Source organism: Erinaceus europaeus, unplaced genomic scaffold (genome assembly GCF_950295315.1).
Source record: "Erinaceus europaeus unplaced genomic scaffold, mEriEur2.1 scaffold_521, whole genome shotgun sequence".
Taxonomy (NCBI): Eukaryota; Metazoa; Chordata; class Mammalia; order Eulipotyphla; family Erinaceidae; genus Erinaceus; species Erinaceus europaeus.
The window spans coordinates 11,072-83,160 of record NW_026647317.1 but is presented as its reverse complement, the minus strand read 5'-3'; the positions used below and the strand labels follow the sequence as shown (position 1 = coordinate 83,160).

At 44.3% G+C, this 72,089-nt stretch overlaps 3 protein-coding genes and 1 pseudogene across 3 annotated transcripts; 2 read left to right on the top strand and 2 right to left on the bottom strand.

Moving 5' to 3' along the window:
* Positions 1–10,278: 10,278 nt before the first annotated feature.
* LOC132536298 (proline-rich protein 23A-like) lies at positions 10,279–11,103 on the top strand. Its single transcript, XM_060183925.1, has one exon. The coding sequence runs from the start codon at positions 10,279–10,281 to the stop codon at positions 11,101–11,103; it is 825 nt and encodes a 274-aa protein (XP_060039908.1).
* An 8,658-nt stretch (positions 11,104–19,761) lies between these two features.
* LOC107522299 (large ribosomal subunit protein mL42-like) lies at positions 19,762–20,588 on the bottom strand (annotated as a pseudogene).
* A 2,689-nt stretch (positions 20,589–23,277) lies between these two features.
* Positions 23,278–24,106, top strand: LOC132536297 (proline-rich protein 23A-like). The gene is made up of 2 exons (XM_060183924.1): positions 23,278–23,655; positions 23,741–24,106. The coding sequence occupies exons 1-2, from the start codon at positions 23,278–23,280 to the stop codon at positions 24,104–24,106; spliced, it is 744 nt and encodes a 247-aa protein (XP_060039907.1).
* A 27,866-nt stretch (positions 24,107–51,972) lies between these two features.
* LOC132536296 (proline-rich protein 23A-like) lies at positions 51,973–52,785 on the bottom strand. The gene has a single exon (XM_060183922.1). It carries the CDS (start codon positions 52,783–52,785, stop codon positions 51,973–51,975), a length of 813 nt encoding a protein of 270 aa, XP_060039905.1.
* Between the last annotated feature and the right edge of the window lie 19,304 nt (positions 52,786–72,089).

Genomic DNA, 72,089 nt, shown 5'->3' with positions numbered 1-72,089 from the left:
TCTGTAAGGGGGCTGAATGCTTAAAATCACAACTATCATGCTACCTCTAGAGCATTCTTTCTAAGGCCTTTACATTCATTCCATCAACCATCTTTAACTGAACACCTATCATGTGCCAGACCTAAAGCTGGACAGAGGTTTTGTTTGTTTGTTTGTTTGTTTTTAGCTTTGTTTCCTATTACAAATGCCCACAGGATTGTGAATTCACAGGTGCTATCCATGACTTACATACCAGCAGGGGTTCTGTCTACAGCTGGTCTCCAGAGCAATAGTCAGGAGAAGGGTTTAGGGGAGGGGTTGGGGAGGAAGGGAGGAAGTCAGGAGTCTGAGGATGTGGGAGAGGATTGTGGGGTGATCTCACTTGTGTGGAGAAGGCACAGCAGAAAAGAAGGCAGCCTGGGAGGTAGCTGAGCAGGCAGAGCACAGGGGTCACATGTGTGAGGCCCTGGGTTTGATCCCTGGCCCCTTCTGTACCACAGTAGAGTGGCTTCCCTTCCCCTCTCTCTCTCTCTCACAAAAGTGATTAAACACATCTCAAAACAACACACACACAAAAGAGCCAGGTGGTGGAGCACCTGGTAGAGCACACACATTACCATGCACTAGTACCCAAGTTCAAGTCCTTAGTCCCCACCTGCAGGAGAAAAGCTTTAAAAACAGCGGAGCAGTGCTGTGGGTATCTCTCCCTCTCTATCTCACTGTTTCCTCTCAATTTCCATATCTATCCAAAGTAAATAAATAATATTTTTTATAACTATCTTTATTTATTTATTTGAATACAGACATCCAGAAACAAAGAGGGAAGGGGGTGATAGAGAGGGAGAGAGACAGAGAGACACCTGCTTTACCACTTGTGAAGCTTTCCCACTGCAGGTGGGGGGAAGGGGCTCGAACCCCAGTCCTTGTGCACTGTAACATGTGTGCTCAACCAGGTGCACCACCACCCAGCCCAAATTATATTTTTAAAAGCCCAGGAATAGGAAAGTCCACCAAAAACAAAGTCTTGGATTCTATCTGCAGAGTTGAGGTTTCCAGAGGGGGAATTAGGGGCTTTGGCAGGGGTAGGAGCCACAGGAGGGAGAGACAGTGCAAAAACTGAATAAGGGCAAGAGACTGGCACACTTTTTAAAATTTTTCTTTATTGGGGAATTAATGTTTTACATTCAATGGTAAATACAATAGTTTGTACATGCATAACATTCCCCAGTTTTCCATGTAACAATACAACCCCCACTAGGTCCACTATCATCCTTCTTGGACCTGTATTCCCCCCCCCCAACCCAGAGTCTTTTACTTTGGTACAATATGAGACTCTTTAGTCACTATCAGGCCACCCCATCAGCTGGGGCCCTATTTGGGGAGTCCTGAGATTGATTCCCAAACAGACATGATGGACCTAGACCTCAAATAAATCCCTCTCTCCATAGTTATCAGTCACCTCTATCAGGAACAACAAAAAAGACCACTCTGTGGGCTCCCCATAAAACCTTGCCTTCAACTTGGATCAACAATGGTAGAGAATATTCCATCCTCTGAAGAAAGGCTGGACAACATACTCTGTGCTACACCTGAGGAAGATGGGCTGATTGGGACAGCTTGGAACATTCCTACTTATTACCACAGAATGTGAGCTCAGATCTACAGGGATTCAGAGGTCACATAGGCTCCTAGGATGAATATGGGCCCCTGATCACATCAAATCAATGGGATTTATATTTATATATATTTATACACCTTTCCCATATTTGGGAGCTACTCTTTTCCCTGATCCAGCTTTCTGGCGCTTTTGCCATCCATGACACCATCTCCCCAGACAATAACATGGATCCACCTATATATCAGATGTCAGGCTCAGAAGAAAAAAAAACTAGTATAGCCACAGACCCTTTGGAATATAATCAAAATAGGACTACTATCTATAACACAGAGACCACCCCAACTATTCACCTGAACGATTCCAGCCTTTAGGTTCATGATTGCATGAAGTTGTACCCCTCTTATCCTATGGTTTTTATCAGTGTTTCCTTTTCATAAATAAAAATTTTATAAGAGAATATATTCAAGCATGCTCCCAGTAGCACACTCAGTAGAAAGCACATGTTACTTACTATGTGCGGGACCAAGACTCAAGGCCCCAGTCCCCAGCTGCAGAAGAGAAGCTTCACAGCTGTGAAACAGGGCTGCAGGTATCTCTCTTCCACTCTCCTTATTTCTCTCCTCCCCTCTGTTTCTTTCTTTCTTTCTTTCTTTTACTTTCCTTTTTGTTGCCCTTGTTTATCATTGTTGTTGTTGTTGCAGTTGTTGTTATTGGATAAGGCAAGAAGAAATTGAGAAAGGACAGGAAGACAGAGAGGGGGAAAGATAGACACCTGCAGACCTGCTTCTCTGCTCATGAAGCGATGCTCCTGCAGGTGTCGCCAGGGGCTCCAACTGGAATCCTTATGCCGGTCCTTGTGTGCTTAATCCACTGCACTACTGCCTGACCCTTCTTTCTTTCTTTTTTTTTAATTATCACTATCTTTATTTATTGGCTAAAGACAGCCAGAAATCAAGAGGGTAGAAGGAGATAGGAAGAGAAAAAGAGACACCTGCAGACCTGCTTCACCACTCAACCTTTCCCCATGCAGGTGGGGGCTGAGGGCTTGAACCAAGGTCATTGCACATTGTAACATGTACACTCAACCAGGTGCACCATCATCTGGCCCCACCTCTCAGTTTATTTCTCTCCTACCAAATAAAAAATATGAAAAGGGGGAAGAGGGTGATGGACCGTAGGAGAAATATATTCCTTATGCAGGCACTGAGTCCCAGTGATAACTCTGGTAGAAAATTTTAAAAAGTTAATAAACTCCCATCTCTGTACCCCTTAAAGAACTTTGGTCCATACTCCCAGAGGGAGAGAAATGTTAGGGGAAGGTGACTAGAGGGCTCTGAAATCCAGTTCCAACAGGACCAAGAAAGAGAAGAGGAAAAAAGGAAGGACATTCAGAAATAGTAATGCTTGTAGGAATGAGTTAGACAGGAAGTGAAGGCTGGACCATAGAAAAAATGGACAACTGCCCCACTAGGGAAAGATAGGAACAGGCTGGGGGTATGGATCAAACTTTCAGAACTCATATCCAGCAGAGAAGCAGTTACAGAAGCCAGAACTCCCACCTTCTGCACCTCATAAAGAATGTTGGTCCATACTCCCAGAGGTATAAAGAATAGGGAAGCTTCCAAAGGAGGGGATGGGATGTGGAACTCTAGTGGTGGAAATTGTGTGATCATTATTAAATCACTAATAAAAAATAATAAATATTGGCATATATACGTATTTACAGAAATAATATTCAACACTTATCTGTGACCTTGGGATAACCACTGCAGTTTCGAATAGAGGAAATAGGGACACAGAACTCCAGTGGTGGGAACATTGTGGAATTATACTGTTAATAATTTTGTAAGCCATGACTTCAGTAATTTTTGCATAAGCTTGATAGCTAACAAGCAAACATGTATGAGAATGGCATACATCAAAAAGGACGGCAGCAACAAATGCTGGAGAGGCTGTGGGGACAGAGGAACCCTTCTGCACTGCTGGTGGGAATGTAAAACTAAAAGCAGGATCTGACTAAATCTAGAGTAGGGCACCAAAGTAAAAACCCTGTGATGAGAGGGAGGGTGAACATTCAGCTTCCCGGGGAGGCAGGGGGTGGGAGGGGACAAAGTCTTTTGGTGGTGGGAATGGTGTCTATGTACACTCCTATTAAATGGTAGTCATAAAAATCACTATTTAATTAATACGAGAGGGGAAAAATTGATTGTATGCCTCAAACTTTTTGAAACACAGACTGAGTCTTTTTAATACATAGGCTGAGTCTTTGATATGTTGACTCTCTCAAAAGCCTAGACCAGGGAGAACAGAAGCAATCAGTGGCAAAGCTATATACAAGATGTTGGGTATTATACAGCAAATCCTAACAAAGGGACTTTTCAAAGTTAACCCAATTACCAAATAATGTGATGATAACAATAACTATCCATTGTCTTCTTGAATCCTAAGACAGCAGGAACCTCACATTTCTACTATAAAGCCTATATTTCCACCAGTCCTGGAACCCTAGGGTGAGACCCACTTTCCCGCATGCTTCTCTCAACTCATATCAAATAATATTGCATCTGATGATCATAACCTAATCAATCAATCACAAGTGTCACCTCAGCATGCTTCACTTCAGACTATATCCAGAGACTTCAGGTGTAAAATGACAACCCTTCAGCTTCATCACTCGGGTGAGACCTTTCCTTTCATAGTATTCTCTAATTCCATTCCAGGTGGTTCACTTCCTAACACAGTCTCAAAACCTAGATATAGACCAGGTCCCCTGAGATAGAGCATTTGTTCACACGTATCTATAAGCTAGGGCAAAATATATACCTGAAAGCAAAAGTACACAATAGTCTGCAGTGAGTAGCCCCCCCATCACTTCATCTGCACTATTCCAGCCTTTATGTCCATAATTGTTCAACAATTTATTTGGATTTGTATGTTAACTCTCTTTTCAGCCACCAGGTTCCAGATGCCAGCAGGATGCCAACCAGACTTCCCTGGACAGACGACCAATGTGTCCTGGAGCTCCGCTTCCCCAGAGCCCCACCCTACTAGGGAAAGAGAGAGGCAGACTGAGAGTATGGATTGACCAGTCAACGCCCATGTTCAGCAGGGAAGCAATTACAAAAGCCAGACTTTCCACCTTCTGCAACCCACAATGACCTTGGGTCCATACTCCCAAATGGATAAAGAATAGGAAAGCTATCAGGGGAGGGGATGGGATATAGAGATCTGGTGGTGGGAGTTGTGTGGAGTTGTACCCCTCCTACCCTAAGGTTTTGTTAACATCTCTTTTTAAAATAAATAAGTAAATTTAAATTTAAAAAAATTATTTATGTTTATTTTTTATTTTTATTATTAATTAATTAATTTATTTATTGGGTTATCTCTGGAGTTCATTTCCTGCACTATGAATCCACTGCCCTGGAGCCCATATTTTTCCCCTATTGTTGTCCTTGTTGTTTATTGTTGTTATCATTATTATTATTGTTGTTATTGCTGTTGTTGTTGCTGGATAGGACAGAGAGAAATCCAGAGAGGAAGGGCAGACAGAGAAGAGGAGAGAAAGACAGACCTTCTTCACTGCCTGTGAAGTGACTCACATGCAGGTGGGGAAGCAGGGCTGGAACCGGGATCCTAACATCAGTCCTTGCGCTCTGTGCCATGTGTATATAACCTGCTGTGCTACTATCTGGCCCTGAAAACAAACTTTTTAAGACTTTGTGAGAACTATGGTGGTTATCTTTGGGAAGGTGGTGGGTGTAAAATTTGTGGTGGGTGCAGTGTGGACCTGTAATTCTACAATATTGTAACTCACTATTAAGCACAATACAAAATAAAATTTTTTTTAAAAAAAAAAGAGTGGTGGTGTATTATACCAAAGAAAAAGACTCTGGTGGAGGTGGTGTGGGGGGGGTTCAGGTCCTGAAGCATGATAGCAAATGAGGACGTAGATGGGGTTGAATTGTTATGTGGAAAACTAAGAAATGTTACACATGTACAAACTCCTGTGTTCTGTATTTTACTGTTGACTATAAACCATTAATCCCCCCATAAAGAAAAAAAAGAGGTGAATCTTTCTTTCTTTCTTTTTTTTTTTTTTTTTTGCCTCCAGGGTTATCTCTGTGGTTTGGTGCCTGCACTGCTCCAGAGGCCATTTTTTTCTTCTTTTTGTTACCCTTGTTGTTGTTATTGTTGTTGCTGCTGTTGTTATTGAATAGAACAGAGAGAAATCGAGAGAAGAAGGGAAGACAGAGGAAGAGACAAAGATAGATACCTGCAGACCTGCTTCAACTTTTGTGAAGCGACCATACTGCAGGTGGGGAGCCTGGGGCTGCAACCTGGATTGTATTACCGGTCCTTGTGCATCTCACCATGTATGCTTAACCTGCTTCGATACCACATGGACTCCAGAGGTGAATATCTTAATAGATTATTGGCATGAGAAGGGGGTGTGATATAAGAGTGACTTTAAAAATCAAAATAGCTAGCTGGCCAATCAGATTAAGAGGGGTGTCTTCAAACAGTGCCTCCAGGGTCAGAGTCCCCTACTTTTAAAGAACTGGAAGATTAAACAGTGTTCTTTATAAAACAGAAACTTCACCTAGGTAGAGTAGAGAACATAACAGTTACACAAAATGACTTTCATACTTGAGGCTCCTAAATTTCAAATTCAATCCCTGGCACCACCATAAACCTTAAAATAAAACATTAAAATAAAACAAATAAGGATGCCTAGTGAACCCAGGACTTTTGGAGCCTCAGGCTTAAGAGTCTATTTGCATAACCATTATGTTCTCTACTCCCTACCTTGTCTGAGGGTTAATTAACTAAAACTATGATGGGCTAAGTGGGGAAAGGCATAGAGAAAGGTTTCCAGCATTCATCCCTGGGAAGCAAGGCAGACTGTCAATGAGATGAGGGGATTATCAGTCATACTCAGAGTGTGGGGGGGGTGGGAAGAGTTACTCACAGGGGCTTCACTCTTACTGACTCCTCCTAACTTCTTCCAAACCTCACCTGCTGGCTGGCCCAGGACACTGGGCAGGCTCTCCCAATGCCACTTCCCAAGGCTGCCTCTCCCCAGCCCAGTATGGCCTGTCCTTGCCCCTCAGCCTGGCTGGGTCCTTTACCCAACTTGCTGTCCAGCATCCTTGCTGCACACAGGGTGTAAGCACCATTATATGGGGTTCCTCAGCAACTGCTCAGGACAGTGGAGCCTGCTGCTTGCTTCCTGTGCTGACAGTCTCAGTCTCTCTTTCTCTCCCCACCCCCCGCGCCCCCAGTGATTCCAAGGCTCAGGGAGGCCACTCAGTGGTAGAATGCCAGCCAGTTTCTCATGCCTTAAATACTGGGTTAGGTCTCTGGCCTCAACTTACTAACTAGGAAAATAAAGACCAAATGACATCTTAAATGGCAACTAAGCCTTGGTGAATTAATTTCTCCTCCTTCCCTCCTTCCCTCCCTTCCTTTCCTTTCCTTCCTTTTCCACCTTTCTCTCTCATTAAAAGGAAGAAAAAAAATGGTGTGGGGACCAACCCAGAGAGAAAGGGACAGGTGTGGCACTCTGGCATTCCTTCTGACTGCAGGGTAGACCATCTGCTTTGCCCTGTGTGTGGCCCAGGTTGGAGACTCTGGCACCACATGAGGTCCCCCATGGTGGTGGTGGCTATGGTGGTGCTGGGGGAGGGGGGACGGGGTCCTGGTGCTTTGGGCTCTGGTGGCTATCTCCCTGCATCCACCACTAGGGGCAGAGCTGGGACAGTGTCCAGAGCTCTTGAATCTGCCACTTGCCTATTTGAGAGAAAGGGTGTGTGTGGTTGCCAGAAGTGGAGGGATTTGCTGAGTCCCACAGCAGAAGAAAGATGTGCTCTCCTTTACACTGTTTGCTTACAGCTTCAGTTTCCAATAACCCTATTAAGTAAGTTCAGTGAGGACTTAAAATGTTCCAACATTTTACACAGGGAAGGGGGGCACCTAGCATGTTAGGCCTGTGGGGGGTCTGAATGTCCTCTGACTACCCAAACCTTACCTCAATCACTCTCACAACTTCTTATGAAAACTCATTAGGGGTTTTCATATTATGTCATCTGTAAATAGTGACAATTTTCATGCTTCCTTACTGCTGGGCTAGCTTCGTGGGCGCGAGAGAGAGATGACCAGGGACTCATGGCTGAGTGGTATGCAGTTCAGTCTTTATTCATGTGGAATGCAGCACAATCTAAGCTATCTCTAATCACAATCCTGTCCTTATATCTCCTGAGGCGGAAGAGTCAGGTCTGAAGAGGATGTACTTAGGGTAGGGGGTGGGGAGAAGGAAAAAGTGTGCAAAACAGTGAGGATTAAGCCAATGCCCTGGAGGTAGGGTGGTGCTTAGTTAACAGTGGTTATGTAAATAGAACATAGTGTTAAGCAGGGATTAAACCAATGAAACAGAAGGGGTCTTAGAAGCATACCAACACCTTACAGTGGGCACTTTTCCCTTCATCTTTCTTATCTAATTGTTCTGACCAGTGTTGCCAATAACAGGATGAATGCAAGTTCATTCTTGCCTTGTTCTAGGCTGCAATGGGTAAATGGGGGAGGAGGGCTCATGCTTAGAACAGGTGGCTGCAGGTCTTGGGGTGAGGCCTCATCGGCTTTAGTGTGCTCAGGGTGCTGTGGACTGGGATGATGCAGATTATGTGGAAGCTATGAACACATTTCATATCATAGATAATAATCATCAAGCCATTAGGTAATTTCTTCTACAATAATGACTTTATTCATGTCTTCTGGGTACTTCAACTAGAGGATTCTTCTAGAAGGTTGAATGTTAAGTATTCAGGGAGAAACACCAAGAATGAAAACAATGCTTCTAACCATCTCTACAAAGTTAAGGTAAGTCAGGCAGAGAGGTGTGAAGAGCCCTGGTTGGGTGTCTCTGTGTGACTTTCAGCTTCAGAGGTGAGGTCTAGAATCTTCTGCTCATGCTGCTCCATCAGGTCACACACAGTCAGTGAGCAAACGGGGAAACTGGAATCGCACCTGAGGGGCTTATCCCAGGTGGATAGAGTCAGGTCAGAGGTTACAGATTCTCTAGGGCCTCTGGGTGGGTGGGAAGGAGGCAGGGTGCATGTGTAGAGGGGAATGAGGGGGTTCATTCCTAGAACAAGCACCTGCAGGCCTTGGGGTGAGGCCCCATGGGGCGTTTGGGGAGCTCAGGGGGCCCTGAGGGGCTGGGGGAAGGAGGCAGAGGTCTGAGCACAGAGTTGAGGAGCAGCTCCTGAACCTGTGACTGGAGACTAAAGTAGGACTCAGAGAAGCTTCTCTGTGGACTGGGGGTGGGGGCCCAAATGGAGGGCTCTGCCAGGCATCCCTGAAGGTGGAGGCCAGATGCCCCTGCAGCTGAGAGCTGGAGTCCTGGCTGGTAGCCCGGGGCTGGGCTCATGTAAGGCCAGCTAGAGGCTCAGAGGCCTCTAGCTCCAGGTAATAAATCTGATAGATGTCTTCTTGCAGGTTAATAATGTGGTAGACCTCTCCGGGCAGGACAAACAGCTGATAGTTTTCTTCCTGGGCGTCCTCAAGTGCACGGGCCTCTTCCTGGTCCTCCTGCAGCTCGGCGGCGATCTCATCGAGAGGGGCGTGCAGGTCACAAGCCTCTTCCGGGAGGCCCTTCAGCTCGCAGGCCTCTTCCAGGGGTTCCTGAAGCTCACAGTTGTCTTCACGGGGTTCCTGCACCTCGCAGACCTCTTCATGGGAGACCGTCCCCAGGAAGTGTGTATAACTATACAACCCCTACTAGGTCCTCTGTCATCCTTTTTGGACTGTATTCTCCCCCACTCACCCCCACACACACCCCAGTGTCTTATACTTTGGTGCAATACACCAATTCCAGTTCAGGTTCTACTTGTGTTTTCTCTTCTGATACTGTTTTTCAGCATCTGCCAGAAAGTGAGATTATCCCATATTCATCCTTTATTTCTAACTTATTTGACTTAACATGAATTTTTCAAGCTCCATCCAAGATCAGTTGAAAACTGTGAAGTCACCATTTTAATAGCAGAGTAGTATTCCATTGTGTATATATAGCAAAACTTGCTCAGCCTTGAGTTTTTATTTTTGATGGATGCGGTATATATTCCACTCTTAGCCGCACAGGGAGATCTGTGGTGGGATTGGGATGGGTGGAAAGAGAATTAGGGTGGGTCTGCCTATGACTTTAGCTCAACCTCCTAAGAGGGGTATAAAGAAGGATGACAGAGGACCTAGTGGGGGTTGTATTGTTTATGGAAAACTGGGAAATGTTATGCATGTACAAACAAATGTATTTACTGTCGAATGTAAAACATTAATTTCCCAATAAAGAAATTTAAAAAAACACAAACCCAAATCCGTGCTTCCCCAAGGAGGCAGCATAGGGAGATCTGTGATAGGATTGGGATGGGTGGTGAGAGGATTAGGGTGGGTCTGTGTGTGACTCTAACTCAGCCTCCTGAGAGGATATAAAGGCTGCAGACCACGTCTTCCTCACTCAGAGCCAGACGACTGCATCCAGGGATTGAATCCCAGAGCCACGAGGACCCAACCTGCTATTGCTGGAGTCTGCACCCCAGCCAGGCAAGTCAACTCAGAGCAGAAGATCCGTCCCTGTCTACAGCTCTAGCCGCCCACCTGCCCTTGAGCCAACCGGCCAGCTCGCCACCATGGAGAGGATGGCCAGGAGACCCCGCAGCTCCGGGGACTTCCCTGCGTCCTGGGAGGAAGCTCAGCTTGGAGGACTCCATCCTGAAAAGCGCCCCAGAACTGGTGAGTGTGGGGAACCCGTGAACGGACTCCAGAGCTGCAACAACCTTGGGGCTCTGGACAATGTCATCATCATTGACCCCAGCGACTTGGAGACACACTTCCTGGGGACGGTCTCCCATGAAGAGGTCTGCGAGGTGCAGGAGCCCAGCGAAGACAACTGTGAGCTGCAGGAACCCCTGGAAGAGGCCTGCGAGCTGCAGGGCCTCCCGGAAGAGGCTTGTGACCTGCACGCCCCTCTCGATGAGATCGCTGCTGAGCTGCAGGGGGACCAGGAAGAGGCCCGTGCACTTGAGGACGCCCAGGAAGAAAACTATCAGCTGTTTGTCCTGCCCGGAGAGGTCTACCACGTTATTATCCTGCAAGAAGACATCTATCAGATTTATTACCTGGAGCTAGAGGCCTCTGAGCACCCTACGGGCCACCAGCCTTACATGAGCCCAGACCCGGGCTACCAGCCAGGACTCCAGCTCTCAGCTGCAGGGGCATCTGGCCTCCACCTTCAGGGATGCCTGGCAGAGCCCTCCATTTGGGCCCCCACCCCCAGTCCACAGAGAAGCTCCTCTGAGTCCTACTTTAGCCTCCAGTCACAGGTTCAGGAGCTGCTCCTCAACTCTGTGCTCAGACCTCTGCCTCCTTCCCCCAGCCCCTCAGGGCCCCCTGAGCTCCCCAAACGCCCCATGGGGCCTCACCCCAAGGCCCACAGGCGCCTGTTCCAGGAATGAACCCCCTCATTCCCCTCTGCACATGCACCCTGCCTCCTTTACACCCACCCAGAGGCCCTGGAGTATCTGGAACCTCTGACCTGACTCTATCCACCTGGGACAAGCCCCTCAGGTGCGATTCCAGCATTCCTGTTTGCTCACTGTGTGTGACCTGATGGAGCAGCATGAGCAGAAGATTCTAGACCTCACCTCTGAAGCTGAAAGTCACACAGAGACACCCGACCAGGACTCGTCAGACCACTGTGCTTTGCTGTGGAGGCTTCTTTCCCTCCAACCTTGCTCCATCTAGCAACATAGCTCTGCTCCCCTCTCTCCCCAAACCAAGAATTCAATGCATGTTTGTTGTGAGTTTCCTTGCTTGATTTGCCTTTAATTTGCAGAGATACTTAGAATATTGTTTCATGCATGGCCTTAGTTTCAACCTTGTATAAGAAATTTCAAAATGGAGAATGGTTTGTTCATAACATATTTATCTGGAATTTCCCTTCCTTCTACTTCAACTTCATTTTAAATAAATTTTTGATTATATCACATAATTCAGTGTGCCTTGGAACATTTACTTTAAAAAATTTATATATATATATGTATGTATACATATATATATGGATCTGAAAATCACATGCAAATAGCCAATCAAAATGTTGTATTCCACGAGTACATATTGCTAGAGGCCTTTTAAGTTTTGAATTCCCACTTTCAATTTTTTAATTTAATTAATTTATTCATGGGCTAGAGATAGAAAGAAATCAAGAAGGGGACAAGTTAGATATGGAAAGATACTTGCAGCAGTGTTCATTGCTTATGAAGCTTTCCCCTTGCATTTTGTAGCCTGTGTGCTCTACCGCCTAGTCCCTGGCTTTTCATTTTCACAAACAAATAAAACCTAAGTTTTATAATTTGATTATTTTGACTCCTATTTAAATATATACACATAAACCTATATATTGATTATTTTGTATGGACGCTGAGAGAAATTGAGAGGAAAGGGTGGTAATCTGTTTCGGTGTGGTAGGTTAAAGTACATGCTAGGGTCCCCTAAAGATGAGGGAGTTAGAGCACTAATATGTATGAGGAAGAGTCTAGAAAACATGGATCAGTCCCTGGCATCACCTTATGCCAGAGCTGAGCAGTAATCTGTTCTTCTCTTTCCCTGTGGTAATGGGACAATGGAGCTGAATGCAAGGTGCCTTCTGCTTATTGGATGGAGAGATACTAGCTCAGAGATCTCATTCTGATTGAAGATTACTGTCAGAAAGAAGTGTTTAGTCCTCCTGAGGGAGGATGTTGCTTCCCTGGTCATCCGATTGGATTATATCCTTTTGTCCCTTGTCGAAGTATTCTGTGGTTAAGGTCATTTCATGCTGCTTTTTCCATATAGAGTTAGAGCTCTGTTGTGCCAGGAGGACAGAAGGACAATCCCTACCCCTCTGACTATCATGTAGCCTCACAGTAGCTCTGCTTGGGAAACACAACCCTGATGTTGGGTATTGTCAAGGAACCAGAGTATACAATAATGACAAGACATTAAAATAACTTACATTAAACATTAAAGTAACTTACAGCCCAGACACAAGAAAGAGCAAGCATAAAGAGCTAATATGTAGGATGTTAAATTGGGACCAAATTGCCAATTCAGCAATGAGAAATGGTGCTGTCGCATGGATAGTGTGCCTGTCTGTGGTGCTCTGGGCACAGTGTCCAGCACTGCTCTTACCCCATCAGGGGAAGTGTGGGTGCTGTGCTGTCTTTTCCCCCTCCCCATATTCAATGCATTTCTATCAACAGAAACCTACAACTACGTGGAGAACATTCCCTGGAAGAGTGAAGATTATATATGAAGCTTTCAGTGGGTAGGGAGTTCAAGAGGTGATCAAGAAGGAGGAGGGCAAATAGGAGACAACTCTTTCTGGTGTGTAGTGAATAGAAGCACACTCTACGGAAACAGAAGACAAGGGAGTTTGGGGGCCACAAGGAAACATCAGCTAGTCATGGAAAAAGGCATAGATACCACCAACTGTCAGTCCACATTCAGCTGCAAGAATCAATGTGACAGTCAAGAACGACTGCAATATCCCAGGTCATGTAATTGTAACTCGTTTGACAATCAGATGAAGGAAACATGAAGTTTTATTTCTTGACTCTCGGTACAGTTTCATTAATCTGCACGTATCACTTTGATGACAATAGTACAGTATGTTCACACCTTTTCCACTTGGTTGTTACTGAAGTGATCTGAACACTGCTCAACTCTGCCTGGTGATGATGGTATCCAGCTGGGACTGCCAAGCCTTACACGTGAAAATCATTTGCATAACTATCTTGCTCCCTGCCACGCCCTACATGGCTGCTTTACTTTACACAGTTTCTGCTGTGTGCATCATTAAAGAGCAACATGTCTCCCAAGAAATCAGAGGTATACACAATGTTAACTCCATCAAGTTGGCCATTAAAAGATCAGCTCTAGAATCCTTCTAGCCATGTCCTTATCTCTTCACACCTGTAACAATTAATTGGCTTCAGAAAAGTTGATTGGAGGTTTAGTGAGTTCATTGAATGATTGGTTTTATCTATAGAACATTTAAGAGCAAAATCCTATGACAGCTGACCTCCATTTGACCCACTTTATCAACCAGAATAACTTAGTGTCTATCCAGGTGTTGAAAAAACACAGGAATCATGGTTTGAGAAGCATTCTGATCCCTTCTCCTCGGGCAGATTTTGACTCTGCAAAGGGAACTGTGTACTGGGAACTTGGGATCACCATTTTCCAACTGACAGTCTTGCTCTCTCTCCTTTGTTTACCACCTTTTCTTCAAACCATCTGATTCAGGAAATAGTGGTTCACATATCAGTTGTTGACACATGGGTGCAATTTCTTGTGCCCCTCTTGAGAGTTGACTGTATCCCACTCTCAGCACCAACCCAAGTCCCCCTTCATCACTGTATGCTGTGTACCCTAACACCCCTCAACACCTTCCTTCTGCCACAAAGACTGAGCCCTTGGCTTTGCAGAACTACACCCTACCCACCCCCATGCTGTGTGTGTGTGTGTGTGTGTGTGTGTGTGTGTGTGTGTGTGTGTGTATTTGTTTGTTTGTTTTACAAGATCACTGCACAGCTCTGGCTTATGGTGCAGAGGACTGAACCTGCGACTTCAGAGCCTCAGACATGAGAGTCTCTTTGCATCACCATTATGCTATCTACCCCTGTCAATATATATTCTTTTTTTATTGTTCTGTGTTTTTCAATGCAACATATAAGTGATGACCATCTGATCATCATTCTCCATTTGGCTTACTCAGATAACATGACTCTCTCACCTGGCTTGATTCTTAGCTTTAGTAAGTGTTCACACTTATGGATGATATGGGAATCACATGGGGTGAACTTATTCCAGGGTGGCTGATCCTCAGTTTCAGAGACCCTACCTCAGAAACCTGATTACTTATGGGTTAGATCATAAAAGTCTTGAAATAGAAGACTGGCTTTGCATATCCACATTATTGAAACTAGGCAGTCAGATTGGGGATTGGAATTGCTTCTCCACTAAACATGGGTATTTGCAGGTTGATCCATATCCCCAGCCAAAACAGTTAAATATAATGGCTTTACAGGTTTGACTTGTGCATTATATTTGTCAAAATGTTAACTCTGACTCATTTTTTGACTCGCCTTTTGCAGGATGACCTCAGGGTTATGTGGATTAAATAAAGGGATTTGAATAATGTGTTAATGACTATTTGTCTAGAACAAATCACTGGATACAATTTTCTATTAGTTTGTGAAAATTCAGTTGATATTATCTAGGATGCAAGATTGCTCAAAGCTCAGTTCCTAGTGTACCTATCATTTGTATCTCAAATTGGCTTTTTAAAAAATGGGTCTTTATTTAGCTGGATAATAGCGCCTGCCTCCACCATCAGACACACCTGGTACTCTAATGTCTAGTTACACACATGCCTTCATTGGCACTGTAACTTGTGGCTGAGAAGAGTTAGAGTAAAAAGAATTGGTTGGGAGTCAGGCAGTAGTGTAGGGGGTTAAGCTTCCGTGGTGTGAACCACAAGGACTGGAGTAAGGATCCCAGTTCGTGCCCCTGGCTCCCCACCTACAGGGGCATTGTTTCACAGGCAGTGAAGCAGGTCTGCAGGTGTCTGTCTTTCTCTCCCCCTCTCTGTCTTCCTCTCCTCTCTCCATTTCTCTCTGTCCTATCTAACAATGATGACATCCATAACAACAACAATAATAACTACAACAATGATAAAAAAAACAACAAGGGCAACAAAAGGGAAAATAAATAAATATATTTTAATAAAAAGAATTGGTGGTTAAGAATCTCAGGTTAGGAATATCTTTTTCTCTTAAGTACCAGCTATTTAACATACAATTGGTTCTCAAATAAAACTCATCTGCGTGAGATGATGAATTCTGCTCTATGTGGGTGAGCACGTGCATTTTCTTTTCTGGAGAAGCTACCTAAAGCCTAGGCTTTCTAATGCTGTAAAATGTAATTGCTAAACTTAAATGCCACTTTTTCAGAGGTGAATTAATGGACAGCCTGGTCAAAAAACTTTTTGGTGTATAAAACTATAAATGGAACTATTTCATATTAGGTAAAGTGTGATAAAGCCTGTCTAGATAGGTAGTGTATAATTTCTGCACAGATATCTGCTTAGTAATACATCAGTGTATACTGGGCAAGAATCTTGCATCAAAAAACATAGATTAAAGGAAATTGTGGTCCGGGAGGTGGTGCAGTGGCTAAGGCACTAGACTCTCAAGCATGAGGTTTTGAGTTCGATCCCCAGAAGCACATGAATCAAAGTGATGTCTCATTCTTTCTCTCTCTCCTATCTTTCTCATAAATAAACAAAATAATTTAAATAAAAGAAAGAAAGAAAGAAAGAGAAAGAAAGAAAGAAAGAAAGAAAGAAAGAAAGAAAGAAAGAAAGATTGGGAGTCGGGTGGTAGCGCAGCGGGTTAAGTGCACGTAGCGCAAAGCACAAGGACCAACATAAGGATTTTGGTTCGAGCCCCTGGCTCCCCACTTGCAGGGGGGGGTCACTTCACAAGTGGTGTAGCAGGTCTGCAGGGGTCTATCTGTCTCTCCCCCTCTCTGTCTTCCCCTCCTCTCTCCATTTCTCTCTGTCCTATCCAACAACAACAATCATAACTACAACAATAAAAAGGGCAACAAAAGGGAATAAATAAATAAAACCTAAAAATATGCCTCTCCCAATCCATATCAAATAATATTGCATCTGCCGATCACAACCTAACCAACACAACGATTGCCACCTCAACATGCTTCACTTCAGACTGTGTCCAGAGAATTCACATGTGGAATGACAACCCTTCAGCTTCATTACTCGGGTGAGACCTTTCCTTTCATAGTATACTCTAATTCCATCTCAGGTAGTTCACTTTCTAACAAAGTCCCAAAACCTAGATATACACCAGTTTCTGTGAGAGAGAGCATATGTTCACACATATCCGTAAACTGCAAAATATATACCTGAAAGCAGAAGTACACTAGAGTTTGCAGTGAGTACCCCCCTAACACTTCCTCTCCACTATTCCAAGCTTTGGGTCCATGACTGCTCAACAATTTTTTTGGCTTTATGTTAACTCTCTTTTCAGTCACCAGGTTCCAGATGTCATCAGGAGGCCAGCCAGGCTTCCCTGGATTGAAGACCCCACCAATGTGTCCTGGAGCTCTGCTTCCCCAGAGACCCACCCTGCTAGGGAAAGAGAGAGGCAGACTGGGAGCTGGACCGACTAGTCAACGCCCATGTTCAGCGGGGAAGCAATTACAGAAGCCAGACCTTCTACCTTCTACAACCCACAATGACCCTGGGTCCATGCTCCCAGAGGCATAGAGAATGGGAAAGCTATCAGGGGAGGGGGTGGGTTATGGAGATTGGGTGGTGGGAATTGTGTGGAATTGTACCCCTACTACCCTATGGTTTTGTTAATTAATCCTTTATTAAATAAAAAAGAAAAAAATGGAAAAAAAAGAAATAAAAGACAAGTGTGGCCGATAAATGAGAAAGTATAAAATAGGTCTTTAGCAGGAACACAATGATCTTACTAGGTTATTTGAGGAAATTGATTGATAATGTTTCATAAATGAATGTCTCTTAAAGCATGGGACAAAATCTGCTAAGATAATATTTATTGATAATGAAAGTAAATAGGGGTGAAAGAACTGTAAAAAAAAAACATGTTAATGATAGGCAGGGACAAGATGGCTGCAAAAAGACAAGACCTAGGTTGACTCAAGATATCTCTTCAGATCTTGGCATCTCTGAATGAAAGAAGGATCTATAAGCCAGTAGGAGAGAGATTGCAGAGGAGGGCACAAAGAGAAACAATGGTGGAAAATTATAACCCATTTATGAATTGGCAGAAGGGTGTTGGAAAGGACAAAGGAGCAAAGTGGTGAGTCTCCCACTGCACCCACAACCCCATACCCCCAGCCCAGAGGTGGCTTATTTGGGAAGCAGGAGCAACCATGAGACAGAGACTCCCTGTGAAGAGAAACTCATCTGGACAGATTCCAAGACTAAAATTCCCAGAGAGTGCATCTTTTGACAGAGTACAGGGTGGATGCCTGTGACCTTACTTGCACAGTCAGGAATAGAAGGTAGAAATGCCTCTGGATTGTAAGACATATATAGATAGATCTCTTCATATTTAGCACAGGAGACTGTGTAACCTTTGCATACCTGTCAGTCTGAGCTCGCAGTCCATGGTTGCAGCTAGGAAGATTCTAGGCTGCACTAATTTCAGGACAGTTTTCCTAGAATGGCAGATTATGTTGACCTAGCCTCCCTTCTGAGAGTGAGGAAGTTTAAACCTACCACTGTTGTTCTACACTGAGGGCAAGGTCCTGCAGAGGCCCACAAGGGGGTTTATGATGCTGTTCCTGATAGAGATGACCAGTGATGGTGTAGAGAGATCTATTAGAGGTCTAGGCCCATCATATCTACGTGGGAATCCAAGAATTCCCTGACTAGAGCCTCAGGTGATGGGGTGTCCTGGTAGTAACCAAAAGATCCGTCATTAAAGTGTGCCAGTCTCTAGCCCTTATCCAGCTTTTGTAGTCCTTACTTTATCTGAGAGGGCTAGGTTTAGAGTGATTGAGGGAAGTGAAATAGGAAGCTGGAGAGGAGGGTATCTTGGCTTAAGTAGAAATGAACTGATTAAGTATTTTATGGTATCGTTTTTTAGGTTTCTCTACTTGCTGCTGCACTTTTTGAGTATTCACTGCAGAATACTGCACACTTTTACTTTAAGGTGTATATTTCCCCCCTAACTTATGGATACATGTGTACTTGTGCCTTATCTTTTGGGCCCTGGTCTATATCTAGGTTCTGTAACTTTCTTAGGAAGTGCACCATTTGAAATGGAACTAGGGAGTCCCTTGAGCTAGGAAAGGAGTATTAGAGCTGGAGGTTGGATCTGGCATCTCTGGACACAGTCCAAAGTGAAACATATCAAGTTGCCACTAGTTGCACTGATTTGGTTGCGATGAGCAGATGCAGTATCAAATGGTATGGATCAAGAGAAGCATGAAAGAAAAAAAAAGACCCAGAGTTTCCAGGATTTGGAGGAATATGGATTTTACAGAGAATGAGACAGATTGATGGGGTCTACAATTAATGGTATTTATATACTTACCCCATCTTTAAGAGCTACTCTCTGCCCTGATCCATCTTTCCAGGTCTATTCTCAATTCTGACACCATCTTCCCAGACTATACTTTTAGCCCACCTGCATGTCAGCTGTCAGGATCAGGCAACAATTAGTAAAGTCATAGGCCCCTTGGAGTATACCTAAAATAGATTTCCTAGCTTCTTCCTACGTGAAGACCCTTAGTTCCATCTGCTCTATTCTTACTTTTAGGTTCCTGATTATTAAATAATTTGTTCTGCTTTATACCTTACTGCTTTTCAGCCACCATGTTGCAGATGCTACTATGATGCCAACCTGACTTCCCTGGGCAATGTATCTTGGTACCTCACCTCCCCAGAATCCAACCCAACCACGGAAAGATAGAAACATGCCAACATCATGTTCAGTGGTGAAGCAATTATAGAAGCCAAACCTTCTACCTTCTGCACCCCATAAAGTTCTTTGGTCAATACTCACAGAGGGATAAAGAATAGGGAAGGGATGGAGAAGCTATGGAGCTCAGGTGGTGGGTATTGTATGGAATTGTACCCCTCTCTCTTATTCTACAATCTTGTCAATAATGATTGCCTCTAATCAAAACAAACAAACAAACAAACGAACAAAAAATACCTTGGTCTTTGGGGTGGAGTGAGGTGGAGTGGGGAGCAGATAGCATCATAATTATGCAAGAAGACTCTCATGCTTGAGGCTCCAAAATGCCCCACACCACCATAAACCAGAGCTGAGTAATATTTTGTTTGGTTGTGCCTTCTCTATTTTCTTGTTTCTCTCTCCTATTACAATAAAACAAATTTTATATATATATATATATATATATATATATATATATATATATCCATGGTGAATGTTCTTGGGGTTCAGTCTACTCCAATGTACCAACATTTTTTCTAACCTTTTTTTGTTTGTTTGTTTGTTTGACATAGAGAAATGGAGAGAGGAGGGGAAGACAGAGAGGGGGAGAGAAAGACAGATACCTGCAGACCTGCTTCACTGCCTATGAAGTAAACCTCCTCTGCAGATGAGAAGCTGGGGGCTTAAACCGGGATCCTGATGCTTGTCCGTGTGCTTTCCACCATGTGTGCTTACCCCGCTGTGCCACTGCCTGGCTGGCTCCCCCAACATTTTTTTTCTTATGGAACACTGCTCAGTTTTTCTTTATTGTGGAAATGAGGATTAAACCTGAAATCTTAGAATCCTCACAAATTATTTTTCTTTTTTCTTTTTTTTTTCACTATATAGGAAAACGCTTTATTATATTTTACTACATAACATTTCATGGATACACCAGATTACATCTTCCCAAATGGCCAGTGAGACACATATTAAGATTTCTTTTTGATTCCTGAGAATCTCAACATCATCTGCCTTTTGGAGGGTTCAACTTTTGACATCTATGATACTGTCCATGAGGATACCAGCAGTGCTTGGTAGTAAAGACCATTCTGCTAAGTTGTTCTACCAAGGGTCCCTGCTCTAAGTTTTCACTGTTTTCTTCTAACCTAGCTTTCAGCATTCGATCATGTGTCTCTCTATTGTTATGTACAGGATCTGGTTGAGGGATAGGCTTTGTGTGTTTATATGGAATGTCCACAGAAAGGTGGTAGCAAACTATTGTTCTGTCATCAGATGTCAAAGCAAGATCTACTTTGCAATAATCATCTGCCAAATGGAAGGGAGGAACATGGAGATTTATGCCGAACACAATTTAAAGGTGCATTTTGAAGTGGGAATAAATATTTCAAGATAATTCTGTTTGATATTGCCCACTTTACTGCTGCTAATGCCATTGTGAGTCAAGAACTTACCTTCACCCCTTTCACAGGTGGTTACAGCAAGGCAACCATCTTGCCTCCCTATTTTTCTATCCTATTTTTTAATTTAATTAATTAATTTATTTAAAAAGGGAGACATTAACAAAACCATAGGATAGGAGGGGCACAACTCCACACAATTCCCACCACCAGATCTCTATATCCCATCCCCTCCCCTGATAGCTTTCTCATTCTTTATCCCTCTGGGAGTATGGACCCAAGGTCATTGTGGGTTGCAGAAGGTGGAAGGTCTGGCTTCTGTAATTGCTTCTCTGCTGAACATGGGCATTGACTGGTTGGTCCATACTCCCAGTCTGCCTCTCTCTTTCCCTAGTAGAGTGGGTCACTAGGGAAGCGGAGCTCCAGGACACATTGGTGAGGTCGTCTGTCAAAGGAAGTCTGGTCGGCATCATGCTGGCATCTGGAACCTGGTGGTTGAAAAGAGAGTTAATATACAAAGCCAAATAAATTGTTGAACAATAATGGACATAAAGGCTGGAATAATGCAGATGAAGTGTTGGCGGGTACTCACTGCAGACGATTGTACTTTTGCTTTCAGGTATGTATTTTGCCGTAGTTTATGGATACGTGTGAACATATGCTCTATCTCAGGGGACTGGTCTATATCTAGGTTTTGGGATTTTCTTAGGAAATGAACCACCTGGAATGGAATTAGAGAATACTATGAACAGAAATGTCTCACCCGAGTGATGAAGCTGAAGGGTTGTCATTCTATACCTGAAGTCTCTGGATACAGTCTGAAGTGATGCATGCTGAGGTGACACTCGTGATTAATGTATTAGGTTGTGATCTGCGGATACAATATTATTTTATATGAATTGAGAGAAGCATGCAGGAAAGTGGGCCTCACCCTAAGGTTCCAGGACTGGGGGTAATATAGACTTTATAGTAGAAATGTGAAGTTCCTGCTGTCTTAGGGTTCAAGAAGACAATGGATAGTTATTGTTATCATCACATTATTTGGTAATTGGGTTAACTCTGAAAATTCCCTTTGTTAGGGTTTGCTGTATAATACCCAGCAACTTGAATATAGCTGTGCCACTGGTTGCTTCTGTTCTCCCTGGTCTAGGCTTTTGAGAGAGTCAACATATCAAAGACTCAGCCTATGTATTAAAAAGATTTAGCCTGTGCTTTAAAATGTTTGAGACATACATTCAATTTTTCCCCTCTCATATTAATTAAATGGTGGTTTATATGACTACAAATTAATAGGAGTGTACATAAACACCATTCCCACCACCAAAAGACTGTGACCCATCCCACCCAATGCCTCCCCCCCGCCTGGGAAGCCAAATGTCCACCCTCCCCCTCACCCCAGGGTTTTTACTTTGGTGCCCTACTCCTTTGTTTTTATTTTTTTTTAATTATTTTTCTTCTTGAGCTTGGATTGGCTGTAATTTTCCTTTCAAATTGATGTTACATAACTATGTTTTATAGAGATTCCTGAATTTTCTCCTTTATTAAATTTTTTTTTTAATTTTATTTTTATTTATTTTGACTTTTGTTGGCCCCTTTTTATTGTTGCTGTAGTTATTCTTGTTGTTGTTATTGATGTCATCGTTGGATAGGACAGAGAGAAATGGAGAGAGGAAGGGAAGACAGAGAGGGGGAGAGAAAAATAGACACCTGCAGACCTGCTTCACCGCCTGTGAAGCGACTCCCCTGCAGGTGGGGGGCAGGGACTCAAACCGGGATCCTGAGGCGGGTACTTGCGCTTCGCACCATATGTGCTTAACATGCTACGCTACCACCTGACTCTCTTATTTTATTTTAATGAGAGATAGGGGAAGACACAGAGAGAAAAATCAGAACACTGCTCAGCTCTAGGTTATGGTGGTGCTGGGGATTGAATCTGAAAGCTCAGAGCCTCAGGCAAAAAAGTCTTTTGCATAACTATTATGCACTGCCCTCACCCCATCAGAAAGATGTGTGCTGTGCTGTCCTCCCTGTCCCCACACCATGTGCAAGTCTTTATCTACAGATGCACATCCCAACAGAGGAAAACCACCCCTTGTGGAGTAAAGAAGATAGAATGAGTTTTCAGTGGGTGGAGAAAGAGAACATGCAGGAAGAGGAGGAGGAGGGCCAAAAGGAGGCAGATCTCACTGGGGTGTAAAGACAGGAAGCATGGGAGGGCACTCCTCTGAAATAGGACAACACAGTTTGGGGACCACGAGGAGTCACCAGCTAGTCACTGGGAAAGGCACAGTCACCACCAATTCCTGGAACACACTCAGCAGCAGGGCATCAATATAACAACCAAATGTCCTTGTTTTTGTGCAGCTATGAGTGGAAAAGATACCGCATCCATCACAAAAGTTAAAACTCAAATCCTTGTTTCCCCAAGGAGGCAGCATTGGGAGATCTGTGATGGGATTGAGATGGGTGGGGAGAGGAATAGGGTGGGTCTGCATGTGACTATAAGTCAACCTCCTGAGAGGGGCAAAAAGGCTGCAGACCACATCTTCCTCACTCAGAGCCAGACAACTGCATCCAAGGATTGAGTCCCAGAACCGCTAGGAACCAACCTGCTGTTGCTGGAGTCTGCACCCAGCCAGGAAGGTCAACTCAGAGCAGAAGATCTGTCCCTGTCTACAGCTCCAGCCTCCCACCTGCCCTTGAGCCAGCCGGCCGGCTCGCCACCATGGAGAGGATGGCCAGGAGACCCCGCAGCTCCGGGGACTTCCCTGCGTCCTGGGAGGAAGCTCAGCTTGGAGGACTCCATCCTGAAAAGCGCCCCAGAACTGGTGAGTGTGGGGAACCCGTGAACGGACTGAGCTGCAGCAACCTTGGGGCTCTGGACAATGTCATCATCATTGACCCCAGCGACTTGGAGACACACTTCCTGGGGACGGTCTCCCATGAAGAGGTCTGCGAGGTGCAGGAGCCCCGCGAAGACAACTGTGAGCTTCAGGAACCCCTGGAAGAGGCCTGCGAGCTGCAGGGCCTCCCGGAAGAGGCTTGTGACCTGCACGCCCCTCTCGATGAGATCGCTGCCGAGCTGCAGGAGGACCAGGAAGAGGCCCGTGCACTTGAGGATGCCCAGGAAGAAAACTATCAACTGTTTGTCCTGCCCGGAGAGGTCTACCACGTTATTATCCTTGCAGGAGCAAGAAGACGTCTATCAGATTTATTACCTGGAGCTAGAGGCCTCTGAGCACCCTACGGGCCACCAGCCTTACATGAGCCCAGCCCGGGGCTACCAGCCAGGACTCCAGCTCTCAGCTGCAGGGGCATCTGGCCTCCACCTTCAGGGATGCCTGGCAGAGCCCTCCATTTGGGCCCCCACCCCCAGTCCACAGAGAAGCTCCTCTGAGTCCTACTTTAGCCTCCAGTCACAGGTTCAGGAGCTGCTCCTCAACTCTGTGCTCAGACCTCTGCCTCCTTCCCCCAGCCCCTCAGGGCCCCCTGAGCTCCCCAAACGCCCCATGGGGCCTCACCCCAAGGCCCGCAGGTGCCTGTTCCAGGAATGAACCCCCTCATTCCCCTCTGCACATGCACCCTGCCTCCTTTACACCCACCCAGAGGCCCTGGAGTATCTGGAACCTCTGACCTGACTCTATCCACCTGGGACAAGCCCCTCAGGTGCGATTCCAGCATTCCTGTTTGCTCACTGTGTGTGACCTGATGAAGCAGCATGAGCAGAAGATTCTCAACCTCACCACTGAAGCTGAAAGTCACACAGAGACACCCAACCAGGGCTCTTCACACCTCTCTGCCTGACTTACCTTTAATTTGTAGAGATGTTTAGAAGCATTGTTTCATTCTTAGTATTTTCCCCTGAAAACCTAACATTCAACCTTCTAGAAGAAACTTCTAGTTGAAGTACCCAGAAGACATGAATAAAGTCATTATTATAGAAGAAAGTACCCAATGGCATGATGGTTATTATCTATGATATGAAATGTGTTCATAGCTTCCACATAATCTGCATCATCCCAGTCCAGGGTACCCTGAGCATGCTAAAGCCCCATGAAGCCTTACCCCAAGACCTGCAGCCACTTGTTCAAAGCATGAGCCCCCCTCCCATTTACCCATTGCAGCCAAGAACAAGGCAAGAATGAACTTGCATTCATCCTGTTATTGGCAGCACTGGTCAGAACAATTAGATAAGAAAGATGAAGGGAAAAGTGCCCACACTGTAAGGAAGCATGAAAATTGTCACTATTTACAGAAGACATAATATGAAAACCCCTAATGAGTTTTCATAAGAAGTTGTGAGAGTGATTGAGGTAGGGTTTGGGTAGTCAGAGGACATCCAGACCCCCCACAGGCCTAACATGCTAGGTGCCCCCCTTCCCTGTGTAAAATGCTGGAACATCCTAAGTCCTCACTGAACTTACTTAATAGGGTTATTGGAAACTGAAGCTGTAAGCAAACAGTGTAAAGGAGAGCACATCTTTCTTCTGCTGTGGGACTCAGCAAATCCCTCCACTTCTGGCAACCATACACACCCTTCCTCTCAAATAGGCAAGTGGCAGATTCAAGAGCTCTGGACACTGTCCCAGCTCTGCCCCTAGTGGTGGATGCAGGGAGATAACCACCGGAGCCCAAAGCACCAGGACCCCGTCCCCCCACCCCCAGCACCACCATAGCCACCACCACCATGGGGGACCTCATGTGGTGCCAGAGTCTCCAACCTGGGCCACACACAGGGCAAAGCAGATGGTCTACCCTGCAGTCAGAAGGAATGCCAGAGTGCCACACCTGTCCCTTTCTCTCTGGGTTGCTCCCCACACCATTTTTTTCTTCCTTTTAATGAGAGAGAAAGGTGGAAAAGGAAGGAAAGGAAAGGAAGGGAGGGAAGGAGGAGAAATTAATTTACCAAGGCTTGATTGCCATTTAAGATGTCATTTGGTCTTTATTTTCCTAGTTAGTAAGTTGAGGCCAGAGACCTAACCCAGTATTTAAGGCATGAGAAACTGGCTGGCATTCTACCACTGAGTGGCCTCCCTGAGCCTTGGAATCACTGGGGGTGGGGGTGTGGGGAGAGAGAGAGAGAGACTGAGACTGTCAGCACAGGAAGCAAGCAGCAGGCTCCACTGTCCTGAGCAGATCCCCGTGGAATGGTGCTAACACCCTGTGTGCAGCAAGGATGCTGGACAGCAAGTTGGGGAAAGGACCCAGCCAGGCTGAGGGGCAAGGACAGGCCATACTTGGCTGGAGAGAGGCAGCCATGGGAAGTGGCATTGGGAGAGCCTGCCCAGTGTCCAGCCAGCAGGTGAGATTTGGAAGAAGTTAGGAGGAGTCAGAAAGAGTAAAGCCCCTGTGAGTAGTTCTCCCCATGGCCCCCCAACACTACACCCTGAGTATGCCTGATAATCCCCTCATTTTACTGCTGGTCTGCCTTTGCTTCCCAGGGATGAATGCTGGAAACCCTTCTCTATGCCTTTCCCCACTTTGTCCATCATTGTTTTAGTGAATTATCCCTCAGGCAGGGTGGGGAGTAGAGAACATAATGGTTATGCAAATAGACTCTTAAGCCTGAGGCTCCAAAAGTCCTGGGTTCACTAGGCAGCCTTATTTGTTTTATTTTAATGAGAGAGAAAGATAGTTTAAGGTTTATTGTGGTGCCAGGGATTGAATTTGAAATTTAGGAGCCTCAAGTATGAAAGTCATTTTGTGTAACTGGTATGTTCTCTACTCTACCTAGGTGGAGTTTCTGTTTTATAAAGAACACTGTTTAATCTTCCAGTTCTTTAAAAGTAGGGGACTCTGACCCTGGAGGCACTGTCTGAAGACACCCCTCTTAATCTGATTGGCTGTTGGTCATTATGCCCTTCTCCATCATTGATACTATGGTCTATTTACATAATCATTGTTTTGCCTGAGACCCACCCTGCCTGCAGGGTATTTGTTTATCCCATTGGTTAGAGCCTTCATAACTGCTGCTATGGAAGCTTTTTATGTTTGTGATCTTTTCTTTTCTCCACCCCCTCTCCTAGCCATGTCCTTTTTCCACTTGCCACTTCCGGTTAAAGAGATATATAAAAACTGTTGTCTCTGATCAATAAAGGTATTGCATTGTGTTTCCACTCACCCATGAGTTCCTGTTCTCTTCTCTCTCTGGCAAAGCTAGCCTGGCAATTGGCCAGCTAGCAATTTTGATTTTTAGAGTCACTCTTAAATCACACCCCCTTCTCATGCCAATAATCTATTAAGATATTCACCTCTGGGGGCCGGGTGTATCTCAGCAGGTTAAGCACACATGGTGAGATACACAAGGACCAGCAATACAATCCAGGTTGTAGCTCCAGGCTCCCCACTTGCAGGATGGTCACTTCACAAGAGTTGAAGCAGGTCTACAGGTATCTATCTTTCTCTTCCCCTCTGTCTTCCCTTCCTCTCTCGATTTCTCTCTGTATTATCTAATAACAACAGCAACAACAACAATAACAACAACAAGGGAAACAAAAAAAGGAAAAAAATGGCCTCTGGAGCAGTGCAGGCACCAAACCACAGAGATAACACTGGATGCAAAAAAAAAAAGACTCACCTCTTTTTTTTCTTTATGGGGGGATTAATGGTTTATAGTCAACAGTAAAACACAGAACACAGTACTTTGTACATATGTAACATTTCTTAGTTTTCCACATAACAATTCAACCCTGTTTAGGTCCTCCTCTTCAGGACCTAAACTTCCCCCACCCCACCCCTACCAGAGTCTTTTTCTTTGGTATACTACACCACCACTCTTTTTAAAAGATTTATTTTGTATTGTGCTTAATAGTGGGACACAATATTGTAAAATTATAGTTCCACATTGCACCCACCACAAGTTTTATACCCACCATCTTCCCAAAGACAACCACCAGAGTTTTCACAAAGTCTTAAAAAGTTTGTTTGTGATGAGCAGCAGCAGATCTGTTTCTCTCCTCTCCTCTCCTCTTCTGGATCAACTAGGAATACCAAAGGAGACCACCTGTGACTGAAACAAGACAGGACTAGAACAACTACAGGAACCCACCAAATCACTGGTGAGTGCAAACACATGTGGCTGGTGACAGAGAGGAGCCTAGGGAGAGACTAAGTGGCTAGTAACAGTCTGGCAGTTTATCAGTTGAGACACCACCTCCAGTCTGTTCCACCAACAAGGGGACAGCTGAAGGGAGGAGAGGACTCCCCAGAGACTCACCAAGTGCAACTCTGAGTCTCCATTGCTACTGCTCTCAGAATCTGGAGCAGCGGCAGGGAGGGACACCGGGGGGCAGAGATCTAACCAGGAAACTCAGGAAAAGACCTATACCTCAGTGGCATAGCTGTGGTGCTGTGAAAGTCTCTTTGCATAACCACTGGACTATCTCTGCCACACCCTGCCTTATCTCTTGGTCAGGAGTCAGTGATTAAGCTAAGAAGCCTACTTATAGTTCAGAAGCCCTCAGGCTCCCGAATAGCCTACAGAGAGAGAGAGAAAAAAAAGAGGCTTTTAAATCACTGAGTCCCAACTCAGTGATTAAAATACTATTGAAACAACTGTTAACTTCCACCACTGTGAACCCTTTAATTACCTTACTTAGACACAAGTCAATCCAGGAAATAGTGATCAGTAATTTGAAAAGTACTAAAAGAGGGAACTCATAACATAATATATAAAATGGGTAAACCAACAAGAAGAAATATTGGAGAAACGAACCAGGACAACAGTCTAGCTAAAAGCCCCCCAAAGGGTGTAGCACAAAATAACGAGGTCAGCATCCAAACATTAGCTAAGGAAATAATCACAGGAGTGAGTAAAAAGTTTGAAAGAATTGTAATCAGAAATACAGGAACAACAAATGAGACTCTGGAAGAAAACACTATCTCAAGATCTGAAAGCTGAAATAGCTAAGCTAAGAACACAACTAGCTGAACAAGCTAAAACAGTATCAGAACAGGGTAACAAAATAGATGAACTCCAGAAAACAGTAGAGAGCAGAGAGAATAGAATCAATGAGGCTGAAGACAGAATTAGAAAGATCAAGGGCGAATTAGAGACAACTAAAAAAGAAGTAAGAGATCTCAAAAAAGATTAAGAGATGCTGAAAACAACAACAGAGACCTATGGGATGACTTCAAAAGAAACAATATATGCATTACTGGCTACCAGAGGAAGAAAGAGAGGGAAAGGAAGAAAGCATTCTTCAGGCCATAATAGCTGAAAACTTCTCTAGTCTAGACAACATCAAAGACATAAAGATTCAAGAAGCCCAGAGGATCCCAAACAGAATTAACACAGGCTTAAAGACACCAAGAAACATCATATTTAGAATGGAAAGGAATAAGGATAAAGAAAGGATCCTGAAGGCTGCAAAAGAAAAGTTAAGAGTCACCTACAGAGGAAAACCCATAAGATTAACAGCAGACTTCTCCACATGAACACTACAGGCCAGAAGAGAATGGCAACATATCTATTAAGTGCTCAATGAGAAAGGCTTTCAAACAAGACTACTGTAACCTGCTGGACTGTCATTCAGACTAGATGGAGGCATCAAATCCTTCTCAGATAAGCAACAGTTGAAGGAATCCACTATCACCAAGCCTGCCCTGAAAGAAGTTCTGAAAGGTCTTCTATAAACAGTCAGACCATCATAAATAGGATATATATCAGAACACTCTAAAACTATACAAGAATGGTGTTAAAATATCTTCAAACTTTGATATCAATAAATGTCAATGGCCTGAATTCACCTATTAAAAGACACAGAGTAGGAAGATGGATCAGAAAATACAACCCAACAATATGCTGTCTATAGGAAACCCACCTAACTCAACAAGACAAACACAGACTTAAAGTGAAAGGATGGAAAACTATCATACAAGCCAATGGCCCACAAAAAAGGGCAGAAACAGCTATTCTCATATCTGACACGATAGACTTTAAAATAGATAAGATTAAAAAAGATAGGAATGGACACTACTTAATGCTCAGAAGATCAGTCAATCAAGAGGACTTAACAATTATTAACATCTATGCACCCAATGAGAAGCCATCTAAATACATCAAACGTCTACTGAAAGAGCTACAGCAATATATTAACAACAACACAATCATAGTAGGGGACTTCAACAACCCACTCTCTCAACTTGACAGATCATCCAGGCAGAAAATCAATAAAGACATGAGGGAGCTAAATGAGGAGATAGATAAGCTAGAACTACTGGACATTTTCAGAGTCATTCATCCCAAGAAACTGGAATACACATTTTACTCAAATCCACATTGGTAATTCTCAAGGATGATCATATGTTAGGCCACAAAGACAGCATCAGCAAATTCAAAAGCTTTGAAATCATCCCAAGCATCTTCTCAGACCATAGTGGAACTAAACTAACACTTAACAATCAACAAAAGATTAGTAATAGTCCCAAAATGTGGAAGCTCAACAGCACACTTCTTAACAACCTCTGGGTCATAGAGGAAATAAAGGAAGAAATCAAAATGTTTCAAGACTTCAATGAAAATGAAGACACAAGCTATCAAAATATTTGGGACACAGCTAAGGCAGTACTGAGTGGGAAGTTCATAGCTATACAAGCACATATTAGGAAACAAGAAAAAGCACAAATAAACAGCCTGATTGCACAACTTAAAGACCTAGAAGAAGAAGAACCAAGGAACCTTAAAGCAACCAGAAGGACAGAAATCACTACAGTTAGGGCAGAAATAAATAACATTGAGAATAAGAAAACCATACAAAAGATCAACAAAAGTAAATGTTTGTTCTTCAAAAGAGTGAACAAAATCGACAAACCTTTAGCCAGACTCACCAAGCAAAAAAGGGAGAAGACCCAAATAAATCGGATAGTAAATGAAAGAGGAGATATCACAACAGACACCACAGAAATTCAACATATCATGCGAGGCTTCTATATGCCACAACTATATGCCACCAAGCTAGAGAACTTGGAAGAAGTGGATGATTTCCTAGATACCTACCAGCTTCCAAAACTAAGTAAAGAGGAAGTAGATAACATGGACAGGCCCATCACAGCTAATGAAATTGAAACAGTTATCAAAAATCTCCCTAAAAATAAAAGTCCTGGACCAGATGGTTTTACAAATGAATTCTACAAAACTTTCAAAGAAGAACTCATACCTCTACTTTTAAAAGTCTTCCAGAAGATTGAAGACACTGGAATACTCCCTGCCAGCTTCTATGAAGCCAACATCACTCTGATACCAAAAGCAGACAGGGACACAACCAAAAAAGAAAACTACAGACCAATATCTCTGATGAACATAGATGCCAAAATACTGAAAAAAATTCTAGCCAACCAGATACAGCAGTATATTAAAAAGATTGTTCATCATGACCAAGTGGGGTTTATCCCAGGCATGCAAGGTTGGTTTAATATACGTAAATCAATCAGTGTGATCTACCACATCAACAAAAGCAAGACCAAAAACCACATGGTCATATCAATAGATGCAGAGAAAGCCTTTGACAAAATCCAACATCCCTTTATGATCAAAACACTACAAAAAATGGGAACAGATGGAAAATTCCTGAAAACAGTGGAGTCTATATATAGCAAACCTACAGCCAACATCATACTCAATGGGGAAAAACTGGAAGCATTTCCACTCAGATCAGGTACTAGACAGGGCTGCCCACTATCACCATTACTATTCAACATAGTATTGGAAGTTCTTGCCATAGCAATCAGGCAGGAGCAAGGAATTAAAGGCATACAGATTGGAAGAAAAGAAGTCAAACTCTCCCTATTTGCAGATGACATGATAGTATACACAAAAAAAACCTAAGGAATTCATCAAGAAGCTCTTGGAAATCATCAGCCAATACAGTAAGGTGTCAGGCTACAAAATTAACATTCAAAAGTCAGTGGCATTCCTCTATGCAAACACTAAGCTAGAAGAAATTGAAATCCAGAAATCAATTCCTTTTACTACAGCAACTAAAACAATAAAATATCTAGGAGTAAACCTAACCAAAGAAGTGAAAGACTTGTATACTGAAAATTATGAGTCACTACTTGAGGAAATTGAAAAAGACACAAAGAAGTGGAAAGATACTCCATGTTCATGGGTTGGTAGAATTAACATAATCAAAATGAATATACTACCCAGAGCCATCTACAAATTGAATGCTATCCCCATCAAGATCCCAAGCACATTTTTTAGGAGAATGGAACAAATGCTACAAATGTTTATCTGGAACCAGAAAAGACCTAGAATTGCCAAAACAGTCTTGAGAAAAAAGAACAGAACTGGAGGCATCACACTCCCAGATCTCAAATTGTATTATAGGGCCATTGTCATCAAAACTGCTTGGTACTGGAATATGAATAGACACACTGACCAGTGGAATAGAATTAAGATCCCAGAAGTGAGCCGACATACCTATGGACATCTAATCTTTGACAAAGGGGCCCAGACTATTAAATGGGGAAAGTAGAGTCTCTTCAACAAATGGTATTGGAAACAGTGGGTTGAAACATGCAGAAGAATGAAACTGAACCACTGTATTTCACCAAATACAAAAGTAAATTCCAAGTGGATCAAGGACTTGGATGTTAGACCACAAACTATCAGATATTTAGAGGAAAATATTGGCAGAACTCTTTTCCACATAAATTTTAAAAACATCTTCAATGAAACAAACCCAATTACAAAGAAGACTAAGGCAAGCGTAAACCTAAGGGACTACATCAAATTTAAAAGCTTCTGCACAGCGAAAGAAACCAATACCCAAACCAAGAGACCCCTCACAGAATGGGAGAAGACCTTTACATGCCATACATCAGACAAGAGTTTAATAACCAACATATATAAACAGCTTGCCAAACTCAACAAGACAACAAATAACCCCATCCAAAAATGGGGGGAGGACATGGACAGAATATTCACCACAGAAGAGATCCAAAAGGCCAAGAAACACATGAAAAAATGCTCCAAGTCTCTGATTGTCATAGAAATGCAAATAAAGACAACAATGAGATACTACTTCACTCCTGTGAGAATGTCATACATCAGAAAAGGTAACAGCTGCAAATGCTGGAGAGGATGTGGGGTCAAAGGAACCCTCCTGCACTGGTGGGAATGTCAATTGGTCCAACCTCTGTGGAGAACAGTCTGGAGAACTCTCAGAAGGCTAGAAATGGACCTCCCCTATGATCCTGCATTTCCTCTCCTGGGGATATATCCTAAGAAACCCAACATATCCATCCAAAAAGATCTGTGTACACATATATTCTTGGCAGCACAATTTGTAATAAAACCTGTGTCCAACAACAGATGAGTGGCTGAGCAAGTTGTGGTCTATATACACAATGGAATACACTACTCAGCTGTAAAAAAAAAAAAAAAAAAAAAGGTGATTTCACCGTTTTTAGCTGATCTTGGATGGACCTTGAAAAATTCATGTTAAGTGAAAGAAGTCAGAAACTGAAGGATGAATATGGGATGCTCTCACTCTCAGGCAGAAGTTGAAAAAATAAGATCAGAAAAGAAAACAGAAGTAGAACCTGAAATGGAATTGGCGTATTGCACCAAAGTAAAAGACTCTGGGGTGGGTGGGTGGGGAGAATACAGGTCCAAGAAGGATTCAGAGGACCTAGTAGGGGTTGTATTGTTATATGGGAAACTGGGGAATGTTATGCATGTACAAACTATTGTACTTACTGTTGAATGTAAAACATTAATTCACCAATAAAAAAATCAGAAAAAAAGAATAAACAAACAAATAATTAAATGAAAAAGAACAAATAAATAAATTTTAAAAGAATAAATAAACAAACAAGCAAATAAATAAATGAAAAAAAAGTTTGTTTGTGGGACCAGGTAGTAGCACAGCGGGTTATATGCACATGGCACAGAGCGCAAGGACTGATGTTAGAATCCCGGTTCGAGCCCCTGCTTCCCCACTTGCAGGTGAGTCACTTCATGGGCAGTGAAGAAGGTCTGTCTTTCTCTCCTCTTCTCTGTCTTCCCCTCCTCTCTTGATTTCTCTCTGCCCTATCCAGCAATAACAACAATAATAATAATAATGACAACAACAATAAACAGAAGGACAACAAAAGGGAAAAAAATGGGCTCCAGGGCTGTGGATTCGTAGTGCAAGGACAGAGCTCCAGTGATAACCCTGGAGGCAATAAATAAATAAATACATAAATAAAATTTTTTTAATTAAAGCTTGTTTGCTTGTTATCTATCAAGCTTAAGCAAAAATTACTGAAGTCATGGTTTACAAAATTATAACAGGAATATAATTCCACACTGTTCCCACCACTGGAGTTCTGTGTCCCTATTTCTTCTCTTGGAAACTGCAGTGGTTCTCCCAAGGTCACAGATAAGTGTTGAATATTATTTTTGTAAGTATGTATGTATGCCAATCTTTATTATTTTTATTAGTGAGTTAATAATGATCACACAATTTCCACCACTAGAGTTCCACATCCCATCCCCTCCTTTGAAAGCTCCCCTATTCTTTATCTCTCTGGGAGTATGGACCAACATTCTTTATGAGGTGCAGAAGGTGGGAGTTCTGGCTTCTGTAACTGCTTCTCTGCTGGATATGAGCTCTGACAGTATGATCCATACCCCCAGCCTGTTCCTATCTTTCCCTACTGGGGTAGTTGTCTATTTTTTCTATGGTCCAGCCTTTACTTTCTGTCTAACTCATTCCTACAAGCATTACTATTTCTGAATGTCCTTCCTTTTTTCCTCTTCTCTTTCTTGGTCCTGTTGGAACTGGATTTCAGAGCCCTCTAGTCACCTTCCCCTAACATTTCTCTCCCTCTGGGAGTATGGACCAAAGTTCTTTAAGGGGTACAGAGATGGGAGTTTATTAACTTTTTAAAATTTTCTACCAGAGTTATCACTGGGACTCAGTGCCTGCATAAGGAATATATTTCTCCTACAGTCCATCACCCTCTTCCCCTTTTTCATATTTTTTATTTGGTAGGAGAGAAATAAACTGAGAGGTGAGGCCAGATGATGGTGCACCTGGTTGAGTGTACATGTTACAATGTGCAATGACCTTGGTTCAAGCCCTTAGTCCCCACCTGCATGGGGAAAGTCTGAGTGGTGGCACAGTGCTGCAGGTGTCTCTTTTTCTCTTCCTGTCTCCCCCTACCCTATAGATTTCTGGCTTCATTTGCCAATCAATAAAGATAATGAAAATTAAAAGAATAAAAGAAAGAAGAGTCGGGCGGTAGTGCAGTTGATTGAGCACACATGGCACAAAGCACAAGGACTGGCATAAGCATTCTGGTTTGAGCCCCCATGACACCTGCAGGGGCATCACTTCATGGGCAGAGAAGCAGGTCTGCAGGTATCTATCTTTCTCTCCCCCTCTCTGTCTTCCTGTCCTTTCTCAATTTCTCTTTGCCCTATCCAACAACAACAACTGCAATAACAACAACAATGATAAACAAGAAGGGCAACAAAAAGGAAAATGAGAGAAAGAAAGAAAGAAAGGAAGGAAGGAAGAAAGAAAGAAAGAAAGAAAGAAAGAAAGAAAGAAAGAAAGAAAGAAATTGAGAGGGGAGGAGAGAAATAAGGAGAGTGGAAGAGAGATACCTGCAGCCCTGTTTCACAGCTTTGAAGCTTCTCTTCTGCAACTGGGGACTGGGGCCATGAGTCCTGGTCCCGCACATAGTAAGTAACATGTGCTTTCTACTGAGTGTGCTACTGGGAGCATGCTTGAATATATTCTCTTATAAAATTTTTTATTTTTAAAAAGGAAACACTGATAAAAACCATAGGATAAGAGGGGTACAACTCCATGCAATCATGAACCTAAAGGCTGGAATCGTTCAGGTGAACAGTTGGGGTGGTCTCTGTGTTATAGATAGTAGTCCTATTTTGGTTATATTCCAAAGGGCCTGTGGCTATACTAGTTTTTTTTTTTTTTTCTGAGCCTGACATCTGATATACAGGTGGATCCATGTTATTGTCTGGGGAGATGGTGTCATGGCTGGCAAAATGAACAGAAATCTGGATCAGAGATGAGAGTAGCTCCCTAATATAGAAAAGGGGTGTAATTATTGTTGACTGTAAATCCCATTGATTTGACGTGATCAAGGGCCCATATTCATTTTAGGAGCCTATGTGACCTCTGCATCCCTCTAGATCTGAGCTCACATTCTGTGGTCATGAGTAGGAATGTTCTAAGCTGCCTCAGTTTCAGGACCCATTTTCCTCAGGTGGAACATTGAGTATGTTGTCCATCCTCCATTCAGAGCATGGAACATTGTCTACCATTGTTGATCCATGTTGAAGGCAAGGTCCTATGGGGGTCCACAAAGGAGTCTACTGTATTTTTCCAGATAGAGCTGACTGGTAACAATGGAGAGAGGGATTTATTCGAGGTCTAGGCCCATCATGTCTGTTCGGGAATCTTAGGACTCCCCGACTAGGGCCCCAGCTGATGGGGTAGCTTGACAGTGACTAAAGAGTCATTGTTAAAGTATGCCAGTCTCTTACCCTTATTCAGCTTTTTCAATCCCTACTTTGATAAGATTAGTTTTGGAGTAAGTGAGGAAAGTTTAATAGGAAGTAGGTGAGGAGAGTATCTAAGTGTAAGTAGACACTATTTCATTATGAACTTTATGATTTGTTTTTAGGTCTTTCTACTTGCTTGCTGCATATACAGACTCACTATAGACTATTGTGTATTTTTGCTTTCAGGTACATATTTTGCTCTAATTTAGGAATACGTGTGAACATATGTTCTATCTCATGAGATCTTGTCTATATCTAGGTTTGGGGGCTTTGTTAGGAAGTGAACCTCCTGGAATGGAATTAGAGAATAATATGCAAGGAAAGGTCTCACCCGAGTAATGAGGCTGAAGGATTGACATTCCATGCCTGATATCTCTGGACACAGTCTGAAGTGAAGCATGCTGAGCTGGTACTCACTGCATAGATTAGGTTGGGATCAGCAGATGCTATATCATTCGGTATGAATTGAGAGAAGCATGCAGGAAAATGAGCCCCAAAGTAGAGGTTTCAGGACTGGGGAAAATATAGGCTCTATAGAGGAAGTGGGAGGTTCCTGCTGTCTTAGGATTTAAGAAGGCAATAGTTATTGCTGTAGTGAAATTATTTGGCAATTGGGTTAACTTTGAAAATCCCTTTGGTAGGATTTGCTGTATCATACACAACATCACCATAATTTATGTCCTTTGACATTATTTGTATATAGCTGCATCTTATAGAGTAATGCCACCGGGTGCTTCTGTTCTCTCTAGTCTATGCTTTTAAAAGCCAACATTTCAAAGACTATGTGCAGTAGAAAGTTTGTGACATTCAATAAATTTTCCCCCTCTCATATTAATTAAGTACTGATTTATATGACTACAAGTTAATAGGAGAGTACATAAACACCATTCCCACCACCAAAAGCCTGTGCCCCATCCCATCCTCCCCGGCCCCACCCCAGTGAAGCCAAACATCTGCCCTCACCTTCAACCCAGAGATTTTTACTTTTTGCCCTACTGGAAGTTATTAGGCAATTTAGTAAAGTGTCAAGCTACAAAATCAATGTACAAAAATCAGTGGTATTTCTTTATGCAAAATCTGAAGAAGAGGATATCCAGAAATCATTCCCATTTACTGTTGCAGCAAAATCAATAAAATATCTACAAATAAATCTGACGAAATAAGTGAAAGACTTGTATACTGAAAAATATGAGTCACTATTCAAGGAAATAGAAAATGATAACATGAAATTGAAAGACATCACATGCTCATGGATTGTAGGAATTAATATCATCAAAATGAATATTCTCCCTAGAGCCATATACAAATTTAACATGACACCCGTCAAAATTCCACCAAGCTTCTTTAAGAGAATAGAACAAAAATTACAATTATTTGTCTGGAATGATAAAACACCTAGAATAGACAAAACAATATTGTTGAAAAGAAACAGAAATGGAGGCATCACACCACCAGATCTCAAACTACATTATAAAGCTATCATCATCAAAACAGCCTGGTACTGAACAAAGATAGATACACAGACTAGTGGAACAGAAATGAAAGCCCAGAACTAAGCCCCCACACCTATGGACATCTAATCTTTGATAAGAGGGCCCAAAGTATTAAATGGAGGAAGGAGGCTCTCTTCAATAAATGGTGCTGGGAAAACTGGCTTGAAACATGCAGAAGAATGAAACTGAACCAACTTATCTCACCAGAAACAAAAGTCAACTCCAAATGGATCAAGGGCCTGGATGTTAGATGAGAAACTATCAAATACTTAGAGGAAAACATTGGTGGAACACTTCACACCTAAACCTCGACAACTTTGATGAAACAAGCCCAATTGCAAGGAATACTGAAACAAAAACAAACCAATGGGACTACATCAAATTGAAAGCTTCTGCACAGCCAAAGAAACAAACCATCACACAAACAAAGAGACCCCTACAGAATGGGAGAAGATCTTCACATACCATACACCAGACAAGAGACTTGAATATATTCTTAACCACTCTTTCCCCATCATTCAGTTTCCCTACCTTCCCATATGCCTTCTCCCTTATAACCAAAATAAGCTTTCTAAAAAGACAAATCAAGGAGTTGCTCACTATATTCAACTTTCAGTTGGATTTCTGTGATTTCTTATTTATATGAAAAATTCAAATACTGTTTCATAGCTCTGATTCTCTCAAAGATGTGAGTTTGTCTGTTAGATGCCCCAGTGCCCTCGGAGTCCTAGTTAGAACAATATTTTGCTTCTGTTCTCTCTCTTCTTTCCTTCTCATCAGCGCCTGCAACTCTGCACATGTGAATGAACAGTATTGGAGAGATACAATTACACAGGATCCTGACAGCATGAAAAAAGGGCTCTGAAATTAACCTTATGTCATAGAAATCATACTCAGTCTAGAAATCCCAGGTGTGGACTGGCAGGGAGTGAGTTGATGTCAGAGACTGATAGTCCCATAGATGATGATCTGAATGACTTCTTATCAATTGGGATACCTTTTCCTGTGTGCAGTCAATCTCAGAGCAAACACTTTCAAACTCCCTGGGAGAGCTCAGGGCATCTCTAATTTCAGCCTAATTCATTTTCTGCAATGCCATCCTAGCATATGTATCCCAGAGCTTTTCCCCACGGAGAGTGCAGTTCAGGACAGCTGGGGAAGAGACAGGCAAGGGGTCAGCCTGCAGAGCGTCCCCAACCAACCTTGTCCCCTGAGAGGTAAGGGGGAGGGGAGGAGGGATTCTGCTGCATACCTGGCGAGTTGCTGGCCACTTTCTGTAAATTATAGTGCAGAGGGACCTGGGTGGTAGTGGCACTGGTAGAACATACATGTTACCACGCTTAAGGACTTGGGTTCAAGTTCCCCTTCGCTATTTTCAGGAGGAAATCCTCATGAGTGGTGAGGCAGTGCTGTATGTGCCACTCTCTCTCCCTATCTCATCTACCCTCTCAATTTCTCTCTGTTTCTATCCAATAGATCAATATATATACTCTTTAGGAGTTCACAAATTGACAATAACCAATAAATGCACATAAGAAGTAAATTACAGGGAGCCAGGGCCAGGGTAGTGCAGCAGGTCAAGCTCACATGGCACAAAGTGCAAGGACTGGCGGAATGATCCCGGTTTGAGCCCCGGGCTCTTCACCTGCAGGGGGGTCGCTTACAAGCAGTGAAGCAGGTCTGCAGGTGCCTATCTTTCTCTCCCCCTCCCTGACTTCCCCTCCTATCTCGATTTCTCTATCGTATCCAACAACATCGACAACAACAATGATAATAACAACAAGGGCAACAAAATGGGAAAAATGGCCTTCAGGAGAAGTGGATTCATAGTACAGGTACTGAGCCCCAGCAATAACTCCAGAGGGGAAAAAAAGAAGTAAATTACACATGTATTTGTATGCATGTACATAATATATATATATTTTACTAATAAACACCCTTTATACAATTTTTTGCATTATTTCAAATGTATCTTTTACTAATGTTTTTTGTGTTTCAAAAATCATTGTTAAAATACAGTATTGTTGGAGTAGGGCACCAAAGTAAAGACCCTAGGTTGAGGGTGAGGGTGGATGTTCAACTTCATGGGGTGGGTTGGGGGTGGTGGTGGATGGAATGGGATACAGTTTATTTTGGTGGTGGTATTGGTGTTTATGTACACTCCTATTAATTTGTAGTCATATGAATCACTATTCAATTAATAAAAATTGATTGAATGTCTCAAACTTTTTAAAGCACAGACTGAATATTTTTAATACATAGGCTCAGTCTTTGATATGTTGACTCTTAAAAGCTTAGACCAGGAAGAATAGAAGCAACAAGTGGCACAGCTATATACAAGTAATGTCAAAGGACATAAATTATGGTGATGTTGTGTATTATACAGCAAATCCTAACAAAAGGATATTTCAAAGATAACCCAATTGCCAAATAATGTGATTATAGCAATAACTATCTATTGCCTTCTTAAACCCTAAGACAGCAGGAACCTCCCACTTCCTCTATAGAGCCTATATTTCCCCCAGTCCTGAAACCTCTAGGGTGGGGCTCACTTTTCTGCATGATTCTCTCAATTCATACCAAATGATATCTGCTGATAATCAACACAACGAGTACCACCTCAGCATGCTTCACTTCAGACCGTGTCCAGAGATGTCAGGCATGGAATGTCAATCCTTCAGCCTCATTACTCAGGTGAGACCTTTCCTTGCATATTATTCTCTAATTCCATTCCAGGAGGTTCACTTCTTAACAAAGTCCTAAAACCTAGATGTAAACCAGGTCTCATGAGACATGTACCCATAAATTGGGGCAAAATATATACCTGAAAGCAAGAGTGCACAACAGTCTGTAGTGAGTCAGTATAAAGTTCATAATGAAATAGTGTCTACTTAGATACCCTCCTCACCTACTTCCTATTATACTTCTCTCACTCTCTCCAAAGCTAACCTTATCAAAGCAAGGACTGAAAAAGCTCAATAAGGGCAAGAGACTAGCACACTTTAACGATGACTCTTTAGTCACTATCAGGCCACCCCATTACCTGGGGTCCTAGTCGGGGAGTCCTAAGACTCCCAAACAGACATGATGGGCCTAGACCTCAAATAAATCCCTCTCACCATTGTTACCAGTCATCTCTATCAGGAAAAACACAATAGACTCCTTTGTGGGCCCCCATAGGACCTTGCCCTCAACTTGAATCAACAACAGTAGAGAATGTTCCATCTTCTGAAGGAAAGACGGACAACATACTCAATGTTCCACCTGAGGAAGATGGGTCCTGAAACTGAGGCAGCTTGGAACATTCCTACTCATGACCACAGAATGTGAGCTCAGATCTAGAGGGATGCAGAGGTCACATAGGCTCCTAAACTGAATATGAGCCCCAGATCACATCAAATCAATGGGATTTACAGTCAACAATATTTATATCCCTTTCCCATATTAGGGAGCTACTCTCTTACTGATCCAGCTTTCTGGTCCCTTTGCCAGCCATGACATCATCTCCCCAGACAATAAATGGGATCCACCTGATTTCAGGCTCAGGAGAAAAAAGAAAAAGAAAAAAAAAATAGTGTAGCCACAGGACCTTTGGAATATAACTAAAATATGCCTACCAGCTATCTACAAAATGGAGGACCCCCAACTCTTCATCTGCACTATTCCAGCCTTTAGGTCCATAATTGGTAAACAATTTGTTTGATTTTATATGTTAACTCTCCTTTCAGCCACCAGATTCCAGATGCTAGCATGATGCAGATCAGACTTCCCTGGACAGACAACCCCACCGATGTGTCCTGGAGCTCTGTTTCCCCAGAGCCCTTCCTCACTAGGGAAAGAGAAAGACAGGCTGGGAGTATGGATCGACCTGTAAATGCCCATGTTCAGTGCAGAAGCAATTACAGAAGCCAGACCTTTCACCTTCTGCATCCCACAAGGACCTTGGGTCCATACTCCCAGACGGTTAAAGAATAGGAAAGCTATCAGGAGAGGGGATGGGATACAGAGTTCTGGTGGTGGGAATTGCGTGGCGTTGTACCCCTCTTATCCTATGGTTTAGTCCATGTTTCCTTTTTATAAATAAAAATAAAATAAAATAAAATAAAAAAGACATCAGGAATAAAGATGGATGGATCTTTATTGGTGGATAAAGACATCAGGAATCTGGAACATGTCCAATTATATGTTACTTTCACAAAACCCTACAGCTTCTATTCCCTTTTATAGTAAAGCAACTTTTATTTTATTTAATTATATCATTGCAATAAATCTTATTGTATTCTGTTAAAAAATAAAATAAAATACAGTACTGAAGAATATTGTGGATAATATCACTATATCTCTTTTCTTTCACCACTCCTGTCACCAAGTGTCTGTGTCCCCACCTCCTTCCCACCCCTATAGATAACCACTATAGTTCTCTGGCACTCTTAGATATAGGTTGACATTTTTTCATATTCATATTTTTAATTCTCTATATTCTGCATATGAGGGAAACCATCCAGTAGTTAGTTGTCCTTTACTTCCTCACTTGCTTCATAAAGCATAATCCTCTCTGATTCCATCCACTTTATCCCAAAGGATAAAGAATCTCTTTTTATTGCTGAGTAATATTCTCTTGAGTATATGTCCCATAATTTTTTTACTTTATTATTTTTAAGGTTTATTTTATTTCTTTTTTATATTTATGTATTCCCTTTTCTTGCCCTTGTTGTTTTGTTGTTGTAGTTTTTATTGTTGTTATTGATGTCATTGTTGGATAGGACAGAGAGAAATGGAGAGAGGAGGGGAAGACAGAGAGGGGGAGAGAAAGAAAGACACCTGCAGACCTGCTTCACCGCTTGTGAAGTGACTTCCTTGCAGATGGGGAGCCAGGAGCTCGAACTGGGATCCTTAAGCTGGTCCTTGCACTTTGTGCCATGTGCACTTAACCCGCTGTGCTATTGCTTGACTCCCAAGATTTATTTTATTTCATAGGATAGAGAAGGAAAGAAGAAGCAGAGTATTGTCTATGGCCATACCACCCTGAACATGCCCGATCTTGTCTGATTTCGGAAGTTAAGCAGTGTCAGGCTTGGTTAGTACTTGAATGGGAGAAGAACCAGATACAGGCAATCCTGAATATCAGAACTCCAGTGCCCTACTTGAAGTTCAGTGAGCACCATCTTTTGGACTCCACTAACTCACTCTTTAAAAAAAAAAAAAAAAAAACTTTACTTATTACTGGACAGAGAGAGAGAGAGAGGAATTGAGAGGGGGAGATAAAGAGAGAAAGAAAGACACCTACAGCCCTGCTTCACCACTCATGAAGCTTTCCCCCTACAGGTGGGGGACCAGGGGTTTGATCCTGGGTCCTTGAACATTGTAATTAATATATGTGGTCAACCAGGTGTACCACCACCTGGCCCCTCTGTCATATCTTTATATGTCTGTCTTTTCTCTTAGTCCCAGTCATCTGTCGAAGGGCACTTTGGTTATTTCCAAGTTTTTGCTATTGTGAATAAATCTGCTATGAACATGGGGGTGCACATATCCCTGCAAATAAGTGTGATTATATGCATAAGAGTAGAATTGCTGGATCATAAGGTATTTCCATTTGTATTTGCTTAAGAATTCTCCGTACTGTTCTCCATAATGGCTGCATCAATTTGTGGCTTCCTCCAGCAGTGTAGTAGAGTTCCTCTCTCTCTCCACACCCTCTCCAACACTTACATTCTCTTGTTTTATTGATGGAGTCAATTCTCACAAGTGAGAAGTAGAATTTCAATGTGGTTTTAATTCGCATTTCTCTAATCATGAGTGAATTGGAGGAGCATTTTCACATGTGTGTGTTCCATGTGTATCTCTTCCCTACTGCTCACTTTTTTTTATTGGGCTATTCTTTTGTTGTTGTTGAGCTGTATGATTTCTTTATAGATGTTTGATATCAACTGTTTGTCTGAAGTGTAGTGTACAAAAATCTTTTCCCATTTGCTAGGTTTCCTGCTTATTCTTACAGAATTTCCTTTTGATGTGTAAAAGCTTTTCAGTTTGATACAGTCCCATTTGTTCATTCTTGTTTTTGTTTCCCATGTCCATGGAGTGGAGTCTCCAGATACGTCTTTAATGTTAAAGTTCTGAAATGTCTCTCCAATGTACTGCTTTATGTATTTTATAGTTTCAGGTCTAATATCCAGATTTTTTATCTATTTTGAGTTAATTTGGTGCATCATGTTAGGCTATGGTTTAGTTTCATTTCTCTACATATGGTTGTCCAATTCACCCAACACCATTTATTAAACAGACTTTATTTTCCCTATTGGGCAGTTTTGACCCCTTTATCATACATAATACGCCTGTACATGTATGGGTTTAGTTCTGGGCTCTCTATTTGGTTCCATTTGTCCATATATCCATTTTTGTTCCAAATACCATGCTGTTTTAACTACTATTGCTTTGTAATATAAACTGAAGCTAGGAATTGTGATGCCTCTATTTTTCTTTTTCCTTAGCAGTGTTAGTCATATTTTTTTTAATAGTTCCATGAAATTTTTAAATAAGTTGTTCAATTTCCTTGAAATATGTCATTGGGATTTTAATAGGGATTGCATTGAATCTACAGGATTGCCATATTTATATGACATTTATTCTTATTTACAATATTTATTCTTCCAGTATATGAACAGGGGATATTCTTCCACTTCTTTATGTCATCCTCTATTTCTTTTAACAATATCATAGTTTTCATTGAAAAGGTCCTTGACCATCTTTGTCAGATTTATTCCTAGGTATTTTATCTTTTTGGACTCAATTGTGAATGGGATTATTTCCTTGAGGTTCCTTTCTTCTGGCCCATCTTTTGTATAAAGAAATGCCACAGTTTATTTATTTATTTATTTTTAATTTAAGAAAGGATTAATTAACAAAACCATAGGGTAGGAGGGGTACAACTCCACACAATTCCCACCACCCAATCTCCATATCCCAACCCCCCCCACCCGATAGCTTTCCCATTCTCTATCCCTCTGGGAGCATGGACCCAGGGTCATTAAGGGTTGCAGAAGGTAGAAGGTCTGGCTTCTGTAATTGCTTCCTCGCTGAACATGGGCGTTGACTGGTCGGTCCATACTCCCAGTCTGCCTCTCTCTTTCCCTAGTAGGATGGGTCTCTGGGGAAGCTGAGCTCCAGGACACATTGGTGGTGTCTTCAATCCAGGGAAGTCTGGCCGGCATCCTGATGACACCTGGAACCTGGTGACTGAAAAGAGAGTTAACATACAAAGCCAAACAAATTGTTGAGCAATCATGGACCCAAAGCTTGGAAAAGTGGAGAGGAAGTATTAGGGAGGTACTCACTGCAAACTCTAGTATACTTCTGCTTTCTTACTTTGGTGCCATACTCCAAACTCAGTCAATTTCTGCTTTGCGTTTCTACTTCTTTTTTTTTTTTTTACATGCATAACATTCCCCAGATTCCCATTTAGCAATACAACCCCCACTATTTCATTCATCATTTTTCATGGACCTGTATTCTCCCCACCCACCCACCCACCCCAGAGTCTTTTACTTTGGTGTAATACTCCAATTCCATTTCAGGCTCGACTTGTGTTTTCTTTTCTAATCTTGTTTTTCAACTTCGGCCTGAGAGTGAGATCATCCCATATTCATCCTTCTGTTTCTGACTTGTTTCACTCAACATGATTTTTTCAAGGTCCATCCAAGATCGGCTGAAAACGGTGAAGTCACCATTTTTTACAGCTGAGTAGTATTCCATTGTGTATATATACCACAACTTGCTCAGCCACTCATCTGTTGTTGGACACCTGGGTTGCTTCCAGGTTTTGGCTATTACAAATTGTGCTGCCAAGAACATATGTGTACACAGATCTTTTTGGATGGATGTGTTGGGTTCCTTAGGATATATCCCCAGGAGGGGAATTGCAGGGTCATAGGGTAGGTCCATTTCTAGCCTTCTGAGAGTTCTCCAGACTGTTCTCCACAGAGGTTGGACCAATTGACATTCCCACCAGCAGTGCAGGAGGTTTCCTTTGACCCCACATCCTCTCCAGCATTTGCTGCTGTTACCTTTTCTGATGTGTGACATTCTCACAGGAGTGAAGTGATATCTCATTGTTGTCTTGATTTGCATTTCTCTGACAATCAGAGACTTGGAAAAAGAAATGCCACAGTTTTATAAGTATTAATTTTGTAACCTGCTACTTGGCCAGCTTTATTAATGATTTCCAGTAGTTTTGGGGGTCCTCTAGGTATAACAGCATAGAATCTCCAAATAATGAAAAATTTACTTAATCCTTCCCAATTTAAATACCTTTGATATCTCTTTCTTGCCTGATTGTGATGGTGATGACTTCTAGTACTATGGTGAAGAGAAGTGGTGAGGGTGGACATCCTTGCCTAGTTCCTGATTTTAGAGGGGAAAGCTCTCAATTTTTCCCCATTGAGTATCGTGTTACTCAGTGCTGACTTCATACAATGAATTTGGTAGTGGAGCAATGCTGGCCTCATATAGTGAACTTGGTAGTGTCCCATCCTCCTCTATTTGGGGGAAGAGTTTGGGAAGGATTGGTGTCACTCTATATATTTGGCAGAGTTCACCAGTGAAGATACTGGGACATTTTCGATCATAGATTCAGTCTCCTTACTAGTCATTGCTCTGTTCAGATTTCCTCTTTTTTTTTTTTTTTTTTTATGACTCAGTCTTGGTCAATTGAATGTTTCTAGGGATTTAGCTTTCAAGTGGTAAAACTTTTTGATGTGTAGTTGCTCATAGTAGTGTCATATAATCTTTTATACTTTTTTTACATATTTTATTTATTTTAATAAGGTAGAGAGATACAGAGAGGAAGACATAGACAGAGAGACCTGGACAGCCCCTAGACAGCTTGATTTCACAGGCTGGAGGAGGTCCCTGGAAAGACTCCCTCCCCTATTTGCCTGTTGGGGCTTGCTGGGTCCCTGCTGGGGATCAGCTCACAGAGCTGCTGGCCATTCCAGGGGCCTTGTGGTGGCCACCTCCCACCCCCATCTGCTGTTGACATAAAAATGCCCTGGCAGGAACAACATTTTCATTCTTTCATCTCAGCCTTATCGGGGTCTGCTTGGTCGTGTTTACCTCTGTCTTTGAAAACAAGCTCCTGTCTGGGTCCTCACTTCTTTCTACTCTCTGGAGGGCATTCTGGGCTGGCATGTCACAGCTGTGTCACTGTACCTGGCTATATTAGGTGGGCTGGAGAAGCAGGGTGGACTGAGCCCTGCCAGGTATCTGAGCCTGAACACAAGGGTATCTCCTGTCTCCCACTTTAATTTCACAGAAAACAGTGATGCTCAGAGAGGTTAAACCTCCCACCTATGGTCATGCAACTAAAGTGCTAAAGCTGGACTTGTGACTACCAGTAGGTAGTACTTTTGCTGGTCAAAATTTACTCAGGTCTAATCTCTAGTGGCAGACTGTTATCCCCATAACAGATTGCCTCAGGTCAGTCTCTGTGTCCTTCAGCGGGTGAAAGCAGGCAGGCAAGAGTACTTGTTGGCTGACTATGAACCATTACTAGCTCTTTGGGTAGATATTTGTGAAGGGCTGGGCAGTGGTGGGGTGTCCTTGGTTTCCAGTTCAGGATCCATGCATGACAGATCAAGCCATATATTCATGGAGGGGAGGAGGCTGCACAATTGAGGTTATGTTCTAGGCACTCCCCACCAGTTCCTTGACTCGATTCTTCATCCCAGCACTTCTCAGCTGGTTCCACTCACTCCACAGAGGGAGTCGATATCAGCAGAGAAAAATGTGATTTTCAGAACTGTGTGCAGGCATCCAGGCATCCAGGAGCAGAGTTCTTTCCTATCAGGCGTTGGTTCCCCCACCTGTAAAAGGAGGGGGGCTGACACCATTATTTTTAACATTTGCACAGCATTCTTCTTTTAAATTTTACTTGTAAAAAGGAAACACTTGTGGTCTGGGAGGTGGCACAGTGGCTAAGGCATTAGACTCTCAAGCATGAGGTTCTGGGTTCCATCCCCAGCAGCACATGTACCAGAGTGATAGCTGGTTCTTTCTCTCCTATCTTTCTCATGAATAAATAAATAAATTCTATATTAAAAAAAAAGAAACACTGACAAATCCATAGGATAAAAGTTGTACAACTCCACACAATTCCCACCACCAGAACTCTGTATCCCATTCCCTCCCCTGATAGCTTTCCTATTCTTTAACGCTTTGGGAGTATGGACCCAAGGTCAAGGTGGGACGCAGAAGGTGGAAGGTCTGGCTTCTGTAATTGCTTCCCTGCTGAACATGGACATTGACAGGTCAATCCATACTCCTAGCCTGCCTCTCTTTCCCTAGTGGGAGGGGGGTTCAGGGGAAGTGGAGCTCCAGGACACATTGGTGGAGTTGTCTGTCTAGGGAAGTCTGGTTGGCATCATTCTAGCATCTGGAACCTGGTGATTGAAAGGAGAGTTAACATATAAATCCAAACAAATTGTTGACTAATCATGAACCTATAGGCTGGATTAGTGCAGATGAAGAGTTGGGGGAGAGTCTGCTCTTTGTAGATAGTTAGTAGGCATATATTAGTTATATTCCAAAGGACCTGTGGCTATACTAGTTTTTATTTCTTTTTTTTTTTCCCTGAGCCTGAAATCTGATATTCAGGTGGATCCAGTTTATTGTCCGGGGAAATGATGCCATGGCTGGCAAAAGGACCAGAAGCCTAGATCAGAGAAGAGAGTAGCTCCCAAATATGGGAAAGGGGTATAAATAAATATAAATGTAAATACCCTCGATTTGATGTAATCAAGGGCCCATATTCATCTTAGGAGCCTATGTGACCTCTGCATCCCTGTAGATCTGAGCTCACATTCTGTGGTCATAAGTAGGAACATTCCAAGCTGCCCCAATATCGGCCCATCACCAACCTGACTGCCTAGTTTCAATAAAGTGGATATGCAAAGCAATGTCATCTATTTCAAGACTTTTATGATCTAACCCATAAGTAATCAGGTTTCTGAGGTAGGGTCTCTGAAACTGAGGATCAGCCACCCTGGAATAAGTTCACCCCGTGTGATTCCCATATCATCCCTAAGTGTGAACACTTACTAAAGCTAAGAATCAAGCCAGGTGAGAGAGTCATGTTAACTGAGTAAGCCAAATGGAGAATGATAATCAGATGGTCATCACTTATATGTTGCATTAAAAAACACAGAATAATAAAAAAAAGAATATATATATTGGCAGCGGTAGATAGCATAATGGTGATGCCAAGAGACTCTCATGTCTGAGGCTCTGAAGTCGCAGGTTCAGTCCTCTGCACCATAAGCCAGAGCTGTGCAGTGATCTCGTAAAACAAACAAACAAATATATACACACACACACATACACAGCATGGGGGTGGGTAGGGTGTAGTGCTGCAAAGCCAAGGGCTCAGTCTTTGTGGCAGAAGGAAGGTGTTGAGGGGTGTTAGGGTACACAGCATACAGTGATGAAGGGGGACTTGGGTTGGTGCTGAGAGTGGGATACAGTCAACTCTCAAGAGGGGCACAAGAAATTGCACCCATGTGTCAACAACTGATATGTGAACCACTACTTCCTGAATGAGATGGTTTGAAGAAAAGGTGGAAAACAAAGGAGAGAGAGCAAGACTGTCAGTTGGAAAATGGTGATCCCAAGTTCCCAGTACACAGTTCCCTTTGCAGAGTCAAAATCTGCCCGAGGAGAAGGGATCAGAATGCTTCTCAAACCATGATTCCTGTGTTTTTTCAACACCTGGATAAACACTAAGTTATTCTGGTTGATAAAGTGGGTCAAATGGAAGTCAGCTGTCATAGGATTTTGCTCTTAAATGTTCTATAGATAAAACCAATCATTCAATGAACTCACTAAACCTCCAATCAACTTTTCTGAAGCCAATTAATTGTTACAGGTGTGAAGAGATAAGGACATGGCTAGAAGGATTCTAGAGCTGATCTTTTAATGGCCAACTTGATGGAGTTAACATTGTGTATACCTCTGATTTCTTGGGAGACATGTTGCTCTTTAATGATGCACACAGCAGAAACTGTGTAAAGTAAAGCAGCCATGTAGGGCGTGGCAGGGAGCAAGATAGTTATGCAAATGATTTTCACGTGTAAGGCTTGGCAGTCCCAGCTGGATACCATCATCACCAGGCAGAGCTGAGCAGTGTTCAGATCACTTCAGTAACAACCAAGTGGAAAAGGTGTGAACATACTGTACTATTGTCATCAAAGTGATACGTGCAGATTAATGAAACTGTACCAAGAGTCAAGAAATAAAACTTCATGTTTCCTTCATCTGATTGTCAAACGAGTTACAATTACATGACCTGGGATATTGCAGTCGTTCTTGACTGTCACATTGATTCTTGCAGCTGAATGTGGACTGGCAGTTGGTGGTATCTATGCCTTTTTCCATGACTTGCTGATGTTTCCTTGTGGCCCCCAAACTCCCTTGTCTTCTGTTTCCGTAGAGTGTGCTTCTATTCACTACACACCAGAAAGAGTTGTCTCCTATTTGCCCTCCTTCTTGATCACCTCTTGAACTCCCTACCCACTGAAAGCTTCATATATAATCTTCACTCTTCCAGGGAATGTTCTCCACGTAGTTGTAGGTTTCTGTTGATAGAAATGCATTGAATATGGGGAGGGGGGAAAGACAGCACAGCACCCACACTTCCCCTGATGGGGTAAGAGCAGTGCTGGACACTGTGCCCAGAGCACCACAGACAGGCACACTATCCATGCGACAGCACCATTTCTCATTGCTGAATTGGCAATTTGGTCCCAATTTAACATCCTACATATTAGCTCTTTATGCTTGCTCTTTCTTGTGTCTGGGCTGTAAGTTACTTTAATGTTTAATGTAAGTTATTTTAATGTCTTGTCATTATTGTATACTCTGGTTCCTTGACAATACCCAACATCAGGGTTGTGTCTCCCAAGCAGAGCTACTGTGAGGCTACATGATAGTCAGAGGGGTAGGGATTGTCCTTCTGTCCTCCTGGCACAACAGAGCTCTAACTCTATATGGAAAAAGCAGCATGAAATGACCCTAACCACAGTATACTTCGACAAGGGACAAAAGGATATAATCCAATCGGATGACCAGGGAAGCAACATCCTCCCTCAGGGGGACTAGACACTTCTTTCTGACAGTAATCTTCAATCAGAATGAGATCTCTGAGCTAGTATCTCTCCATCCAATAAGCAGAAGGCACCTTGCATTCAGCTCCATTGTCCCATTACCACAGGGAAAGAGAAGAACAGATTACTGCTCAGCTCTGGCATAAGGTGATGCCAGGGACTGATCCATGTTTTCTAGACCCTTCCTCATACATATTAGTGCTCTAACTCCCTCATCTTTAGGGGACCCTAGCATGTACTTTAACCTACCACACCGAAACAGATTACCACGCTTAACTCTCAATTTCTCTCGGCATCCATACAAAATAATCAATATATAGGTTTATGTGTATATATTTAAATAGGAGTCAAAATAATCAAATTATAAAACTTAGGTTTTATTTGTTTGTGAAAATGAAAAGCCAGGGACTAGGCGGTAGAGTACCTAGTTGAGCACACAAGCTACAAAATGCAAGGGGAAAGCTTCATAAGCAATGAACACTGCTGCAAGTATCTTTCCATATCTAACTTGTCCCCTTCTTGATTTCTTTCTATCTCTAGCCCATGAATAAATTAATTAAATTAAAAAATTGAAAGTGGGAATTCAAAACTTAAAAGGCCTCTAGCAATATGTACTCGTGGAATACAACATTTTGATTGGCTATTTGCATGTGATTTTCAGATCCATATATATATATAAATTTTTTAAAGTAAATGTTCCAAGGCACACTGAATTATGTGATATAATCAAAAATTGATTTAAAATGAAGTTGAAGGAAGGGAAATTCCAGTTAAATATGTTATGAACAAACCATTCTCCATTTTGAAATTTCTTATACAAGGTTGAAACTAAGGCCATGCATGAAACAATATTGTAAGTATCTCTGCAAATTAAAGGCAAATCAAGCAAGGAAACTCACAACAAACATGCATTGAATTCTTGGTTTGGGGAGAGAGGGGAGCAGAGCTATGTTGCTAGATGGAGCAAGGTTGGAGGGAAAGAAGCCTCCACAGCAAAGCACAGTGGTCTGACGAGTCCTGGTCGGGTGTCTCTGTGTGACTTTCAGCTTCAGAGGTGAGGTCTAGAATCTTCTGCTCATGCTGCTCCATCAGGTCACACACAGTCAGTGAGCAAACGGGGAAACTGGAATCGCACCTGAGGGGCTTGTCCCAGGTGGATAGAGTCAGGTCAGAGGTTCCAGATTCTCCAGGGTCTCTGGGTGGGTGGGAAGGAGGCAGGGTGCATGTGTAGAGGGGAATGAGGGGGTTCATTCCTGGAACAGGCGCCTGCGGGCCTTGGGGTGAGGCCCCATGGGGCGTTTGGGGAGCTCAGGGGGCCCTGAGGGGCTGGGGGAAGGAGGCAGAGGTCTGAGCACAGAGTTGAGGAGCAGCTCCTGAACCTGTGACTGGAGGCTAAAGTAGGACTCAGAGGAGCTTCTCTGTGGACTGGGGGTGGGGGCCCAAATGGAGGGCTCTGCCAGGCATCCCTGAAGGTGGAGGCCAGATGCCCCTGCAGCTGAGAGCTGGAGTCCTGGCTGGTAGCCCGGGTCTGGGCTCATGTAAGGCTGGTGGCCCGTAGGGTGCTCAGAGGCCTCTAGCTCCAGGTAATAAATCTGATAGATGTCTTCTTGCAGGATAATAACGTGGTAGACCTCTCCGGGCAGGACAAACAGCTGATAGTTTTCTTCCTGGGCGTCCTCAAGTGCAGGGGCCTCTTCCTGGTCCTCCTGCAGCTCAGCGGCGATCTCATCGAGAGGGGCGTGCAGGTCACAAGCCTCTTCCGGGAGGCCCTGCAGCTCGCAGGCCTCTTCCAGGGGTTCCTGAAGCTCACAGTTGTCTTCGCTGGGCTCCTGCACCTCGCAGACCTCTTCATGGGAGACCGTCCCCAGGAAGTGTGTCTCCAAGTCGCTGGGGTCAATGATGATGACATTGTCCAGAGCCCCAAGGTTGCTGCAGCTCAGTCCGTTCACGGGTTCCCCACACTCACCAGTTCTGGGGCGCTTTTCAGGATGGAGTCCTCCAAGCTGAGCTTCCTCCCAGGACGCAGGGAAGTCCCCGGAGCTGCGGGGTCTCCTGGCCATCCTCTCCAGGGTGGCGAGCTGGCCGGCTGGCTCAAGGGCAGGTGGGCGGCTAGAGCTGTAGACAGGGACAAATCTTCTGCTCTGAGTTGACTTGCCTGGCTGGGGTGCAGACTCCAGCAACAGCAGGTTGGGTCCTAGCGGTTCTGGGATTCAATCCCTGGATGCAGTCGTCTGGCTCTGAGTGAGGAAGACGTGGTCCGCAGCCTTTATATCCTCTCAGGAGGCTGAGTTATAGTCACACACAGACCCACCCTAATCCTCTCACCACCCATCCCAATCCTATCACAGATCTCCCTGTGCTGCCTCCTTGGGGAAGCACGGATTTGGGTTTTTTTTTTTATTTCTTTATTGGGAAATTAATGTTTTACATTCAACAGTAAATACATTTGTTTGTACATGCATAACATTTCCCAGTTTTCCATAAACAATACAACCCCCACTAGGTCCTCTGTCATCCTTCTTTATACCCCTCTTAGGAGGTTGAGCTAAAGTCATAGGCAGACCCACCCTAATCCTCTCTCCATCCATCCCAATCCCACCACAGATCTCCCTGTGCGGCTAAGAGTGGAATATATACCGCATCCATCAAAAATGAAAACTCAAGGCTGAGCAAGTTGTGCTATATATACACAATGGAATACTACTCTGCTATTAAAATGGTAACTTCACGGTTTTCAACTGATCTTGGATGGAGCTTGAAAAATTCATGTTAAGTCAGATAAGTTAGAAATAGAAGGATGAATATGGGATGATCTCACTTTCTGGAAGATGCTGAAAAACAATATCAGAAGAGAAAACACAAGTAGAACCTGAACTGGAATTGCTGTATTGCACCAAAGTGAAAGACACTGGGGTGTGTGTGTGTGTGGGGGGGAGAATACAGATCCAAAAAGGATGACAGAGAGCCTAGTAGGGGTTGTATAGTTATATGGAAAACTGGGAAATGTTATGCATTTACTGTTGAATGTAAAACATTAATTTCCCAATAAAGAAATAAAATAAAAAAAAACTCAAATCCGTGCTTCCCCAAGGAGGCAGTACAGGAAGATCTGTGATGGGATTGAGATGGGTGGGGAGAGGATTAGGGTGGGTCTGCGTTTGACTCCGTCTAACTCAGCCTCCTGAGAGGGGCAAAAAGGCTGCAGACCACGTCTTCCTCACTCAGAGCCAGACAACTGCATCCAGGGATTGAGTCCCAGAGCCGCTAGGACCCAACCTGCTGTTGCTGGAGTCTGCACCCCAGCCAGGCAGGTCAACTCAGAGCAGAAGATCTGTCCCTGACTACAGCTCCAGCTGCCCACCAGCACTCGAGCCAGCCATCCAGCTTGCCACCCTGGAGAGGATGGCCAGGAGACCCCGCAGCTCCGGAGACTTCCCTGCGTCCTGGGAGGAAGCTCAGCTTGGAGGACTCCATCCTGAAAAGCGCCCCAGAACTGGTGAGTGTGGGGAACCCGTGAACGGACTGAGCTGCAGCAACCTTGGGGCTCTGGACAATGTCATCGTCATTGACCCCAGCGACTTGGAGACACACTTCCTGGGGACGGTCTCCCATGAAGAGGTCTGCGAGGTGCAGGAGCCCAGCGAAGACAACTGTGAGCTTCAGGAACCCCTGGAAGAGGCCTGCGAGCTGCAGGGCCTCCCGGAAGAGGCTTGTGACCTGCACGCCCCTCTCGATGAGATCGCCGCTGAGCTGCAGGAGGACCAGGAAGAGGCCCCTGCACTTGAGGACGCCCAGGAAGAAAACTATCAGCTGTTTGTCCTGCCCGGAGAGGTCTACCACGTTATTATCCTGCAAGAAGACATCTATCAGATTTATTACCTGGAGCTAGAGGCCTCTGAGCACCCTACGGGCCACCAGCCTTACATGAGCCCAGACCCGGGCTACCAGCCAGGACTGCTGCTCTCAGCTGCACCTTCAGGGCTGCCTGGCAGAGCCCTCCATTTGGGCCCCCACCCCCAGTCCACAGAGAAGCTCCTCTGAGTCCTACTTTAGCCTCCAGTCACAGGTTCAGGAGCTGCTCCTCAACTCTGTGCTCAGACCTCTGCCTCTTTCCCCCAGCCCCTCAAAGCTCCCCAAATGCCCCATGGGGCCTCACCCCAAGGCCCGCAGGCGCCTGTTCCAGGAATGAACCCCCTCATTCCCCTCTGCACATGTAGCCTGCCTCCTTCCCACCCACCCAGAGACCCTGGAGAATCTGGAACCTCTGACCTGACTCTATCCACCTGGGACAAGCCCCTCAGGTGCAATTCCAGTTTCCCTGTTTGCTCACTGACTGTGTGTGACATGATGGAGCAGCATGAGCAGAAGATTCTAGACCTCACCTCTGAAGCTGAAAGTCACACTGAGATACCCGACCAGGGCTCTTCACACCTCTCTGCCTGACTTACCTTAACTTTATAGAGATGGTTAGAAGCATTGTTTTCATTCTTGGTGTTTTCCCCTTAATATTTAACATTCAGCCTTCTAGAAGACATGAATAAAGTCATTATTGTAGAAGAAATTACCTAATGGCTGGATGGTTATTATCTATGATATGAAATGTGTTCATAGCTTCCACATAATCTGCATTATCCCAGTCCACGGCACCCTGGGCACACTAAAGCCCCATGAGGCCTCACCCCAAGACCTGCAGCCACCTGTTCTCAGCATGAGCCCCCCCTCCCATTTACCCATTGCAGCCTAGAACAAGGCAAGAATGAACCTGCATTCATCCTGTTATTGGCAGCACTGGTCAGAACAATTAGATAAGAAAGATGAAGGGGAAAATGCCCACTGTAAGGTGTTGGTATGCTTCTAAGACCCCTTCTGTTTCATTGGTTTAATCCCTGCTTAACACTATGTTCTATTTACATAACCACTGTTAACTAAGTACCACCCTACCTCCAGGGCATTGGTTTATACTCATTGTTTTGCACACTTTTTCCTTCTCCCCACCCCCTACCCTAAGTACATCCTCTTCAGACCTGACTCTTCCACCTCAGGAGATATAAGGACTAGATAGTGATTAGAGATAGCTTAGATTGTGCTGCGTTCCACATGAATAAAGACTGAACTGCGTACCACTCAGCCATGAGTCCCTGGTCATCTCTCTCTCCCGCCCGCGAAGCTAGCCCGGCAGTAAGGAAGCATGAAAATTGTCACTATTTACAGATGACATAATATAAAAACCCCTAATGAGTTTTCATAAGAAGTTGTGAGAGTGATTGAGATAGGATTTGGGTAGTCAGAGGACATTCAGACCCCCCACAGGCCTAACATGCTAGGTGCCCCCCTTCCCTGTGTAAAATGCTGGAACATCCTAAGTCCTCACTGAACTTACTTAATAGGGTTATTGGAAACTGAAGCTGTAAGCAAACAGTGTAAAGGAGAGCACATCTTTCTTCTGCTGTGGGACTCAGCAAATCCCTCCACTTCTGGCAACCATACACACCCTTCCTCTCAAATAGGCAGGTGGCAGATTCAAGAGCTCTGGACACTGTCCCAGCTCTGCCCCTAGTGGTGGATGCAGGGAGATAGCCACCGGAGCCCAAAGCACCAGGACCCCGTCCCCCCACCCCCAGCACCACCATAGCCACCACCACCATGGGGGACCTCATGTGGTGCCAGAGTCTCCAACCTGGGCCACACACAGGGCAAAGCAGATGGTCTACCCTGCAGTCAGAAGGAATGCCAGAGTGCCACACCTGACCCTTTCTCTCTGGGTTGCTCCCCACACCATTTTTTTCCTTCCTTTTTTTCTTTTTTCTCCAGGGTTATTGCTGGGCTCGGTGACTGCACCATGAATCCACCGCTCCTGGAGGCCATTTTTCCCCCTTTTTGTTGCCCTTGTTGTTGTAGCCTCGTTGTGGTTATTATTATTCCCATTGTTGATGTTGTTCATTGTTGGATAGGACAGAGAGAAATGGAGAGAGGAGGGGAAGACAGAGAGGGGGAAGAAAGACAGACACCTGCAGACCTGCTTCACTGCCTGTGAAGCGACTCCCCTGCAGGTGGGGAGCCGGGACTCGAACCGGGATCTTTAATCCGGTCCCTGCGCTTTGGGCCACATGCACTTAACCCACTGCGCCACCACTCGATCCCCCTTTCCTTCCTTTTAATGAGACAGAAAGGTGGAAAAGGAAGAAAAGGGCAGGAAGGGAGGGGAGGGGGGAAGGAGGAGAAATTAATTCACCAAGGCTTAGTTGCCATTTAAGATGTCATTTGGTCTTTGTTTTCCTAGTTAGTAAGTGGGGGGCAGAGACCAAGCCCAGCATTTCAGGCATGAGAACCTGGCTGGCTTTCTACCACTGAGCTGCCTCCCTGAGCCTTGGAATCACTGGGGAGAGAGAGAGAGAGAGAGAGAGAGAGAGAGACTGTCAACACAGGAAGCAAGCAGCAGGCTCCACTGTCCTGAGGAACCCCATATAATGGTGCTAACACCCTTTGTGCAGCATGGATGCTGGACAGCAATTGGGTAAAGGACCCAGCCAGGCTGAGGCGCAAGGACTGGCCATACTGGGCTGGGGAGAGGCAGCTTGGGAAGTGGCATTTGGAGAGCCTGCCCAGTGTCTCTTGGCCCAGCCAGCAGGTGAGGTTTTGAAGGAATTAGGAGGAGTCAGAAAGAGTAAAGCCCCTGTGAGTAGCTCTCCCCATGGCCCCCCAACACTACACCCTGAGTATGCCTGATAATCCCTTCCTCTTACTGCCAGTCTGCCTTTGCTGGGATGAATGCTAGAAACCCTCAGGTAGGCCCTTCCCCACTTTGTCCATCTTTGTTTTAGTTAATTAACCCTCTGACAGTGTGGGGAGTAGATAACATAATGGTTATGCAAAGAGACTTTTTTTTTCATTTTTATTTATAAAATGGAAACATTGACAAGACCATAGGATAAGAGGGATATAATTAGATACAATTCCCACCACCAGATCTCCGTATCCCATCCCCTCCCCTTATAGCTTTCCTATTCTTTAACCCTCTGGGAGTATGGATCCAAGGTCATTGGGGTATGCAGAATGTGGAAGGTCTGGCTTCTGTAATTACTTCCCCACTGAACATGGGTGTTGGCAGGTCGATCCATACTCCCAGTCTGTCTCTCTCTTTCCCTAGTGGAGAAGGCCCCTGGGAAGCAGGCCTCCAGGACACATTGGTGCAGTCATCTGCCCAGGGAAGTCCAGTGGTGTTATCTTAGCATCTGGAAAGTGGTGGCCTTTCCCGATATTCCCAGGTTGAAAGCAGCTTCCTTGCAGAGCTCACACCAGGTCACAAAGAGACTCTTATGCCTGAGACTTCAAAAATCCCAGGTTCAGTCCCAGCAGCACCGCTATACCCCAGAGCTGATCAGTGCTCTAGTAAGAAAGAAAAGCATAACTTTTTGACACTTTTTTTGGTGGGGGGTGTGCAGGGTACGGCAGTCCTGGAATGCATAGTGATTTCATCACTCCTTGTTGGGCTTTGTTTTTGTTTTTGTTTTTCTTTTTTATTTGTTGATTTTTTTTTTTTCCCAGAGCACTGCTCAGCTCTGGCTTATGGTGGTTTGGGGGACTAAACCTGGGATATTGGAGCCTCACGCATAACAGTCTTTTTGCATAACCATTATGCTATCTGGCCTGCCTTTGTTGTTGTTGTTTTAATTTTTTATTTATAAAAAGGAAACATTGACTAAACCATAGGATAAGAGGGGTACAGCTTCACACAATTCCCACTGCCAGCTCTCCGTATCCCATCCCCTCCCCTGATAGTTTTCCTATTCTTTAATCCTCTGGGAGATGGTCATTGTGGGATGCAGAAGGTGGAAGGTCTGGCTTCTGCAATTGCTTCCCCGCTGAACATGGGCATTGACAGGTTGATCCATACTCCTAGCCTGTCTCTCTCTTTCCCTAGTGGGGAAGGGCTCTGGGAAAACAGAGCTCAGGACACATTGGTGGGGTCGTCTGTCCAGGGAAGTCTGGCCGGCATCATGTTAGCATCTGGAACATGGTGGTTGAAAAGAGAGTTAACATACAAAGCCAAACAAATTGTTGACCAATCATGAACCTAAAGGCTGGAATAGTGCAGATGAAGAGTTGGGGGTCCTCTATTCTGTAGATAGCAAATAGGCATATTTTAGTTATATTCCAAAGGGTCTGTGGCTATACTAGTTTTGTTGTTGTTGTTGTTGTTGTTTTTCCCCTGAGCCTGAAATCTGATATGCAGGTGGATCCAAGTTATTGTCTGGGGAGATGATGTCATGGCTGGCAAAAGGACCAGAAAACTGGATCAGGAAAGAGAGTAGCTCCCTAATATGGGGAAGGGGTATAAATATTGTTGACTGCAAACCCCATCGATTTGGTGTGGTCTGGGGCCCATATTCATCTTAGGAGCCTATGTGACCTCTGCCTCCCTGTAGATCTGAGCTCACATTCTGTGGTCATGAGTAGGAACGTTCCAAGCTGCCTCAGTTTCAGGACCCATCTTCCTCAGGTGTAGCATAGAGTATTTTGTCCATCCTCCCTTCAGAAGATGGAACATTCTCTAACATTGTTGATCCAAGTTGAGGACAAGATCCTATGGGGGCCCACAAAGGTGTTGAGTTTTTTAAGGAGAGACTGAGAGAGGAGGTGAATTAGGGAATCACTCTGACACATGCAATGCTAGGAATCAAAACCTTATGCTTAAGAGTCCAATGCTATATTCACTGTTACAATTCCTAGGCCCCCATTTTTTTCTTTCCTTTCTCTTTCTTTCTTCTCCCCCCACCTAAGAGCACTGCTAAACTCAGGGCCTAGAACTTCTCCAGTGCCTCATGCATGAAGATCTAACCATTATGCTATCTGACCCCAGACCTTTTTTTTTTTTTCTTTTTTCATTAAGCGAAAGAGATGGAGAGAGAAAGAAAGATAAAACATGCAAACAAACAAAACGCAGGAAGACACCACTGGAGGTGGGTAAACCTGGGATATTTGGTGCCTCAGGCATGAAAGTGTGCATAAACTGTTATGCTGTCTCCCCAGTCCATAGAGTAACTACCTCTAAAGAAAAAGAAAACAACAAGGGCAACAAAAGGGAATAAATAAATAAAATAAATACTTTTTAAAAAAATTAAAAGAAAAAAGGATAGAATAGAGAGTAACTACCTCTAGAGAAAACAGAATGTGAGTGGGGGGGGGCAGACCTGGTTAAGCACATACTACGAAGCTCAAAGACCCATACAAGGATCCCAGTTTGAGCCCCCATCTCTCCCCACCCACCTGCAGAGGGTCACTTCACAAATGGTGAATCCAGTCTCCTATTGTCTCTCTATCTCCCCCACCCATCTCAATTTCTCTCTCCGTCCTATCCAATAAAAAGAAAAAAGAAAAGAAAAATGGCCACCAGGAGCAGTGGATTTGTTGTGCAAGCACCGAGCCCCAGCAATAACCCTGGAGAAAAAAAAGAAAGAAAGAAAGAAAGAAGAGTAGAGAAATAAGGATAGAAAAATAGAGACTAACTATCTGCTAGAGAAAAAAAAAAGTATCATCTTTTAGAATTATGTGGACATGCCCTTCAGTGGGGCACAGCAGACCTGAGGCTCTGCCATCCTAACTAAGCCCCAACCTATTATCTGGTCTTCAGCCTGGGCCTCCCTGCCCCGGTCTCCCTACCCCAGTCTCCTGCCCCAGCCTCCTGTACCAGCTTCCCTACCCCAGTCTTCTGTCCCAACCTCCCTACCCCAGTCTCCTGTCCCAGCCTCCCTATCCCACTCTCCTGTCCCAGCCTCCCTACCCCAGCCTCCTGTCCCAGTCTCCAGTCCCAGCCTCCCTACCCCAGTCACATGTCCCAGCCTCCTTACCCCAGTCACCTGTTCCAGCCTCCCTACCCCAGTCTCCTGTCCCAGCCTCTTGTCCCAGCCTCCATACCCCAGTCTCCTGCCCCAGCCTCCCTGTCCCAGCCTCCCTACCCCAATCTCCTGTGCCAGCCTCTCTGTCCCAGCCTCCCTACCTCAGTCTCCTGTCCCAGCCTCCCTGCCCAAGTCTCCTGTGCCAGCCTCCCTGTCCCAGCCTCCCTACCCCAGCCTCCTGTCCCAGCCTCTCTACCCCAGCCTCCCTACCCCAGTCTCCTGTCCCCACCTCTTGTCCCAGCCGCCCTACCCCAGTCTCCTGTCCCAGCCTCCTGCCCCAGCCTCCCTGTCCCAGCCTCCCTACCCCAGTCTCCTGCCCCAGCCTTCCTACCTCAGTTTCCTGTCCCAGCCTCCCTGTCCCAGCCTCTGTACCCCAGTCTCCTGTCCCAGCCTCCTGCCCCAGCATCCCTGTCCCAGCTTCCCTACCCCAGTCGCCTGTCCAAGCCTCCCTACCTCAGTCTCCTGTCCCAGCCTCCCTGTCCAAGCCTCCCTACCCCAGTTTCTTGTCCCAGCCTCCCTGTCCCAGCCTCTGTACCCCAGTCTCCTGTGCCAGCCTCCCTGTCCCAGCCTCCCTAACTCAGTCTCCTGTCCCAGCCTCCCTAACCCAGCCTCCCTATCCCAGTCTCCTGTCCCAGCCTCCCTACCCCAGTCTCCTGTTCCAGCTCCTCTACCCCAGTCTCCTGTCCCAGCCTCCTGTCCAGATTCCTACCCTTAGGAACTTCCCCTGGTGCCATTGCACTCCCAAGTGGTGCCAGGGTTGGGCCCTGCATACACATCACAAAGTGAGCTACTATTCATCCCTAGCTGTTCAGAGTTTGGCACCTTTCTACACATGTCCCCTGAACTTGAGGACAGTGCTCTGGATCGTACCCTAGGCCTGGCACAGAGCAAGACCCTGGGATTGCTGGAGATAGGCATCAGAGGGCCAACCCTGCCTGTCACATCAGCAGTGAGGAAGAAACCAGGTGCAAGCAGGCTGCCTGGGGGCCTGGACCCTCCATGTAGTGTGTCTCTGGTCCTGCTAAAAGGAGGGAACTGAGGCACTGCTTCCCTGGAGCCTGGAAACCCTCCACCTTCCCCACCACCCCCCACTCCCACCCCAACCTTCAGGCTGGCTCTCCTGGCTTTCCTGTCCTCTGCTGAGGCTCCTGAGGCTCCTTCTTCTCAGAAACCCAAGCAACAAGACTCCTCCTCCAGTGCTCATCCAGAACCCCAACCTCTGGGTCTTGCTTCCACTTGGCCCCCTCATCTCCCATGCTCCCCTGATGGAGGGACTCCCTGAAATCCTAGAGGTCTGCTCCCCAACAGTATCCTGCACACACAGCCTCAAGTGGGATTACAGCAGAGGTAAATAAAGGATTCGTTTCTGAGTCCCAGGACTAAATAAAGGATCAGATTCTTGGTGATTGAGACATAAAAGGAATGGGGGTGTGTGTGTTGCTTAGGGATGAACCGATTCGGGGCAGATGGGGGCAGTGGGTGGGACAAGCAGCTCAGCTTTCCCCCAGGGTCTGTTGAAGGGACCCCTTCCCACCCAGCTTGGCCATCTGGTTTCACTTCTGAAGCAGGCTGAGCGCCCCACAGCAGGGAGGCCCAGGCAGGAGGCTGGGCAAGAGGCTGGGCAAAGCTGACCAGGCTAGGTAGGAAACCACTATAGGAGACTGGGGTAGGAGGCTGGGACAGGGAGGCTGGGGCAGGAAGGCCCTGGCAGGAAAGCAGGCAGGGGGTTAAGGCTGAGTTAGGCTGGCAGAGCATCAGAGCCCATTTGCCACATTTGGAAGGTCTACAGTGCCCCCACTAAAAGGGTATGTCCAGATAATTCTAGAAGATAGTCATAGCTATTTTTTCTCTAGAAAATAACTATTCTCTATTTTTTATTCATATTTTTCTAGAGCATAGTTACTCTTTATTCTTTCTGTTTTCTCTAAAGGTAGTTACTCTCTATTCTGCTATCTTTTTTTTTTTTCTCTAGAGAGTAGTTACTCTGTGGACTGGGGAGACAACCTAATAGTTATGCAGGCTTTCATGCCTGAGGCACCAAATATCCCAAGTTCAATCCCCAACATCACCATAAACCAGAAGGTAGTTACTACCTATCTTTCTATCCTCTTTTCTCTAAAAGGTACTGTCTTTTCTTCTAATCTTTTTTCTCTTGAGGGTAGTTATTCTCTATTCTTCTATTCTTTGTATTTATTTTTGTCACCAATTGAATTTTACCACTTCCAAACCAAGTTTGTTTTTTTTTTCAAGTAGAGACAGAGGGACAGAGTAAGAGGAAAAGATACCACAGCACCAAAGCTTCCTCTTAATGCAGGAGGGAGAGCCAAGGGGATTCCAGTCCAGGTCAGGCCTCTTAAAGCAAGTGCACTACCCAAGTGGTGACTCTCTAGATCATCACTAGCAGCCTGGGGCTAAGCCAAAGAAACCTCTGGCACTGGACCATCATCCTGCTTTTGTTCACAGACTTTAAACAGCATGCCTGCTGGTTTCCTTGGCCCCAGGACCTGACATATTTGGAGCAGTGAGTTAGAAAGGAGAGAAGACTCCTGAAGCAGAGGCAGAGGGGTGTGTGTGTGTGTGTGTGTGTGTGTGTGTGTGTGTGTGTGTGTAAGGAGGAAGCTCCAGGAAGACAAGAAGTAAAAAATACAAGAAGCACTTGCTGAGACTTCTGGGAGGCATGGTTTGTGGAGTAGCTGCAATCAGACCTTCGCTCTCCCCGATACAACTATTGTACTCAACAAGAGATCAAATTGGACACACAGTCTACATCTGAAAAAAATCCACAGCCTCAGGTCACTCCACCTTCCAGACACCAGGCTGCAGATGCTACTATGACTCCACACCAACTTTTCTGGGCAGATGACCTCACCGATGTGTCCTGGACCCTCGCATCTCCAGAGCTCTCGTCCACCAGGGAAAGATAGAAACAGGCTGGGCGTATAGATCGACCTGTCAATGCCCATGCTCAGTGGAGAAGCAGCTACAGAAGCCAGAACTCCTAGCTTCTGCTCCCCATACACAACCTTGATCCATACTCCCAGCAGTGGAGAAGTGATAGGATGAAGATACGAGGACTCTACACTCCAGCTCCATCAGCACCCAGAGAGAGAGAAGGAAGAGAGGGACATATGGAGGTAGTTATGATGTCAGGAGTGGCTTAGAGGGAAAGAGAGGATTGAATCAGAAAAAGAAGGGGCAACTATGTATAAATGTAGACAGTTGTAGAGAAGATGGTTGGCCCATGTCTACAACTTTAGGGGAACTGTGGTGGATTGCAATGGGGAGAGTGAAGATCCAGGACTCTAGTGGTGGGAATGGTGTAGATTCAAACCCCTGTCGACATGTAATTCTGTAATGTAAAAAGATTATATATATGAAGGAGCACTTGCTGCAGCTGGGGAAATGATCAATAGCTAAAGCATCAGGTTTTCATACACAAGGTTCCAAGTTTTAATCCCTGGCACTGCAGGTACCTGAGCAGTGTTGCTTTGCTCTCTCTATCTCTTTCTCTCTCTCTGTCTCTCTCTCTCACTCACTCACTCTCTTTCCTTCTCTGCATCTACAAAACTTTTTATTGAAATAAAATATTTTAGGCTCATGATTTTAACAAAACTTGCCAGTTAAAGAAAAAAAAAAAGGCCCTGGTAGGAAAAGGAAAGAATCATACTTTTTCATCTGACTTGTTTCAAGATTTTTTTATTAGTGATTTAATAATGATTAACAAGACTGTAAGATAACAGGGGTGTAGTTCCACACAGTTCCCACCACCAGAGTTCCACATCCCACCCCCTCCATTGGAAGCTTCCCTATTCTTTATCCCTCTGGAAGTATGGACCAAGATTTTTTATGGGGTTCAGAAGGTGGGAGTTCTGGCTTCTGTAATTGCTTCTCCACTGGATATGGGCATTGGCAAATCAATCCATAAGTCCAGCCTGTTTTATCTTTCCCTGATGGAGTAGGGCTCTGGAGAGGTGAAACTTCGTTAGGGACACATTAGCGAGATAGTCTGCCCAGGAAAGTCAGGATGGAATCATAGTAGCATCTTCAACATCATGACCGGGAGACAGTAAGTTATGAGGCAGAACAAAATGTCTAATCAATAGGAACTAGAAAGTAGGAATAGAGCAGATGAGAATAGGGATTTTAGGGTGGTAGGAAGCTATGAGGTCTATTTTAGGTGTGTTCCAAGGGGCCCATGACTTCAGTGATTTTTTTTGCCTGAGCCTGATAGCTAACATGCAGGTGACTAAAAATATTGCCTGGGAAGATGGTGTCAGAGCTGAGAATAGAGCTAGAAAGCTGAATTAGGGCAGGGCAGAGAGTAGCTCCCAAACATGAGAAAAGTATATAAATACCATTAACTGTAAACCCCATCAATCTGATGTAGGGCCCATGTATATTCATATTTATAACAGGAGCCTATGTAACTACCCTGTGAGCCCCTGTCAGTCTGAGCTCACAGTCCATGGTCACAGCTGGGAACATCCTAAGCTGCACTCATTTCAGAAGCAGTCTTCCTCTAGTGGTACAGTTAGGCTGACCCAGCCTCCCCTCGGAGAATGGAGCAGTCCCTAACACTGCTGAGGGCAAGGTCCTGGAGAGGCCCACAAAAGGGTTTATGATGATGATCCTGATGGAAATGACTAGTGAGGTGGAGAGAGGGATCTATTAGAGGTCTAGGTCCATCGTATCTATGTGGGAATTCTAGGATTCCTGACTAGAGCCCCAGATGATGGGGTGGCCGGGTACTGACCAAAAAGGCCATCATTAAAGTGAGTCAGTCTCTTGCCTTTATCCAGATTTTGTAGTCCTTTATCTCATCAAACTATCTCCCTGGTGTTAAATCATTTTGTGTCATTGTTTGAAATTTTTAACAAGATCTTTAAACTCCAGCTATCTCTCAGTAGTTGTTCATGAATTCATTTCAAGCAGTGATGGTGATGATAACAATGACAGTGATTATTATGACTGTGAAAAGGACTGTGTCAAAGAAGAGAAATTGGCCTTTGGAGTTTGACAGTTGTTTCAAGTTTAGAATGTGACAATGCAAGTCATCTAGGAATATCACAGGATACCACCTGGGACTGCAACAAGACAGGACTAGAACTACTTTGGGAACCCACCAGAGCATCGAAAGACCACAACTCTGCCCAGACCTCCAGCTCTACCCAGATGAGAAAATTCTCTAAAGAACAAGGTCTATCAAAGATCACCTGACTGCAACAAGACTGGAACTACTTTGGGAACCCACCAAGTCACCAGTGAATGAAAACACTAGTGACTCATGGACAGAGAGGAGCCTAAGGAAAGATTCCTGGGGCTAAAGTCCATATCTATTCCCGAGTGGCTGGTAACAGTCTGAAATTTTGCCAGTTGAGGAGCCATCTCCAGTCTGTTTTCTCTTCTGATCTTGTTTTTCAACTTCTGCATGTGAATGAGATCATCCCATATTCATCCTTCTGTTTCTGACTTATTTCACTTAACATGATTTCTTCAAGCTCCATCCAAGATGGGCTGAAAATGATGAAATCACCATTTTTACTCTGAAAATGTCCAGTAGTTCTAATATATATATCTTCATTTACCTCCCTCATTTCTTTATTGATTTTCCATCTGAATGATCTGTGAAGTTGAGAGGGTGGTGCTCTGGTGTCTCTCTCTTTCTCCTATCTCTATCTCTCATATGTAATAAATACAATAAATCCTTTTTAAATAATATCCTCAAAATGTGTCATAATCAGACATCTAGACACAAGTTGAACTACCACACTGTTAAACATATGAGTGAAGCATTCTGAAGTCAGGAAGGTGGCCCTGCAGGTAAAATGCAGTGTTGTGTGTGGCATCTCTCTCTCTCTCTTTCTCTCTCTCTCACACACACACACACACACACACACACACGTGCAGAGGAGCCAGTGCCTGAGGCCCAATGTCCTGTTCCTGGCCAAAATATGCCAGCATCGTTCACTGCTCTCAAACCCCTATCTCATTAAATAAATATTTTATGTGATATTTCAGGTCAGGGAGATAGTACAGTGGTTGCATGCCTGAAGTCCCATGTTCAATCCCTGGCACTAGCATAAGTCAGAGCTAAGTTGTGATCTGGTGAAAAGAGGGGAAGAGAGAGCATCTTATTTAATCTTTGCATTAAAGGTGAACCCCAGGAGGCAGCTTCACTTTGCAAAGAGAGCACACAGGGTGGAAGGGGGTTCGTAGCTGAACCAAGCCTATGCCAGCCACCAGGCTGAGCCAGGACAGGTTCTCGGGCCATCAAGGCTTCACAGTCCACCTGAGACAGCATGATGGGGTGTTCTGAGTCCCAGCTCCACCTCACACCAGCTCTGTCACTTTGTACAAATGCCCTCACCTTTCCAACTTTAGGTTCTCTCATCTGTAAAATGGGAAAATAACAACCTGGGAGGAGGTACAGTGGACAAAATTTTGAACTCTCAAGCATGAGGTACTACTGAGTTCTATCCCCAGCATAGTCTGTGCCAGCATCATGCTCTGCTTCTATTTCATAAATATATATATACATATGCATGCCCTGGGTCAGATGGATGGCAGTAAATAGTTAATTGTATCCACAGAATTATTTTTCAAGAATGGGAGCTAATCATTGCCCTAATCCAACTTTCTAGTCCTTTTCTCTACTCTGACATCATGTTTCCAGACAATATTATTTTTTTTTAAGATTTTGAAAGTATTTATTCATTTATATATTCCCCTTTTGTTGCCCTTGTTGTTTTTTTATTGTTGTAGTTATTATTGTTGTTATTGGATAGGACAGTGCTGGTCTAGCTTCGCGAGTGGGAAAGAGACGACCAGGGACTCATGGCTGAGTGGGACGCAGTTCAGTCTTTATTGATGAGGAATGCAGTACAAGCTATCTATCTCTAATCACAATCCTGTCCTATATATCTCCTGAGGAGGAAGTGTCAGGTCAGAAGAGGATGTAAGTAGGATAGGGGGTGGAGAGAAGGAAAAAGCACATGAAGCAGTGGGGATTAAATGGTGGAGAACAGGATGTGACTAGGAGAGGGGGTGGAGTGGAAAAAAATTGTGAACCAGTGGGGATTAAACCAGTGTGGGTCTCAAAACAATGATTATGTAAATAGACCACAGCATTGAGCAATACAACAGAAGGGGTCTTAGAAGCAGAATTTAGAAGCAGACCAACAGGACAGAGAGAAATGGAGGGAGGAGGGAAGACAAGAGATGGGGAGAGAAAGATAGACACCTGCGTGGACCTGCTTCACAACCTGTGAAGTGACTTCCCTGTAGGTGGGGAGCCGGGAGCTTGAACAAGGATCCTTTCACCGGTCCTTGTGCTTTGTGCCACCTGGCTTAATCCGCTGCACTACCTCCCGGCTTCCCCCAGACAATATTCTTTTTTTTTTTTTTATTTTATTTAAGAAAGGAGAAATTAACAAAACGATAGGATAGGAGGGGTACAACTCAATTGCCACCACCCAGTCTCTATATCCCATCCCCTCCCCTGATAGCTTTCCCATACTCTATCCCTCTGGGATTATGGACCCAGGGTCATTGTGACAATATTCTTATCCAACTTCAGGCTAGCTATCAACCTCAAGAAAAACTATCATAAATGTGTACCCCCAGGAACATCCCTAAGATGGACTTTCTAGCTTTCTTCTACCCTAAGATTTCTAATCTCATCTGTTCTATTCCTACTTTTTGATTCCTATTCATTAACCATTTTGTCTCACTTTATGTCCTGCCACCTTCCAGACACCAAGCTGCAGATATTACCATTATTTCATCCTGATTTCTCTGGGCAGATAACCTCATCTGGAACTTGTCCTGGAATCTCACCTCTCCAGAGCTCTGGCTCCCTAAGAAAAGATAGAAACAAGCTGGGGGTATGGATCAACTTGCCAGTGCCCATGTCCAGTGGAGAAGCAATTACAGAAGCCAGAACTCCCACCTTTTGCACCCCAAATACAATCTTGATCCATACTCCCAGCAGGGGAGAACTGATAGGAGAAAGAGGATGAGAGGGCTTTGAACTCCAGGTCCATCAACACTCAGAGAGAAAGGAGGAAGAGGAGATGGACATATGGAGGCAGTAAGGGTGTCATGAGTGGCTTGGAAGGGAAGAAAGGATTGGATGAGAAAAAAAATGGGGCAGGGACTTCCAGAAGTGGAGCTACGAGCAGCAGCAGATCTGTTTCTCTCCTCTCCTCTCCTCTCCCAGATCAACTGGAATGCCAAAGGAGACCACCTGGGACCTAAACAAGACAGGACTAGAATGACTACAGGAACCCACCAAATCACCAGTGAGTGCAAACACACATGGCTGGTGACAGAGAGGTGCCTAGGGAGAGACTAAGTGGCTGGTAACAGTCTGGCAATTTATCAGTTGAGACACCACCTCCAGTCAGTCCCACCAACAAGGGGACAGCTGAAGTGAGGAAAGGACTCCCCAGAGACTCACCAAGTGCAACTCTGAGTCTCCATTGCTACTGCCCTCAGAATCTGGAGCAGCAGCAGGGAGGGACACCAGGGGGCAGAGATCTAACCAGGAAACACAGAAGACCTATACCTCTGTGGCATAGCTGTGGGGCTGTGAAAGTCTCTTTGCATAACCACTGGACTATCTCTGCCACACCCTGCCTCATCTCTTGGTCAGGAGTCAGTGATTCTTCTTCTTCTAGCGTTTGCCCTTCTTCCATAGCCAGTCAACAGCATCAGGTTGAGCCTGATGTAAAGTTTCAAGACCTCCTTTGAATCTGGAGAGGTGGCAGTCATTGACTATGTGGGTCATAGTCTGTCTGTAGCCGCAGGGGCAGTTCAGGTTGTCTCTGGCTCCCCAGCGATGGAACATAGCGACGCACCGGCCATGGCCTGTTCAATAGCGATTGAGGAGGGCCCAATCATAACGTGCTAGGTCAAAGCCGGGTTGATGCTTGCAGGGGTCTGTGATGAGGTGTTTGTTCTTTACCTCAGCTGACTGCCAGCTCTGTTTCCAAGAGACTGGAACAGAGAAGTTCAGTATAGGCGTAGGGGACCAGATTGGGTGACGAGACGTCAAGCATTGGACAGGGTGGGCGAAGATATCCGAGTATATTGGCAGGTCCGGTCGAGCATAGACGTGGGAAATGAACTTAGATGATGCCGCATCCCAACGAATATCTGGCGGGGCGATGTTGCTAAGAACTGGCAGCCATGGAACCGGGGTGGAACAGATGGTTCCAGAAATTATCCTCATGGAGGAATATAATTTGGAATTGACCAAGTGGACATGGGGGCTACGGAACCATACTGGGGCACAGTATTCTGCAGTGGAATAGCATAATGCCAGAGATGATGATCGTAGTGTAGAAGCGCTCACGCCCCATGAGGAGCTGGCCAGTCTTGCAATGATGTTATTCCTCGCGCCCACCTTTGCTGCAGTTTTTATGAGATGTTTGTGAAATGACAGAGTGCGATCGAGAGTAACGCCAAGATAGACTGGCTGGGCTTCATGCCGGATTCTCGTATCGCCAAGCTGCACATTAAGCTCACGCGAGGCCGAGGCATGGTGTAGATGGAAAACAGATGATACCGTTTTTGCAGTGCTAGGGATTAGTCGCCATTTTTTATAGTAATCAGATATCAGAGACATGTCTTTTGTGTTTCCTTGAGGATGTCGAACTTGGATGCCTGAGTTGCACAGCAGATGTCATCGGCGTAGATGAACTTCCTTGAAGAAGTTTCTGGGAGGTCATTGATGTAAATATTAAATAGCGTAGGAGCCAGAACAGAGCCCTGGGGGAGGCCACTTGAGACAAGTCTCCATCTGCTAGACTTGTCACCCAGATGCACCCGGAATCTTCTGTTTTGGAGAAGAAACGATATAGTGTTGGCCACCCATGGAGGCAGGCATCTTGAGATCTTGACTAGGAGACCACGGTGCCAGACCGTGTCATAGGCTGCTGTGAGATCAACAAAGACAGCACCCGTCTTTAAATTCTTCTGGAATCCATTTTCTATGTAAGTTGAGAGGGCCAGGGCTTGTTCACAGGTAGATCTTCCTGGGCGGAAACCAGCCTGGGCGGGTGATAGGAATTTCTCTGTAAGATGAGAAATACGTGACAGAAGCAGCCTCTCAAGGAGTTTGTAACACAGAGAGAGGAGAGAAATTGGTCTATAGCTGGCGGCCAGTGTTGGGTCTTTCTTTGGTTTCAAAACCGCTATAATCTTCGCACGACGCCAAACTTTGGGCATTGACTCAGATTCCAAGATGTGGGACAGGAATGAAGCGAGCCACTTCTTTACCGCGGGGCCCAGGTTAAGAATGAGTTCTGGGGTGATGTTATCATAGCCAGCAGCTGTTCCCGGTTTAACCCTCTTCAAAGCGTCTTCCAGTTCAGACAGTGTAAAGGGAGAGAGTTTTGGAGATGGACAAGATAACCGGAAGTGGGATGACCACTCATGGGAAATTTCTCTTTTCTAGACTGGGTCGATCTTAGCACGTCCAACTTGAGTTAGGTGACTGGCCACTGAGTTTGGAGATACGGGAGGATGGGAGACGGGAGGGGGTTGGCTACCGGCACCCAGTCTGTGAAGAAGCTTCCAGGCCTTCCTACTTGAGTGGGTGAAGTTCAGACTTTCCGTGAGTTGTTGCCAGCGGGCTTGGCGTGCTGCATCCAGGGAGGCAATGAGATGGTCAGCCACATCTGGGTTGCCCGACTCATCATACTGCTTTAGTAGTTGCTCGCATTCAGCATCAAGACAAGGCGTATAGTTAGCACGTCTCCCATGAGGAATGGCTTGGGAAGCTGCTTTGAAGATGGCTTGGCGGAAGACCCTGTAGGAATCTTCAGAGGGGATAGAGTTAATTGGAATTGCAGGAATAGATTTGTTGGTAAGATCACTGAACAGACACCAGTTTGCTTTCCGAAAGTTCCATCTTAGTTTCTCCGAGCACAGAATCAGTGGGAGCTGGAGACCAATGTGGATGATAGCTGGGCGGTGATGACTGTGCGGGAAGATCTTGAGAACTTGTCTCATAGTCAGTGATTAAGCCACACAAACACTATAGGCCAGAAGAGAATGGCAAGATATCTATCGAGTGTTCAATGAGAAAGGCTTTCAGCCAAGAATACTATATCCTGCTAGACTGTCATTCACACTAGATGGAGGCATCAAAACCTTCTCAGACAAGCAACAGTTGAAGGAATCCACTATCACCAATCATGCTATGAAAGAAGTTCTGAAAGGTCTTCTATAAATAGTCAGACCATCATAAATAGGACATATATCAGAACACTCTAAAACTCTACAAGAATGGTGTTAAAATATCTTCAATCTTTGATATCAATAAATGTCAATGGCCTGAATTCACCTATTAAAAGACACAGAGTAGGAAGATGGATCAGAAAATACAGCCCAACAATATGCTGTCTACAGGAAACCCACCTAACTCAACAAGACAAACACAGACTTAAAGTGAAAGGATGGAA

Excerpts from the sequence above, each read along its gene's own strand:
- LOC132536298 (XM_060183925.1), top strand. The coding sequence starts at position 10,279 with ATGGAGAGGATGGCCAGGAGACCCCGCAGCTCCGGGGACTTCCCTGCG.
- LOC132536296 (XM_060183922.1), bottom strand. The coding sequence starts at position 52,785 with ATGGCCAGGAGACCCCGCAGCTCCGGGGACTTCCCTGCGTCCTGGGAG.
- LOC132536297 (XM_060183924.1), top strand. The coding sequence starts at position 23,278 with ATGGAGAGGATGGCCAGGAGACCCCGCAGCTCCGGGGACTTCCCTGCG. Across the intron at positions 23,656-23,740 it reads TGCAGGAGGACCAGGAAGAG|GAGCAAGAAGACGTCTATCA; the intron begins GCCCGTGCACTT and ends TTATCCTTGCAG.